At 38.6% G+C, this 72089-nt stretch overlaps 2 protein-coding genes and 1 long non-coding RNA gene across 3 annotated transcripts in view; all 3 read right to left on the bottom strand.

Moving 5' to 3' along the window:
- Positions 1-18254: 18254 nt before the first annotated feature.
- On the bottom strand, positions 18255-46786 carry LOC131402581 (5'-3' exoribonuclease 2-like). Its single transcript, XM_058537252.1, has 14 exons — positions 46737-46786; positions 46546-46653; positions 42389-42433; positions 40811-40942; positions 38275-38393; positions 35831-35966; positions 34210-34317; positions 34029-34118; positions 33279-33350; positions 28666-28750; positions 27384-27481; positions 26674-26753; positions 25245-25301; positions 18255-18525 (listed from the first exon to the last, which is right to left on the bottom strand). The coding sequence occupies exons 2-14, from the start codon at positions 46606-46608 to the stop codon at positions 18492-18494; spliced, it is 1119 nt and encodes a 372-aa protein (XP_058393235.1). The 5' UTR covers positions 46609-46653; positions 46737-46786; the 3' UTR covers positions 18255-18491.
- Positions 46787-60582: 13796 nt separating this feature from the next.
- LOC131402590 (5'-3' exoribonuclease 2-like) lies at positions 60583-67303 on the bottom strand. Its single transcript, XM_058537255.1, has 4 exons — positions 67270-67303; positions 64734-64852; positions 62290-62425; positions 60583-60776 (listed from the first exon to the last, which is right to left on the bottom strand). Exons 1-4 carry the CDS (start codon positions 67288-67290, stop codon positions 60651-60653), a joined length of 402 nt encoding a protein of 133 aa, XP_058393238.1. The 5' UTR covers positions 67291-67303; the 3' UTR covers positions 60583-60650.
- A 46-nt stretch (positions 67304-67349) lies between these two features.
- Positions 67350-72089, bottom strand: part of LOC131402585 (uncharacterized) — a 5902-nt gene continuing 1162 nt past the window's right edge. Inside the window, exons 3-4 of the long non-coding RNA XR_009218799.1 lie at positions 68848-68892; positions 67350-67401 (exon numbers count right to left, since the gene is read on the bottom strand). This is a non-coding gene — a long non-coding RNA (uncharacterized LOC131402585). The remainder of the gene's footprint in view (positions 67402-68847; positions 68893-72089) is intronic.

The following is a 72089-nucleotide window of genomic DNA, read 5'->3' as shown; positions in this document are numbered from 1 at the left end:
GTTTCACTCTTGAGTTTCTGTCCAACTTTCGTGTTTTCCTTTTTTTTTGGCAATACTTTAGTTTCTAGAGAACGAAACTCCTAGGAAACAGTCCCTTAATAACATCAAATCTGATTCCCAAGGGCCAATTATCCACTCTTATAATGGTCTCTCCACCATCAAAAATGTGAAAGGCCATTGGCTAGAGTGTAAATCTTGGAGTTATGCCAGTGGCACACTGTATTTCCCTAATTGAACTTCTGCACCTGGTTTGGCCGAAACTAAGAGACAGTACTGAACTCTGCAATGTGCAGGATGGCAAAAAAGGTCAGCCCCAGGCCGACTCCAAGACCCAGAGGGCATTTGTGGATGCCAGCTATTAACCTAAATTATCTTTGTTCCCTCTCAGGACTCTACTGCTTTCTTGCTTTCATTGAGATTCAAAAGTTTTCAACCCAAGGTTTGTTAATGTTGAAGGAAGTGGTTAGTACCTCTTGCATTTCTACAGCACTGGGTTTTCAACACAGTCCCTGTGTGTGATTTTGTGTTATCCTACAACCATTTGGAGGTAAGAAAGACAAACCTTGTCCTCAACCTGTTTCCGATGGAGAAAGTGTGGCATAGAGATGGTAAGTGAACTTCTTAAGTAATGAAGAGAACATCACACAGAGAATGGAGGCCAATGCTATTTGATCTACAGTTAGACAAATGTACTTGAACCTCTGCTCCCATAGATACCAACAGATGACCTTGGGGGAGTATGGAACCTCTCTAGGTTGCTTCTTCCTCAACTTGAAATGGGAACAATAATCTGTATAGGATACGACTATTTTGAGGAAATGCAATAAAATAAATAGAACATCTGCACAACATTTCGTGGGATGCCTTATGTGTGATAAATTCTTAGTAATGATAGACGTTATTTTAATCAAAGCTACATTTAACTAGATTCTTAATTGCAAAATGAGATAAGGCAGAATGCTTCACTCCCTTGTTAATAAATAACTTCTTAGAAAATAATAGAAAAGGACATTTTGTCAATTGTTTCCATTATGTAAAAATAATGACCCTTCAAATGCTTCTGATACTCATTCTTTATAACCATAAGAGAGTAATCTCATTGCTTCTTCACTTCCTGCGGCCATAGAGGGGCATCTACAATAGGTAACATTTTTGCAATATTTTGCAGAATATATATGGCTCTTTTGTCTACTTGAATATACTTCTTTTTTTCCCTAAAAATAACACCTTAATCAAATGAGCATGTATAGGTTTTCATTGGAATGTAAATCTACGATATTTGCATTTGAGTATTACATTACTTGCTAAACTGGAAGCTGATTTAGATTCAGAAAGGATATGGATTTATAGCTGTTAAGGAAGATAAGAGGGTGCAAAATATTTGCACATAATTTGAAAATTACATGGAATCTAAAGACCAGAATTATCCATCAGTAGTTTTTCCTGGGAAAACCTAAAATGAGACCCCATTACAACTGTTGTGTGTCCACAATGATGCGCGTGCACATTGAAGCAGTGTGCTGTAATAGCCCCTGTGAATATATTTCCCTAGTATGCCAGAATCTATCCGTCCTGCAATCTACTAGCTGACAGACCATGGGCAAGTGACTTCTCTTCTTTGAATCTCATTTTCCTGGTCAGTAAAATGGCCTTAAGAGTTACTGTATGAGGGCCGGCCCTGTGGCTTAGCGGTTGAGTGTGTGCGCTCCACTACTGGCTGCCTGGGTTCAGATCCCAGCGCGCACCAACGCACCGCTTGTCCGGCCATGCTGAGGCCGTGACCCACATACAGCAACTAGAAGGATGTGCTACTATGACATACAACTATCTACTGGGGCTTTGGGAGAAAAAAAGGAGGAAGGATTGGAAATAGATGTTAGCTCAGAGCTGGTCTTCCTCAGCAAAAAGAGGACGATTAGCATGAAAGTTAGCTCAGGGCTGATCTTCCTCAAAAAAAAAAAAAAAGAAGAGTTACTGTACGAAGAGGCCTGCTTCAATGATTAAGTAAGATAACTCCAGTAAACTGCCTATTTCAGTACTCGCCAGAATAAGTGCACAATAACTGTTGTTCCTATTTCCTCCAACTCAGACACTGATCATAATGTTGGAAATCAGATGACTTCTCTATTGCACACCAGCAATGAAGAACACTTCTTCAGAGGCCTGCAGAAGCAATGCATTAGTGAGTTCAGGACCCAGGGCTTACCTAGCGGCTCAACGGACACAGATCATTTCATCCTTTCCCCAAGTGGTTGTTCAAAGTGAAATGTCAGAAATCATACAAAATGGTATTCAAAGTGGTGTATCTTCCTCAGTTGAAGATGGTATGTCTTTTATTTCTTTTCAAAAATACCATTTGGAAGAAAAAGTGAAAATGAGGTGAATTTTCTTGTCTTTCTCAGTAATAGTGTCCAAGGACAAAATGTATAGGTGTGAAGAGGGGCCAAAAAGGGAAGAAGACCAAAAAAAAAAGGAAGAGAAAAGAATTAAAATATATTATATGGAGTGTATTTATTGAAAGGAGTACATAATCTCCCAGGTGAACAATCTGGACGCATGGTTTGGGACACAATTTTAAATTTTTTTACTTACTTTATCATATGTTAGAGCATAAATCTCTTGATTTATAATTTTATCTCATTTGGCTTAAATACAAAAGTTTCAATATCACAACTAATGAAATTAAAAGTAATTTAAAAATTAAATCTTATACAAATAAATCTGCCCCCTGAATCATAGCCATCTGCTTCCAGAGATGATGGAGAAAGGGTGTGAGATAGGACCATTATGGATAAGAAGATATGAAAAGGACTTGGATCTTGGGAAAAGGAGAGGAGATGGAGGGGATTAGAGAGAAAGCCTCATGAGGAGAGAGAAAATGAGTTATAGGTTTGGTGAGGTGATAAAGAAGGAAGAACTAGAAATAGAACTGGTGCTGAAAACAATCTGAGGTGTAAGAAGTCCAATAGGAACCTGGGGATTCTGGCTGATGGAAACCATGGCTTTAAATAGTGACAGGGTGACTCATGACACCTCACTGCGTTGATGTAAAAGAATGAAATACAGGTCAAGAAATTCTAAATCAAGTCTTATTAAAAATTCTTAGGGTTTTCATCAGAGAAGTCTTTTATCCTAGAAGCAGCCGAGATGCAGAGGTTCTCAAGCCTGAGCATCATCGTCATCCCCTGGGGAGCTTGTTCAAACAGATTCCTAGCCCAGGACCCAGAATTAGATTCAGTAGGGCTGGGGTGGAGCCAGGAAATTTGCATTTTTAACAAGCTCCCGGGTGATGCTGATGCTGCTGGTCCAGAGACCACACCTTGAGTAGGGCTGTGCAAGAGGATTGCTCCAAGGTTTTCCAAAAGAGTTTTAATCACTGCTGAAAGAAAACTTTTTTTTTGTCTAATAACATAAGCTGGCAACACCAATCATGTTCATAGATCGTCCATTGAACAAATGTTTACAAAGTGTGTACCACTTGCCCTGTGTCAGACTCAGCACACAAAAGGATTCAAGTAACAAAGATTCCAGTTGACTTGATGCAGCCCAGGGTCTAAACTGAGTTCCTATCCTCTCCTCCACTCTAACAGTTGCTGTGACATGTGAAAATATCTCCACTCCTTGTCCCCCAGATGCAACGTGCAATAACATCACAAAGGGTTATGAATCTACCACTGACACAGGATTTATTCCATGTTCTGGAAGGCAGAATTTTACAAATGACACAGAAGATTGCAACGGTAAGTCCAAATAGAGTAACAGCCTTAGAAAATCAGAACGGAGTTAGATGCAGCAAAATTGAACCAGTTCCTTAGAATATGGCGTGAGATTCTAGAGGAAAGCTGCCGAAGTGAGCACAGATGCCAGGAAGACAAGTCATAGAACTGAAATGTGACGCCAGGACCACAATTGATTTTTCTCTTTTATCGGTTGCTTTTAAAAAATAACAGTGAATGTTGAAAGTAGTCCACACCTTAGAGTCTTAACTTATTCTGCAATAACTAACTAATAGACCAGAGTTTTCAACCAAAGCCCAAGGCCATCTCTAGTTGGAAATGTTACTAAGCAAATAGAGAAGCCTGTGCACATTATCAAAAGCAAAAAGCAGGAAACAAATGAGAATCATAACAGCATAACAGATGACTTTTTCCCATTTTTCCAGTCTCTGTCCTAGATGTTGATATTGTATTACTAGTTTAGTCTTCTATTCCCATTTTGATTATCTCTGTGATCCTGGAGAATTATTATCTCTTTGCACAGAAGGCTGTTACTGCTAAGAATTCTCCCAAAGAACATACACTCAGATAGTTTTTAAGATCTTAGTATCTTAGGAAAATCTCTTATCTCTTCAGTCCAGCCGTCCATATCAATGGCTCCCAAACCTGTATGCTGAATGAAATCACCTAGCGTTTTTCTGAAAATATCAGATTCTAAATCCCACCTCCTCTGAAATTCATTTTTACTGGGTCTGAGACTGACTTTGGGATTTATATTTTCAACAATTATCTCTAAATATTTCTGATGCTGTCAGTCCACAGAAACGTCTTGTGCACCACCGCCAATGGATAGGTGGAGCGTATACATTCAGCTGGTTTGATTATGAACTGTTTGCTCCATTTCACAGATGAGGATGAATTCCACAATAGCACTGCCTGCCCACCCCCAAATTCTTAGACCTATCCAATTGGAAGCTACCTTCGTACCTGTCAACCTGGTTTGGCTCCAAGTAATGGAAAGTCAAACTTCACACATGAAGAGGAAGAACGCACGGGTAAGTAGTGATAAAGCCCAGTGTCTGTGGGCCACCAGGAATGCAGATGAAGTCCACAGTGTTAGGTTTATTAATGTGCTGCAGCAAAGTGTACCTCCCATTGGGAAGCTTCAGTGTTTCACTAAGAAGATGATAGAATGGGGTTATTGAAGGGTCTGGCCTTACGCCAGGTGGCTTTGAGGAGAGCTAAGGAAGCAAGGATTTATTCTGTAAATGGTGCTGTCAGGAAATGAGGGCAACGTGATGAGTGGGTATTTTGACTTTCAGGTAGGAGATGAGACTAATGAAATTGGGTAAGAGTTGTCCTTGGTTCAGAAGCAGATGCATCCATGTCAGTCAGGAGATTGGAATGTTTGGGAATTTGTTAGGAATGTAAATTTTCAGGCCCCACCCCAGACCTACTGAATTGAAATCTGTGGGGATGGGACCCAACAGCATGTTTGAACAAGCCCTCCAGGCAGTGCTGATGCACACCAGAGTTTGAGAACCACCGTCTTAGGCCAACTACAACAATACTCTAAAAATAGGGCAGGGTCCATATCATACTAATCATGTCAAGAATTCTTGCCCACCAATGCTGGTGATAGGTTACACTGTTTTATATAATAAAACGGGCCATGGCTAGTGTAGGGAATAGTCTATAGAGATGGTATAAGGAGTTTGAGAGAAATATTTAAGAACTTTTGAAGGTAAACATTCTTCATTAATGCTACTCTGTCTCCCTGAGTCTCCAAACTTTTTTTTTTTTAGAAAACTTGATCCTGTCTCACTTTTAGATACTTGATGCTACAGGAATCTGAGAAGAAAAACGGGGAGAATTTTTTTCATCTTGTAAGGTCAACTAGTTCCTGACCTTGAAGAAGGAACTCTCTCCAACCTTTGTTTTTCTTTTCATTCTTAGAAATGACCCCTAATTGTTCTCAACTTGGCAAAAATAAATTTTCCAGAGACTGTGAAGTCCAGGTGAGTTTCACACCATCATCAACTTGTGGACTGGGCATGAAAAGGGGAGACAGAATATACTTAAGTCTCTTGCAACATTTTTGAATATGTTGTGTGGTAGATATTTTTTCCAAACACGAACCCAAATGTACCATCCTTATTTATTCATTAGATACCCGCTAATTTAAAATACAACTTTTCAAAATGCAATATGATAAGTAAAACGTGGTGAGGCATGTATAGGAATTCTGTGTACTCTTCTGCAATTGTTTTGTGAATCAGATAGAGAAGTGACCATTAGCCTTATTGCACCCCTGGAGCTGGGCATCCCACACACACACGGATTTAGTTCTTACACTCTCTGCTCTCTTCATTTCACCTATTTGCTTATTTCCCTATCAGGAACAAAATTTTTAGTTAATGCAGCTTTATATGTTTTAATAACTCATAGCTCAAGTCATTAAAATTTCATTTTTTTCTGAATCTCAGTTGAACATGCCTTTCTTTAATACTAAGTATGTTGAATGTCACAAAATATCACTCAAGTGGTCAATTCAGATACTAAATCTCTTAGGACTGATTTTTTTTTTTTTTTACATATAGACTTGTCCTGAGAAGACCTATTGGAAAATTGTACTAACTCTCTATAAATGCATAATTAGCTTTAAGTCAATGTCATGGTCACATGAACTCTCAGCCACTCAAAGTCTTGTCTGCCCAAGTTAAATACACATATTTCTATGAAGCCCAGATCTCTGTGGTATAAAGAAAATGTCCAAATCACCTTTCTTATGTGTGTTTTTCTAGGTGAATTCCACAAATTATTGGAATAACAGTAGATGGGTTTGCTCTGACTTAGGAGGCTCTCACATAGGTGTGGAAATGGGAATGTGACACTGTCTTTAAAGGTTTGAAATCCTTTCTAATATTTTAATATCTTTTCATGCTTGGTGATTCTCAAACTTGACCAAACATTAGAAAGACTTGAAGGGCTGTAAAAAATGTACTTATACTGAGTCTTGGTTCAATCAGAATCTGTGAGGGTAGAGCTCTATTGCCTGTATTATCTAACTTGCCAGATGATTCTAATGCACAAGGTGGTTGAAAACTATTACAAATGGCTCCTGGGGTTTCCTCTCACTCCTCTGGATAGCAGGCCAGATCACTGGAATCCTAGTTCATTTTCGAAGAAAAGGGGAGCACATACAGAATAATTATCCAGATCACTAATAAGACATGGGGTTCAGAGAATTTTTCATAATTAAAACTGTTTCCAAAAGAGGTCTCTGAGTGTACTGAGGACGGTATGCTTCTCTCTCCCTCCACCCCCATCCCTTAAAAGCTCCTCAACCTAGAAGCCCACAGACTTACATGTATTTTGCCTAATTCATTAGGTAAACAGGTGAAAACAGGTGTCCTTTGCTGCCCCAATACATGAAGTCACTGATAGTTCACCAGATTCTTTCACCATATTGATTAACTCTATTCATTTTACTATATTTTTGATATAGTTGTTGTTTTACTCAATTGGTTAACAATGGATCTTTACAGTAAGAGAATAAAGGACAGAAGAAAGAGAACGGGAACAGGAAAAGCAACACATACAGGAAAAATAATGACAGAAAAGGTAGAATGTGGGACAGGAAGGCAGAGCAGCATTCATCCCTAGTTTTTCAAGAAGTGATCTGACACCAGCAGAACAGAGTTACTTCCTACCAGGTTTGAAGAATTGCATTGATTTCCCAAGCATTCACTTGCAATGCACCTATCATCTTGATATGTAGGAAGACAAGCATCCCCAAGGAAGGTGTTTGTTTAGTTCCAAATGCTTTAGAGAAAGATCTGGGCACAGAATGAGCAGTTTCAGACATCTCTTTCCATTTCCTTAGTGACATTATCTATATTTTATGGCAGGGAATAGCTAATTCTTTTGATCTCCTCACCAACATTACCGCCCATGGAACTACCTGAAAGAAAGAAGAAATGGCTGTGGTGGTAACTCTGCATCTTCAGAGCGTTCAATCGGCAGCATACAGTGTGGCTCAGAAACAAACCACAGAGGGCAGACGGAGGGTAGAGACACAGTTTATGGGTAAGCCCACACCAGTCACGCTTCCTCGCAAGGCATCTGCTTGAATGTATGTATTTCAAAATGGGTTGTCTTTGCAAAAAAAAATTCACGGCCCGCAATTAAAATAATAATCTTTCAGAACCTACACAGGCCAGGATTCCTGGATCATCCACAGAGTGTTACTTATGTCCTAGAATAATGAAATCATGGGTGGAAGGATTGTCACTGGTCACTCTCAGTCTAACCACATATCTAACATTCTTTCTGGGTATTTTCCCAGTTCATATTTCAATGGGGACCCTCAGCTGCTATCCTGGGGGGACTTATAACTTATCTAGTGCATGGTTTCTTGACTTTGGCGATATTGATATTGGGGCTGAAGCATTCTTTGTTGTGGGGGCTGCCTTTGCATTATAAAACAATTGGCAGCAAAATGGTATCTAGATGCCAGAACCAACTTTCTCCCCACCCCGACATCATGACAAACCAAAATATCACCAGATAGTACCCAGTTTTCCCTGAGGGGCACAAATAACACCTGGTTCAGAAGCACCGATATGGAGAAATAAGATGTGAGTACATGAAATAGTACCCTTACATGGCAGACATTATAATCAGTGTAAAAGGACTTTATTTCCCAGAGGATGGAAATCCTACTTTCAGGTAGGGCCGCCAAAGGAACCGTTCAATAAGATCAGAATCAAGGATGTGGTTAAGGAGGGAGAGGAGAAGGAAATACCATAAAAAATAAACTGACCCATCATGCAGTGATTGATGGATGGATATCTGCATAAATAAGTGATGAAAGCCATACAGAAGAATGTTAGCAACTGTAGAGTCTGGGTGGTGGGTATTTGGGTGTTCAGCGTGCAATCTGCCTGACCATTTGTGATAAAATGTCAGGAACGTATTTTTTTAAATAAAGGAAAATACCAGTAAAACAAAGCCGATTGCAAAAGTTACTGGGCTCAAGGAGTTTGTAATCTGATTACACATGAATGTAAGATAAGTACACAAATAACAACTCCTTGACCACAAGACAAAAGCATTTTAGAACTAGGAGTAGACCATTGTACCTTATTTCCAAGGTGAAGCACATGGTTCAAAAGCTTTCACCAACTCTATCCAATTTGGTTCTCATGACAGTCCTGTAGAGTGAGCAAGGAAGGTACTGCATTTTATAGGTGATGGAATGGATTCAAGGAGGTTGAGATTTAATCACTATGTGATACGCTACTAAAGAGGAAAATTTGGGACTCATTCTCAGATCCTCCTGCTCTGGATCCAATGCTGTTTCCACCCTCTTTGCCACAAGCCAGTTGCCGTTATGACCTCTCCAGCGCAAAGAAAAGGCTGTCATCTCAGGTGGCTGCAGCTGCTGTCACCTAGAATTGGGTCTCCAGGTATTTCTGATGCCCAGACACTGGCTGCTTCTCTCATGGAGCATCTTTGGCACTGATCCCGCAAGAGACCTGCAGGCAACCCATGATGCTCCAAGGCCACTCCCCCAGTTGGCATCTTAGAAGCCTCTCCTCAGCCTCTGAGCTACTGGAACAGGATCCTCTCATCCTGGGAGGAGCTCTCTGGAATGGGGTTCCTTTCAACATGGGCTCCAGACTAGCTCCCATTTGCAGATCTGAATCTCCTTCCCTAGTACTCTGCACCTTTGCATCATGATTCCACTGCAGTACTCTTTATTCTGCTATTAGGCAATGGCATCTTCTGTCTCAACCAGGAAACACTTTACACTTCTCGAGGTTATTGTGAATAATGCCTCCATGACCCTGGGAGTACACATATCTCTTGAGATCCTGATTTTGTTTCCTTTGGATGTATACCCAGGAGTAGTATTGCTGGATCATAGGGTAGTTCTACTTTTCGTTGTTTAGGGAACCTACATACTGTTGTCTTAATGCCATATCAATTTATATTCCCCACCAACAATGCACAACGGTTCCCGTTTCTCCACATCCTCACCAACAGTTCTTACCCTTAGGGTTCCATTTTCTTTTTTTAAATAATAGCCATCCTAAGAGGTGTGAAGTAATACCTCATTGTGGTTTTAAATTGCATTTCCCTGATTATTAGCGATGATGAGCACCTTTTCATGTACCTCTTTACTATTTGCATGTCTTCTTTTGAGAATTGTTTGTTCAGGTCCTTTGCCCATTTTTTAATTGAGTGATTGGGTTTTTTTTTTATATTGAGTTGTAGGAGTCTCTTATATATTTTGGATATTAACCCCTAGATAAATGGTTTGTAACTATTTTCTCCTATACAGTAGGTTGCCTTTTGTTGATGGTTTCCTTTGCCACATGGAGCTTTTTAGTTTGATATGGTCCCACTTGTTCATTTTTGCTTCTGCTGCCTGTGCTTAGGTGTTAAATCAAAAAAAATCATTGCTGAGACCAATGTCAAGGAGCTTCTCCCTATGTTATTTCTGGGGACTTTATGGCTTCTGGTCTTATGTTTAAGTCTTTAAACTATTTTGAATTGATTTTAGTGTATGGTTTATGATGAGGGTCCAATTTCATTTTTTTGCATGTGGATTTCTAGTTTTCCCAGCACCATTTATTGAAGATACTATCCTTTCCCCATGTGTGTCCTTGGTGCCATTGTCAAAGATTAGTTGACCATATATCTGTGGGTTTATTTCTGGGCTCCCTATTCTGTTCCATTTGCCTATGTTTCTGTTTTTAGGCCAGTACCATACTGTTTTGATTACTACAGCTTTGCAGTATACTTTGAAATCAAGAAGTGTGTTGCCTCCATCTTTGTTTTTCTTTCTCAAGATTACTTAGGCTATTTGTGGTCTTTTACAGTTGCATAAGAATTTTAGGGTTGTTTTTTCTGTTTCCATGAAAACTACCATTAGAATTTTGATAGAGATTAAATTGAATCTGTAGACTGCTTTGGGTAGTACGTACGTTTTAACAATTTGATTCTTCTAAGCCATGAACATGGGATATCTTTCCATTGATTTGTAATTCTTCACTTTTTCCAGCAATGTTTTATAGTTTTCATGTACAGGTCTTTCACCTCCTCGGGTCCCCAGAGGCTGGCCTGGCACTGAGGCAGGTCTGAAGCCTATGTTCACACGGCTAGCCTTGTGCTGGGGACCACTGGTGCAGGCCTGTAAACCAGGTCTGCAGGGGCCAGCCTGGCATTGGGGTTTTTCCATTTGAAGAATTTCCTGAAATTTTTAGAACAAGTGACTCAATATTTTCTTCAAGTCTCTCATATCCTAGAATAAATTTTAAATATTGGCACTGGACTTCAGATTTTAAGAACATGTCTCTCTCTCTCTCTTTTTTTTGAGGAAGATTGGCCCTAAGCTAACATCTGTTGCCAATCTTCCTCTTTTTGCTTGAGGAAGATTGTCCCTGAGCTAATGTCCGTGCCAGTCTTCCTCCACTTTGTATACGGGATGCCATCACAGCATGGCTTGAGGAGTGGTGTGTAGCTCTGCACCCGGCACCCAAACCTGCAAACCCCGGGCCACCGGAGTGGAGCACGCGAACTTAACCACGATCCACCAGGGCTGACCCAAGAACATGTTTTATGAAACAAATACAAGGGCATCTCACGTGTCAGTATATCCCACTAAGTATGGCTGCTACCTGTTTATTATTGCAAGAGCTGCTGGGTCCAGAGAGGGCATCATAGATATTTTATGCCAAAAAGAAAGAGTCCAGTGAAAACTGCTTTGATGAGAAACAGTAGGTCCATTTCTGACTCTTCCAGCAGCCTGACCTTGAGGCGAGGTGTTTTTTTTTTTTTTTTTTTTGCTGAGGAAGATTTGCCCTGAGCTAACATCTGTTGCGAATCTTCCTCTCTTTTTTGGTTGAGGAAGATTAACCCTGAACTAACAACTGTGCCAATCTTTGGTCACTGCCACAGCATGGCTGACAAGTGGTGTAGGTCTGCACCCAGGAACCAAACCTGCAAACCTGGGCCGCCAAAATGGAGCTGGCCAAACTTAACCAGTATGCCAGGGGGTTGGCCCCTAGGCAAGTTTTTGATGTTCTGAGATTTAGTTTCCTCATTAGGGTTGTTGTGGTAACTTAATGATATAACATAGTTGATGCACTCAGCAGTTTTTCAACAAACAATAGTTCTTTTCCCCACTTTGGATGCAAAGTTCTCCAGTTGGTCTAAAGCTGGTCACTCATAGCTGGTAGGCTCAAACAAGGGTCAGCTAATTTTTTTAGTAAAGGACTAGACACTAATTATTTTCACCTTTGCTAACCGTATGGTCTGACAAAATGACTCAATGCTGCCACTGTAGTGCAACATCAGCTACATAACGAATAGGTGTGTTCCAACAAGACTTCGCTTATGGATGCCCCAATTTGAATTTTGTTCAATTTTCAAGTGTCATGAAATATTGTTCTTTTATTTTTTCAACTATTTGAAACAGTAAAACGAATTCTTAGCTCAGAGGCACATGAAAACAGGCAGTGGTTCACATCTGCCACGGGTCATAATTTTCCATCCCTTGGGCTAGACCTGTTCAAGTTATTCATACAAAGATAAGACTGGGGCTCATAGGACACAATTATAGTCAAGGAGTAGAGATATGAGGGAGGGAGCAAATGTGGGAGGGATTATTCAATCAACAATATACCTGTGCAATTATACCTGTGTTTTACCCTCAAATATGCATAAATTGTTAACTCTAATAGATTTACATATATTGATACATATATTTACATATACTGACTGAAGTGATTGTAAAATACAATATAACAAGGTTATTATTCTCTTTTCAGATGAAAAATGGAACTGAAAGGCCTCTATGTGTCTACTGGCACAAAATGGCCTAGTTCAATGAAGGCTGTCATGTCATCTTTTGTATGTGACACAAACGGTATGTTCCTGCAGTCGCCTCTCCAGTTTTGCAGTACTTATGGCATCCAGTGTGATGAAGGCACGGTCTTAAGTGTATTACTAAGCAATTAGAGTCTGATAATTACATTTTTTTTTTTTTTTGTGAGGAGATCAGCCCTGAGCTAACATCCGCCAATCCTCCTCCTTTTTTTTTTTTTTTTTTTTTGCTGAGGAAGACGGCCCTGGGCTAACATCGGTGCCCATCTTCCTCCACTTTATATGGGACGCCGCCACAGCATGGCCTACCAAGCAGTGCGTCGGTGCGCGCCCGGGATGCGAACCAGCGAACCCCGGGCCGCCGCAGCGGAGCGCGCGCACCTAACCGCTTGCGCCACCGGGCTGGCCCCCTGATAATTACATTTTTTATAAAATAAATCTTATTCCAAATTTATATTCAGTGAAGGATTTAAATATATATTGATTTTATTTAATTAAGACAATGTATGCTTGCTGGTTTTAAAATGGGAAATACAGAAAATTACAAAGAACAAGAAAGATCTCTACAATGCAGAGATAATGAAAATTAATTTAAAAAATAAATCCTGTAATTTTATGCGTGTATTCTTTTTCAAATGTGTGACCATACTCCATATCAGTGGTTCTCAACTGGGAGCAACTTTGCCCTCTCGAGGACATTTGGCAATGGCAGGAAACATTTTTTGTTGTCGCCACTTGGTGAGGGAGAGTGCTCCTGGCATCTAGTGGGTCAGAGGGTTTTGCTAAATATCCTACAATGCAGAGGACAGCCCTCCACGACAGAGAATCATCCAGCCCAGAACGTCAACAGCGCTGAGATTGAGAGACCCTGATCCATGTAGTATATATACAGCTTTGTAAATTTAACATTGTCATCGACACTGTCTAATATCCATAAGTGGTCTGAAAACATAATTTTTTAAGTGCTGAATGGTACTCCAGATCAAGAATGTATAATAAATTAAGCAATTTTACCCTATTTACAATAATTGTAAATTTATTAAAGAATACAAAGGTCCAAAATGAGTTGATATCTTTTTTCTTTTGCTGGATTCAGTAAGCTCCTGTGCTGACTGTGATCACCAGTGGGGCTGAGTGTCTCTCTGCTGTGTCTCCTCATGGCGGCCCTCATCTTTCTCCTGTGCAGATCTATCCAGAACACCCGCACCTCCCTCCACCTGCAGCTCTCACTCTGCGTCTTCCTGGCCCACCTGCTCTTCCTCACGGGCACCAAACAAAGAAATCCCAAGGTAGAAAAACTAACCTTAGCTCATTCTTCTTTATGGAGAGCTTGCCAATGAGGAGAAAAGAGGTATATGGAGATGTGATGTGACAAGAAATACCCTGATGGCAAACTTCAAAAATGTTTCATTTGTTGCTGCCATTTGCAAAGCATTTTGTATAGGTCAAGTTGTGTGATTTTCATAATTTAATTTAATTGGCTGCATTCACTGACTTTAACAAATATTTATTTAGGGCCAACTCTGGATGTGGAACTTTGCTAGGCACTAAGGATACACAGTTCCTGTCCTCATCCAATTAAAACCTAAAGAACTTGTTTTCACAGCAGGAGCAAACACACAGGGATTCAGGACCCCATAGGTGAGACACCTACCACTGTCAAAATTAAGAAAGACTCCCTGAAGGAACTTATGTCTAAGCTGTGTCCTTTAGTTAGTGGAAGAAGTTAGTGAGTAGAAGGAAATAGTATTCTAGAGAGACCTGATGAAGGCCTGGATGTGAGCTGGGTCTCAACCTATTTGGGTAACCTTAGGTAGCTCAGTTTACCTGGAAGAAGGATTCTCACACTTTCCCATGCGTCAGACTCATCCAGAGGGCTTTTGAAAAAATGAGCCTTACACCTAGGTTTTATGATCCAGTAGGTCTGGCATACAGTCTGAGAACCTATATTTATAACAAGCTCCCAGGTCATATTGATGCTGATGGTCCAGGGACCATACTGAGAGCCACTAACACGGAATATATGCTGGGATTGAGGAGGAGGCAATACCACCTTCCAGGTGTTCTGGGTGTTGTGTGGTATCTTAGCCTTTAAACCTGAATAAACAGAATGTAGAGAAACGTTCAAGGCTGAAAACTGCTCTAAGGTGGTGGCAACTAAGAAGGAAATTGAATGGATTTGAGTGTGAGAGAAGATGCAGAATCTACAGCACTTACTCACTGCTGGGATGTGGAGGATGAGGTTGGGGAAGTTATCAGGAGTGACACCCAGAATGCAGGTTTGGCCAATGGAATGGATGGATGATTGTCCTGTTCACAGAATACAGTGTAAGGAGCTCATTAGATCAGATCCCTTTGAGACATATTGAGATGTCCTTGGCAGATCCAAATTGAAGTGGTTAGAGGACAATTCCCTCCATAGATCTAGTGCTCAGGCAAGAATACACCTGGAAATAATTAGCACACCAACTGGAGGTAATGGAAACCAGGGAGAGGATGAAAACTCTTGGGAATAATGATGCAGAATGAGAAGGGTATTGAGGATGAAATTCTGAAGGACAGGCAAAACAAAGCAAAAAAAAAAGATAGAGCACAGCCAGGGAGGGAAGAGTTTTAAGTGTCAAATGTTGCAATGGCTCAAGACAATAAAGCGTGAACAGTTTCTATGGTCAAACCCAAAAGTGGCCATTGGTGGATCTGGTGGAAGCTGCGGAAAAGCAGTAGTCAGGCAGAAGCCGGGTGGTGCTGGGGGAGGGCTGAGGACCGAATGGGTTGTGGAGGGAAGAGGGAAAGGAGAAGGCAGCACTCTTGAAGAGGGAGGAGGAGACGGGGATGAACCTGGAGCAGAACTTGAGACCAGCGAGGTATTTGGTTTTAGTAAAATAAAAGAGACTTGATAATATCTAAATGCATTTCAGAAGGTGCCCAAGAGAAGAACCACGACTAACAACAGACAGGGGGACCCAAGCAAGACTAAGAGGCAGGATAGAGAACAAAAACGAGGTTTCCACTTTGGAGGGTACTGGGAAAAGGGACTACATCAAACTAAAAATCTTTTGCACTGCAAAGTGAACCACCAACAAAACAAAAAGACAATCTAACTACTGGGAGAAGATATTAGCAAACCATCCATCTGATAAGAGGTTAATCTCCAAAATATACAAAGAACTCATGCATCTCAACAACAAAAAAACTAAAAACCCACTTAAAAAATTGGCAAAAGACCTGAACAGACATTTCTCCAAAGAAGATATACAGATGGCTAACAGGCACATGAAAAGATGTTCAACATCATTAACTATCAGGGAAATGCAAATCAAAACTACAATGAGATATCACCTCACGCCTGTCAGAATGGCTATAATCAACAAGACAGGAAACAACAAGTGTTGGAGAAGATGTGGAGAGAAGGGAACTGTCATACACTGCTGGTGGGAGTGCAAACTGGTGCAGCCACTATGGAAAACAGTATGGAGATTCCTCAAAATATTAAGGATAGAACTACCATATGATCCAGCTATTTCACTGCTGGGTTTATCCAAAGAACGTGAAAACACCAATGCGTAAAGATACATGCACCCCTGTGTTCACTGCAACGTTATTCACAACAGCTAAGACTTGGAAGCAACCTAAGTGCCCATCAAGGGACGAATGGATAAAGAAGATGTGGTATATATACACACTGGAATACTACTCAGCCATAAGAAATGAAGAAATCCAGCCATTTATGACAGCATGGATGGACATTAAGTGTATTATGCAAAGTGAAATAAGTCAGAAGCAGAAGGTCAAATACGGTATGATCTCACAGATTAAGTAGTAGACAATAACAACAACAAACAAACACATAGAGACAGGGACTGTATTGGTGGTTACCAGAGGGGAAAGGCGCAGGGAGGAGGGCAAAAGGGATAATTAGGCACATGTCTGTGGTGATGGATTATAATTAGTATTTGGGTGGTGAACATGTGAACACGATGGAATCCATGCAGAAATAGAAGTATAATGAGGTACACCTGAAATTTATACAATGTTATAAACCAATGTTACCACAATAAACAAACAAACAACAGAAAAGAAAAAGGAAATGTAGAAGAATTTCTACACAGCGTTAACACATTTTAGTCAGAGACCATAAAAAACTATACATTATTTTAGTTCTTAGGCAGTATCTTAATCGGAATAAAGGAGGCAGAAAGTTAGGCTTATCTGGTAATAGAGTTTTACCAATTGAGTTTCATAAAAGAATTAAAAAGCAAGGGAGTTGCAATGAGCACAGGGGTGCATGTATCTTTACAAATTGGTGTTTTCAAGTTCTTTGGATAAATACCCAACAGTGGAATAGCTGGATCATATGGTAGTTCTATCCTTGATTTTTTGAGGAATCTCTATACTGTTTTCCATAGTGGCTGCACCAGTTTGCACTCCCACCAGCAGTGTATGAGAGTTCTCTTCTCTCCACATCCTCTCCAACACATGTTGTTTCCTGTCTTGTTTATTATAGCCATTCTGACGGGCGTGAGGTGATATCTCATTGTAGTGCCCATCAAGGGACGAATGGATAAAGAACATGTGGTATATATACACAATGGAATACTACTCAGCCATAAGAAACGATCAAATCCAGCCATTTGTGACAACGTGGATGGACATTGAGGGTATAATGCAAAGTGAAATAAGTCAGAGGGAGAAGGTCAAATACCGTAGGATTTCCTTCATTAGGTAGTAGATAACAACAACAATAAACAAACACATAGGGACAGAGATTGGATTGGTGGTTACCAGAGGGGAAGGGGGGGAGGGAGGAGGGTGAAAGGGATAATTCGGTACATGTGTGTGGTGATGGGTTGTAATTAGTATTTTGGTGGTGAACATGATGTAATCTATGCAGAAATAGAAGTACAATGATGTACACCTGAAATTTTTACAATGTTATAAACCAATGTTACTGCAATAAACAAAAAGTTAAAAAAAAAAAAAGCAAGGGAGTTGAATATAATTGCCAAGACTGGCTGAAGCAGTATAAGTTGAGGTCTAGGATAGACAGGGAAGGAGATGAACAAAAGAAGGAATAGACTAGTGTGGAGAAAGCACAAGGATCAAGCCCGATGTCTTGGCAAAGTTTAAGAACAAGGATGTTTGGTGTCACTGCACGTTTAAAAACCTGGAAGGACAAGTTTAGAAAGAAGAATGTCTGAATTTAATGGCAAGGAGTATGGTGTGGCTGTGGAATTAGGCGTTCAAAGTGAAATGTAGATCATTGTAGGTAAGAGGTCAAGAAATTTAGAAGCCAAGGCAGTGGATACTGAATTTATCCAGGACAATGGCAGAAACTGGGCAGGCACTCAAATTGTAAAAGCAGAACAGGAGTCACTCAGTAATTAGGAAGTGCCAAGGATAAGAAAGGGTGAAGGATGACACAGCTGGAGCTGGATGGCAGGATTTTCTGTGCAGGAATAATAGACAGGAAATTGTGTTAATGAGTAAAAAGAGAGCTGACCCACTTTTAGACCCTAAGGCGCACAGTCTACATGGAAGAGATATCTACTTAAGATAGATGCAGGGGAAGTAGTATCTCCAAAGGAGAATCAGATTTGAGGAAAATCAAGGAGCTGGAGGAGAGTTCAGTAAAGATGTGGCAGGAAATTCACAGGGCCAGGGGAACCGTTTTGAGGGAAGTGAGGCACAAAGTGGTTGGGTCTGGGCTGAGGAAACATGGAGTCATGTGGGAATGAGAGCATGGAAAATAATAAATGAAACATTTCAAACAATGATCAAGTGTGATAGGAATGAGACACACAGGGGGATTAGCTGGCCACAAGTTTTCCAGAAGAGTTGGTTTTTGTAAACCTTTGTAGTTGGGGCAGGAATCACGTCTTTCTAGAAGAAGACTTCAGACTCAATGCCAGCCCACCTAAGGAGGCAGACAACGGGGATTATTTTAGTTCTTAAACCTCTAACACATTGAATACTTTCCTTGTCCTGTGTCAATATTTTATAGTTACAAATATAAATTGTGAAATTTATTTGTAAATTTACTGTTTCTAAGTTTATATCTCTCTTCAGTAGTTCAAATGTGATGCTACAGTGGGAATAAAATTACATCCTAGATTTATTTGCCAACAAATCTAAACAAAAGAAGGACATTCAAAGAAGGCTAAGCAGGGCCGGCCCCGTGGCTTAGCGGTTAAGTGCACGCGCTCCGCTACTGGCGGCCTGGGTTCGGATCCCGGGTGTGCACCAACGCACCGCTTCTCCGGCCATGCTGAGGCTGCGTCCCACATACAACAACTAGAAGGATGTGCAGCTATGACATACAACTATCTAATGGGGCTTTGGGGGAAAAATAAATAAATAAAATTATAAAAAAAAAAAAAAAAAGAAGGCTAAGCAAACTTCTCCCACTAAATGTGTCCCGAGACAGCCCTGAGGAGTAGCAGGTGGTGTGCTCTTTGTGCCCATCAGGCACTCCAGTGACTCCCCCCTCCCCTCCAGGTGCTGTGCTCCATCATCGCGAGGGTGTTGCACTAGCTCTACTTGGCCTCCTTCGCCTGGATGCTCCTCGAAGGACAGCAGCTCCTCCTCACCGTTAGGAACCTCAAAGTGGCCAACTACACCAGCACAAAAAGACTCAAGAAGAGGCTTCTGTATCCTTTTGGCTATGGGACCCCAGCTATGATTGTGGCTGTGTCTGCAGGGCTCAACCCCCATGGATATGGCACACCTACACAGTGAGTGGGGTGCTGAACTCCTGCTGATGGGGAAATGTGTGTACACCTCTCTCCATGGGAAATCAAGAGACAACAACAGAAAACTATTTAAGACAATCATCATTATAATTATTAATATTGACATCCATAATATTAACAGCAGTGATGCCAGCAGTTCTCACTTGCCGTTTCGTATGTCCAGGCTCCCTGCTAAACACTTGGTATATAATCCATTTGACACTCAGTATCCGCATTTGAAGTAGGGTTTATTCCTGTGTCCCCACTTAACAGGTGAGGAAACCGAGACTCAAAGCAGTTGTGATTAGTTCTTGGTCAGTGAATTAGGTAAGTATCAGATTTGCCTACTTCTGGAAGCTGTTCTCATTCAACTAAATTTTGCTGCATCCCTTAATCATTGTATTCACAACACGAAGCAACTTACTCATCTTCTTGGGCTTTTCCTCCTATCATCAATATCAGACTGTCAGGGGCCGGCCCGTGGCTTAGTGGTTAAGTGCGCGGGCTCTGCTACAGGCTGCCGGGTTCAGATCTGGGCGCACCGACGCACCGCTTCTCAGGCCATGCTGAGGCCACCTCCCACATACAGCAACTAGAGGGATGTGCAACTATGATGTACAACTATCTACTGGGGCTTTGGGGGGAAAAAAAAGGAGGAGGATTGGCCGTAGATGTTAGCTCAGAACCGGTCTTCCTCAGCAAAAAGAGGAGGATTAGCACAGATGTTAGCTCAGGGCTGATCTTCCTCACACACACAAAAATATATATCAGAGGGTCAGGAGGAAACAGTTTGGCATTTAAAGTGCAAGCAGGTGAGTTCCCTGAATTACCACTCAAATGTACACTATCATATAGATGGAATCATTAATTTCCGGGGTGTTATCGAGTAGTAGAGGTTATCTAAACTCTCATTCAGCCCCACCTCTCACACACATTTTATACATGGAAAAGCAGCCCGAGTAGTGGTTGAAAATGTCATCCTATTGAAATTCAGAGAAAGAAAACTCCTGTCTCCATATAAACAGAAATTAAATAAATTTCTCTAGATTAGTTACAGTGTTAGGAGGCCAATTCACTGATGTCAAGAAAGGTGCCTCATCTTAAATCCTATCCACTCATGAGAATGGCATCAGCATTCTGAATATATAATGCTTTCTAAATGTTTTAAAACTTAAAATTATTTTTTCTGATAAATGAGAATTTTTGTGTTGTTTTTATTCTCATGTACACTGTTAAATATATAGTGGTATGCGATAGTCTTTAGAAGAACTTGAAGTCCTCATCATTACTCTAAACATTCTTCCCAGTCTGAGGTTCTCCTCTGAATTAGCAAAAATCTGTGGATTCCTATTTCTATCTAACTATGTTGGTATACATTCTATTCTATTCTATTCAGAGCCTTTAATTAGATTTGGGATTGCTTGTCTCCATTCTTGTGCGCTCTAGCTAATCTCTACCTTAGTTCTCGCTGCAATTCTAATATATTTTGCATTCAGAATTTTCTTAAAATTTCCCTGTGCTGTTCAAATTCAATAACCAACAAATGGTCTAAACCAAGTTTATATCAAGTCAAACCGCCTATGACAATCTATCCAGGTCCTTCATAACCCAGCCTCACTCCACTTATTCCCAGAATTTTTCATGATACCTTACTGAATCCTCAGGCGACTACCTACCAGACGTCATCCAACCACATTCCTGTCCATCACGAACCTCGTGTGGCCACTGTAGTTGAACACTGAATGCATCTCTAATTATGAATTATTTTTATGGGAAACATACTGCATACGTTTTAGTATCCCTTAAGTATCTTACATTTACCTGAGGCAGTACCGAACAGTTCATATATATTTACTGATTCTTCTTTGATCAGTTGCTGGCTCAACGTAAAAGCAGTCTGTCTTCATAAACACACCCAGGACAAAATAAATAAAAGTTTAAAACCTAAGCATGGTTGAAAATAAGGAAACTGAACAGTGCTTTTACTTGTATCACAAGTAGCACTTTAAACACTATTAGTAAGAAAATACTATAGCAAGTCTCAATAGAAAAGGAACAGAATGTACGACACTTTTTTCTGATTCAATTCACTTTAAGAATTAACCTTAGAAATGCTATTTTAAGTACCATTATTGTTTGAGAGTACTAGCACACTTCACAAAGAAAGCAGAAAATCCCAAATATCAAGTTTCACTTTTACTCTACCTTTCCCAGATACACTCCACGAGTAAAGCTACATCAGCAACACCAAGGCAAACTGTTCTGGCAGGGAAGATGTCACAATTCATAGACTTGATATTTTAAAACACTTAAAGAGTTTTATAGGACTTAAGATGTATCTTTTGACATTTTATCAGAAGAGGTTAACCAGTGCAGCGTCCTATGAAGTATTACATGCGGTGAAAGTTAAACTCTCCCAAGTGTTTTCAACCATCGAGTCTGCTCCTGGCTGCATGTGCTCCGCCTCCTGCAGGCGTCTGGTTCTCAGTCATCTGCTCGGCAACCATGAGCCTGACACACACTGCAGTAACGGTTATATTAAAAAATCTATCTTCAGGGGCCAGCCCGGTGGCGCAAGCGGTTAAGTGCGCACGTTCCGCTGCGGCGGCCCGGGGTTCGCCGGTTCGGATCCCGGGTGCACACCGACTCACCGCTTGGCAAGCCATGCTGTGGCGGCGTCCCATATAAAGTGGAGGAAGATGGGTATGGATGTTAGCCCAGGGCCAGTCTTCCTCAGCAAAAAAGAGGAGGATTGGCATTGGATGTTAGCTCAGGGCTGGTCCTCCTCACAAAAAAAAAAAAAAAAAAAAATCTATCTTGACACACATTACATTTTTTAAAAATCTCCTTGAAGAGATGAAACATTCTATCCTTTGCCTGATTCATCCAAAGGTGAATACAGAAAGTTTGAAAATACTCCCCTGAAGAAATAAGTTTAGGCTCTTAGAAGACTTTAGCAAACACTGGTTCCAACACTATGAACAAATGAGCTTTTACATGGATTTAAAACTATGCTAGGTGCGATGAGAGAAAAAGAAAAACCTAACAATGCTACTGACGAAAATAACAAATATAAAGATGACACAAATTATAGATTACCTTTTAGAAGATAAGAAAAGCAATGAAGGCTACAAAGGGGAAGAACATTCCAAACAATGGGAGGAAGGCATAGAGGTCAATGGGATACCGAAGGGACCCACCTGGGTAGCAAGGAACAAGCGTCCTTGAAGAACTGTGGGGATTCAGACACAGAGCTAGGGCTCTGCCAAATTATAAAAGGCCTTCCTTGAAAAAGCAAACGAGCGTAATTCCAGCAGCACTACAGAGCAACCAAAGATTTCTGAGGGCCAGTAGTGTTTAAGAAAGATAAGCCAATAGATTCAGGGGGAAGGTGGAATCAAATAAAGCAGCTGCGAGATCACAACAGTAATTCAGGAGAAGAAAATACAAAACAGGCTCACTGGGAACAGCCACATATGAAAAATAATTTGAAAGAAAAAAATATTCCACAACAGTGGTGTAGATAAAGGGAGTAATGTAGAGTGAGAAGCCAAAGCATATAATGGGCTCCCAAGTCTGGGCAACTGGGGAAACAGGAGGCCCAGGGACACAAAGGAGAGACTGGCAAGGAGAACTGGGGACGGGCATAGGACAAAGACGTCAGTCTGGAGTACTGAGTTTGAGGTAGAACAAAGGGGTGTATGTGTGTGCGCGTGTGTGTACTCCTCCAGATGAACAGAAAATTGTGCTTGCTGCACTGGGAAGATAACTCTTCTGTAATTTTAAAATCATATGCAGGTTTTATATATTAAAAGTTAACAAAGAATTATTCTAAAAATATTATGTCTAAGCAAATTACAATGGTGAAGAGCAAGATGAGGAAAAGTAAGGGAGATAGCTCAGTTCTATTCAAAGTGGAGTTACTAACACATTGAATGATTTATGGAATCAGAATTAGAGAAAAAAAGATCTCCTAGCTTAGAGCCGACTGTATGCTCTAAGGATCCTTCTGTGAACTTAAGACACTTCAATAACGTCTATAATATACTTTCTCAACACTACAGATAAGACTTAATGTAATGGGAAGAACCCACCTAAATTCAACCTGAGGAAACAACTTCTCAAATATGGAATGGAATACCATATGCAAACAGAGAAGGGAAAAAAATGCCAGGAGTCAAAATAGAGAGAAATAACTGGCAATTGGCACTGGAGGCTGCAGTCTCAGACACAACACTGGGATGTACAAGCCTCGAAACAAACACACAAAAAACTGCAGTAAACTGGATCTCAGCCTCAACATTACCCCTCAGAGAAAACACTGAAAATCCCTCATAAAGTCAAAGTTAACTTTGGTCTTTCACAAATCTCGGAAATTAACTCAGATCAATTTTACTATGAAGTTATTTTCAATATAGACCTAAATATGCACCTAGATCTGGGATTTGTTTTATAAATTTAACAATCTTGTGAACACAGTGGACGCCAAATAATACCAAAGGCCCCTTCAGGCTCAGGAAAAAAACCAACAACAGTAACATCATACAAACAAAAACTCCAGGATCTGTCAATTTTGTAACTCTTCCCTTGGGCAAGTCTCTCTAACTAATTAGAAAGTTAAGTAGAATTAACCATTTCCAAAGGGCTGGGGAGGAAGGCCCTCGAAAACATGCAGAAAAATTGAGGAGCACAAGCAAACAAGTGACAATCCAAAGAGGGAACCAGTGGCATTCACTGGGCCGCAGCACCACTGCCAGCCGCAGACCCCAAGCATTAATAGGCAGCGTCCACACTGGACCTGTCAGAGCCAGACTGTTCGTGACGGGTGCAGGAGCACAGCTTGCAATTCTGAACTCCACCCTCAACAAAAGAGCCCAAACACAAACAGCCAGGACAAATTGTGTGTCAAGATAAACAAAACTGTGTGTGAAGATAAACAAAAGCAACTCATCTAGGAAGATGTTCCAAATTCCCCACAGTTTTCCTGAAATAAAAGACTTTCTAGAATCGCAGTTGCTATCTAAATCCATTAAAGACAGGAAAATAAATACGCCTATACTTCACAATGAGAAATCTAAGTAGAATCTAAACTATTTCTTGAGAGTGAAAGCAACAATGAGCGGGAAAGGAGGATTCAGGAATAGCCTTCCCAAGCAGGCTTCTATGAAACACTTGAATTACTAGAATGTGTTTGCCTTAGTCTTGCCTAAACATTGAAGAAAATGACAACATAAACCCTGCCATCAAGATTAGTAATTATATACAATAATTACACAAATGAGTAGGTAAGTTGGTTGATTTTTATTCTAAAGTCATATTATATTTTACATTATTTTTGCTCAATAGAAAATGCTATTACCATTGAAGAAATGAACTATAAATAAGTTATTCAGATAGCAGAAATTAGCCCTTTAAGTTTATAATAATTATTGATAAAAATTTCCACGAATTCATTCTATCTCAACTTACCCAAGATCAAGTATATAACAGTCTGCTTTTTAAACTCTGCAGGGCCACAACTATAACATAATTAAAACAACCTGTTATAATACAGTGACGCTGTGTGGGCCTCTGGGGTGTAGAGGTCTGTTTGCTCCTATATAGCAAACTATCCCTAGAAACTCCTACTTCCTACCTCCCACTTTCCTAATCCCGGAAGAATTGGAAGTTGTCAGGGGAAACCAGAAAGCTGAGAAACAAGCTTGTTAAATCAGTAACCTTAACAATACACATAATTTAAAGTCAAGAGGCTCTGCTCTGAGGTCTGCAATACAGGGACTCTCCAATCTCAAAGCACTGGTGCAATAATAGCTGCCATTTCCTTGTGAATCAGAGGTCATCTTAAACTTATTTGCAAGCTCAGAGCTGTGTTTTGGGCGAATGTCACGTATTTTGGAAAAATGACCTGATTGCAGCATTCTGTGTCAGATCCCGTAACATGGGAACAGGAGAACACACTATTCTAAACAGAAAGAAGAGAAGAATTATCTATTCGTAAATTGTAACCTTTTTGCTAAGTGGAAGTAAGATGTTGCTTTAGGAAAGAGAAATCATTAAAATGCACCAACAAAATATGATCATTTATATCTTTAAAAAAGGACCCCATCTTCCTTGTTTGTAAGCTCATTAACAGAGAACTATTATGGGCAAAGGGCTTATACCAGAATTTGTAAAGAATACCAACAAACCATGAGGAGGGGTTGGGGGAACAGACAAGTGAATAGAAAAAGAGAATAGGTACTTCATAAATGAGGAAAACCAAGCGGTTAATAAATATACCACATGGCATTCAATTTCATTAGAATCAGAGAAACACAACTGTAAACCACAAGGTGCCAATAGGCATCCACTAGATTGACAAAAACTAAGGTAGTGACAATTTCAAGGGTTTGCAAGAATGCACAGCAACAAGATCTCTCACAAACAGTCACTGAAATTATAAAATAGTGTAATCACTTTGGAAAACCACCCGACATTATCCAGAAAAGATGAAGATACATCTTTCATTAGCAAAATTCTATTCCTCGATATATACCCTTGAGCAGCAGTTCTCAAACTCTGATCTCAGAACCCCCTTACACTCTTAAAAAACTGAGGACCTCAAAGAGCTTTTGTTTATGTTGGTTATGTCAATCAGTATTTACCTATTAAAAATTAAGGTTAATTTTAATTGAAAATTAAGAAATTAAGAAATCTGAAAATCTTTTGAAAATACTAATTTAAAGATAACAGTAATAGATTACACAACATACACAGATATTTAGTCAACATAACGTTTTTTTATGAAAAACTATTTTACAAAGTAAAACAAAAATAAATGAGAAGTGTCATTGTTTTACATTTTTGAAAATTTTTTTAATATCTGGCTTGATATCTATCTTAAGAGATGGATTCTCTTATCTGCTTCTGAGTCAGTCCCTTGAGATATCACATTACATTTAGCCTCTGGAAAACTCCACTGTACACTCAAGAAAGAAAGAGAGCAACAAAAGGAAATAAGATCATAACATCTTAGTATTATTATGGAAATAGTTTTGACCTTGTGGATCTCCCTAGGGACCTCCAGGGCTCCCTGCACTTGGCATCAAAGCCCAGCTCTTTAACATAGTAGCTCTGTCAGACATGTCACAGCTCAGACATGTCACAGCTCTGACAGAGCTACTACGCTGAAGAGCTGGGCTTTGACGCCAAGTCTTTTTTAGCCCAGCAGATTTCTGTTGTTGTTATTTTGTTTCCTCACTATTACTAGAAAATAAAACATTTAGGCAACAAGGAAAAAGATGCTAACTAAACTTTCTCCTAGTTGACCCAATTAGACACAAATGAATGCTTACTGATCTGGAAGAATGGCTTCTTCATCCAAAGAAAACTTTCCTTGAATCCCATGACATAGTTCAGGTGGTACACCCACTGGCTGTGGAAAAACGCATTCCTGATTATATATCCAAAAGAATGGAAATCAGGGACTCAAACATATTCTTGGACACCGATGTTTACAGTAGCATTATTCTTAATAGCCAGAAAGTGGAAACAACCCAAGTTCTCATCAACAGATGAATGGATAAACAACATGGCGTATGTACACAAAATGGAGTATTATTCAGCCATAAAAGGAATGAAATTCTGACACATGGATGTACCCTGAATACATTATGCTAAGTGAAATAAGCCAGACACAAGAGGACAAATACTGCATGATTCTACTTATATGAGGTACCAAGAAGAGGCAAATTCATAGGGACAGCAAATAGAAGAGAGATTACTAGAGGCTGGGAGGAGCGGAGAATGGAGAAGTATTGTTTAATATTGTTTAATGGGTATACAGTTTCTATCTGGGAAGATGAAAAAGTTCTGGAAATGGATAGCGGTGATGGTTGCACAACATCGTGAATGGACTTAATGCCACAGAATTTTACCTACTTAAAAACAGTTAAAATGGTAAATTTTTTTTCTACTTTACCAAACATTTTTAAATGCATTCTCAATTAATTAACCAAATAATGAACTAACTGAAAACACTTCATGATGGCAAAAAAGACCATACCTCTGTGGAACCTGTCTGATACAGCTCTAAAACGAAGTCGTGCAGTGGGTGATGTTTCCCCACAAATAAGACATCGCCTCCAAGACTATTTCTTCTAGCTGGGGGAAAGGAAGAAAAGAATAAAGATCTAACAATTATACCTACAAAAGCAACTTTTATGAGAGTAAAATAGGAAGCACCTAAATTTTAAAAACTTAATTATAAAGTTCACAAAAAATAATAGACCTAAACGTGTGATGCATCTCTGTAGAAGAAACAAAGCTTTGACAATAAAGTTTCGAAGATCAATGACTATCAGAAAAAAATTATCCCTAAAAGATACCTGAATATAGTCTTGCAAGATAAGGGACAAAGTTTTCTTATTTATACGGAACTTAATTTCTTACTATAAGAAACATATAGACATTCTCTGAGGAAATACAAATAAATTGCATCATCTAATAACAAAGATTATTCTATGGATGGTTCATAATTATTTCTATAGGTTTATTATACTAGTATTAAATAAATTTTCCAACAAAGCCCAGCTTTACAATTTCCCAATACTTTAACTGTCACTATTAACGACAAAATGCCACCTTTTGTGTAAAATAACATTTCAAGTTAGCAATATGAGGGCAAATGCTTTTGTTTCAACCTAACCTTTCAAGCAAAGTTATTGTTATTTGGTGGGGATGAAGGGAAGAAGGGAGATGGAGGAAATTAATAATACCCTCCCAACATGCAAAAATACTTTTGTGTATGCATATTATACAAGAATCAAAGTCTTGGGCCTGCCGGGTGCTGTAGTGGTTAAATTAGCACACTCCACTTTGGTGGCCCAGGGTTTCACAGTTTCGGATCCTGGGCGCAGACCTATGCACCACTTATCAAGCCATGCTGTGGCAGGTGTCCCACGTGTAAAGTAGAGGAAGATGGGCACGGATGTTAGCCCAGGGCCAATCGTGCTCAGCAAAAAGAGGAGGACTGGCAACAGATGTTAGCTCAGGGTTAATCTTCCTCACCAAAAAAAAAAAATCAGAAGATATTCTTGAAGTATTGCTTTTTAATAAATTTAACAAACATTTGTAAGTTAAAAAATTGTATTTAATTACTATGCAACTTATGGATAATAAATTTTAAGAAGCAAAGTTAACTTTTGTCATAAAGAAGTCAAATCAATGATTTATGCCCCCTCTATGGGAAATCTGACAAATGAAAAAAAAAGGTCTAATTTTACTAGGAAATGTAAAGTCTCTATTACACAGACTCAATGTCGACCAAGTGGAAGTATGATCCTTACTCTCTTCTGGAGTGAGGTCTGGGTATACCTCTTCTAGGGCAGCTCGCAGCCTTCGCTCATCCATGAACGGCAACGGAGCAACACCAGGGGAGACAAATGCACACCAAGCGGCCCAGCTATTAGGATCACCTAAATTGCAACTACCGTTGGTCCATACAAACATTTCTAGTAGAATTTCCCTGCTGATATAAAAACATTTTGGAACTGAACTCTATTTAGCCAAATTTCAGATAGAAATACTTCCCCGTGGTGGTAGAAGAAAAAATTCTATTTGTTTTCCATCTTTAAAAGGGTTCATATGGAAAACCACGTTTGCTGAATCTTTACTCTGTGACGACAAAATTTTTAAATTAAATGAACAAGTGGCCACCTGGACACCGGTCTATGTTCTCACCTTACTTATTTACTAGGATGCCTTCGGGCAAGCCAGTAATCTCCTAAGGGCTTGAGCATATCCCTTTATCTTTCTAGGACTTGGTTTCTTCTTTTGTAAAAAGAGATCATTCAACCAAAATACTCAGAAGGTCTGTTCAACTGGAATATGTGGAACGTCTCTTTCAGCTCTAAAATTGCATAGTATTCTGTTTACATTTTAAAACCTAATAATTAGGGCCGGCCCCGTGGCTTAGTGGTTAAGTGCACACGCTCTGCTGCTGGAGGCCCGGGTTCGGATCCTGGGCAGGTACCGACGCACCGCTTCTCTGGCCATGCTGAGGCCGCATCCCACATACAGCAACTAAAAGGCTGTGCAACTATGACATACAACTATCTACTGGGACTTTGGGGAAAAATAAATAAATAAATAAAATTATTTTTAAAAAAAAAACCTAATAATTAATTTATATACAAAAAATTTTTAGACTTGTTTAAATAACTTTGTCCCCGGGAGGGCATGTAGAATAGTGGCTGTTCATTTTTAGGCTGAAAACTGTCCTCTGGAGTGTGCTGGAATTAAGGTCATTATTTGGACCTACACGCATAATTTTCAAAGAATCGCACTGGAATACAATTATCTATTACTACAAAAACATGCAACGTTATTGAAGCATATATATATTCTGCTGTAAATTATTATATATATTATAAATAGTATTTTGGCTAAATAAAAATTTTAAGATAAATAACGAGAAATGCTGACTAGAGCTAAATAATTTTGAAACCACTGCCACTCAAAACTGCTGTATTTGTGACTGTTCCCCTTAAAATGATGAGAAATGAAAGGTTTCCAAAGTTGTCTTTAAATTATTTAGCTACCATATTTTCAAAATTAGGAAACATGTTCAATTTGACTACCTAGTAGGGGAATATATAGATTTTTTAAAGTTAAAAAGAAACTAGGTTCTAGTGTGAATTCTGAAGGTCCAAAAAGTGCTTTGAAGGATTATTAACATCCATTATCTGAGTAAGGCTACTTATCAATTACCGGTAAACACTTATGTAGAAAAAACCTAGGCAGTGGTCAAGTTTTATTTAGTCATACACTTAACAAAATCTGTATCATGCAAAACGACATTATCTAGCTTTTGTTTTCTACCTACTAGATTTAGGATTTAAACAAATCATCAGAAAGACTTTCCTTCAATATCAACTCCAGAATCTAACTCCAAACAGTAAGCAACCTGCAGTGCTAATGACAGCAATAAGGTTATTAAGCTAAAATCAGTCTTCCTGGCCAGGGGAGGAAGGAGTGTCTTACACCCAGATGTGATGACGGTCGTGCCTGAGAGCGAGCTGACAGTAACAATGGCAACAGCAGCTACTCTTTCCTACTTTTTTCCCACTGATTTACCATGTTACACGCATTAGCTCATTCAATCCTCTCAACAACACAGAGGCAGCCCAAGCAGTGGTAATACTTAGGTAAACACAGTGGCCATGCTCTCCAGGTTCAGATCTCAGTGCTGCCACTGTGTGACTTTGATCAAATTACTTAAATTCTCTGTTTATGTAGAAAAATACAGCATTTGAAATGACTATGCTATATTCCTTTAATACATACTAAGCAAATATTATGAAAACACAACATTGCAAAAACATATGTTCAATAAATGTTGAAAAAGTACCCAGATATATTTTATCTTCTATCATTTTAAGATGTATTCAACTTGGGCCGGCCCCGTGGCTTAGCGGTTAAGTGCGCGTGCTCCGCTACTGGCGGCCTGGGGTTCGGATCCCGGGCGCGCACTGACGCACTGCTTCTCCGGCCATGCTGAGGACGCGTCCCACATACAGCCACTAGAAGGATGTGCAACTATGACATACAACTATCTACTGGGGCTTTGGGGGAAAAATAAATAAATTAAAAAAAATAAATTAAAAAAAAAATAAGATGTACTCAACTTAGACAAGAACTTACTTATTATCATGACTTCCGATAAGTTTTAAATACATATGCAGAAATGACTATCTCCTAATAGTACTAAATTTTACCTCAAGAAAGATGTGTTCTTGCTACAGTCTAATAAATAAAAATATTTATATAACATATAAAAATATAGAAATATTAAAGGTCTGAGTTTAAACCCATCCTAAAATTCATCTGGAATCTCAAGAGACCCCAAATAGCCAAAACAATCTTAAAAAATAAAAATAAAGTTGGAGGACTCCCACCTCCTGATTTCAAAACTTACTACAAAGATACAGTAATTAAAACAGTTCGGTACTGACTGGCACCAGAACAGACACATTGACCACGTGAATAGAGAGCCCAAAAATCAACCCTCACATACATGGTCAAATGACTTTCAACAAGGGTGCCAAGACCATTCAATGGGGTAAGGGCAGTCTTTTCAACAAATGGTGCCGGGAAAATGGACATCCACACACAAAAGAATGAAATTAGACCCTTACTTTATACCATATACAAAAATGAACTCAAGATGGATCAAAGACCTAAATGTAAGCTAAAACTAGAAAACTCAGAAGAAAACAGGGAGGAAGCTACATGACATTGGATTTGGCAACGATTTCTTGGATATGACATCAAAAGCACAGGCAACCACCACCAAACAGCACAACAAAAATTAGACTTCATCAAAATTAAAAACTTTTGTGCATCAAAGGACACTATCAACAAAGTGAAAAGACAACCCACACAATGGGAGAAAATACATGCAAATCATATATCTGATAAGAGATTAGTGTCCAGAATATATAAAGTATTCCTACAATACAACAAAAACCCAATTCAAAAATGGGCAAGGGACTTGAATAGATATTTCTCCAAAGAAGAGACAGAAATAGCCAATAAGCACATGAAAAAAAGGTTCAACATCACTAATCATTAGGAAAACGGAAAGCAAAAACACAGTGGTCACCACTGCACACCCATTAGGATGGCTACTATCAAAAAACAGAAAATAACAAATCTTGGCAAGGATGTGGAGAAACTGTAACTGTTGTGCATTGCCTTCCTTTTCCTCTGGATGATTTATATTACATTGATATACTCAGCAAGTCATCTGCATGCTTATATATTTACTTATTTATTTAAAAAATCCAGGCAAGGATTTATTTAACAATCACTTACATAAATATATTTACTTATTTATGTATTTATATTATTACTTTACTGCCTCCCATTCTCCTATGTCTCTTCTCCTTCCAGTTTAATCAAAACATCCTCCACAAAACACGTTCAAAAACAACCTAAGGCCCCAATCCACTTACATATAACAAAATATGACCACAACACTTACACAACCCCAATCAATAGGTTGCAATTCTCATTATCATTCCACTAAAGTAATATGAAATTTCTGTTACTACATAACCAAAACTCAACCCTAAAATCTCATAAAATAATGATTTTCAATTTATAAATTATTATTTATCCCCCTTTGTGCCACAATTCTCTTTGAGTCATTTTACTGGTCATCTGCATCACAGGGAATAATAAAGGAAAAAGAGTGAAAACATGATTTTACCAAACTGCTTATTATCCTAGAAAAATATATGGTGGAAGAAAAGGTTAAAATAATTTGCTGAAAGGGGCTTAGGTGTGAAATAATCGTTGGCTCACTGTGTGAGAGACTTCTCCACTGTGTTTTACATTCAGTCATCATCACACATTTGGTGAGTGATAAACAGTAGCTTAAATTTAGTACTAATTTTATATTGTCATTCTTACAAAATCTGTGAACAGAAAGAATGAGAAAATAGATATGTAAATAATAAATAAACTTTAAGTAATGATCAACGCCAAGTATTTAAACGAAATTTCTAATACTTTTTTCAAAAGTTTCCATAGAGTATAAGTGAATCTCCACATGGACACTTCATGTTTCTACAACTCTCAGCAACCTCAAAGGTGTCAATGAGCTACTGATGGAAGGAGCATGTCCCACATCCCATTAATTAATCACAAAGGAGACAAAAGATATAATCATTAATCTATTTCAACTCAATTTACTGTTTATCAAAATGCTACTATTAAAATCACTGTTAATCATTGCTAATCCCAGGTTAGATGAAAAAATATCAAAATTTCACATATAATCTTTAAAATACTTATCTTTTACAGAAATTCTTTCATCCCATAAATCATGTCTGCTTACAGTTTACCAAAAGGAGAAAATTATTTTAACCAAAAGGAATAATGTCTAAATTTTACCTTGCCAGGCATATTTCTTACCATTTAAATCAATAGCAAAATCTTCAGGGTAGAAGTCAATTATACTACACTCCTGTATCAGGGAGAAAAGCAAAGATTCAAAACAAAAGTCACATATTTCTGTTATAAAGAATTTGATACAACTTTCATTCGAGTTATCAGGCCTGATAAGAAAATGAAGTTTCACTCCTTTTAAAAAATGTTATTAAGATATCAGGTCACTAATCCCGGGCCTAGTAAAAACAAAATCAACAATTTTATTTTAAAAGATGAAAATAAAAAGGTCTTATTATAAAAGAATTTTAGAACTGACGACTGTGGGCCCAAGACAGTGAAGAGTTTATTAACTCTAATAATTCCTACTTCTCAGCTGGGTGTCACTCTTTCTAGCTAGGACACAAAACACACGCAGCGGTGACTGCAGGTAAACCAGCCTTCATGCTCTGGTACCCACCACACATGGCTGGAACCAAGAAAAATAATGACTTACAGGTATGCTGAGAACAAAATGACTGTTATAAGAATTTCTCCCAAACACACATCAATTTTATTTACTGGGTAGGGTACTGATGGCCAAGGAAAGCAGGGAAAAAAAAAGTAGTAAAAAATATACAGAAGAATCCAAATACTTTTACTTTGTTTCTGGACTTCACTATTGTAACTATAAGATGCAAAAGCAATTGTGACTAGTGCTAGCAAAATGTACGACAAAAATCCAGTTATCAACACACTCAAAAACTAAGACACTCACAGGATCACTCATGAGCTTCCGCCACGATGGAGGTAGGAAGTTACCACTTGCAGCTGGAAAAACTCCCATAAGTTGTTGCAGTGGTGTAAACTGCAAGAAAGAAAAAAAGTTTAAGATAAGACACAATTTTTATCTAAGCCAAAATTCTACAAATGTTATGGCTCTAAATACTCAAGCTTACCGGTTTAGTACCCTTCTCAAAATCAGAAGGCATGTCTGCAATACCTTCAAAGTCTGAAGCAAATGGTGCATAATGAAATGGATAATACCACTTCCAGGAAGCACAGCCCTAAAATCAGTAAAAACAAACAGAAAACAACAACAAAAACAAATCTATGTTAATGATGGACACGGTAAAGACAAAAAAATTAAACTATCAACCTATAATATTCTATTGATAAAACATATGACTTTTGGTATACATGCCATATATTATTTTTTTTCCATGAGTCCTAAAAGATGTTTGGATTAAATCTAAACTTTTACTTCGTATCGACGGCTCCTTGATTTACAAAATACTGCAAAGCATCTTTAATAATCAGTAGTTAATACCAAACTTTATACTAACAAACACAATTTGGTGAAGATTTTTATCCTTAAAATGTGTTTGGTGACATTTCCTTCCAACTCGAGAGCTGCTATCATCCCATAAAATGAAGAACAACTGCAGCTGACACTCACTGAGTGTACAGGTGGGTAAGGGACATCACTAGAAGAGTGACTGAGAGTAAAAGAGCCAAAAGTTTCATTTTACAATTCCCTATTATATTTTCATGTGACAACATTCTCTTTACTTTAAAAATATTTAAGTAAACCAATCAAAAAGAAAAAACAGTAAGTTATACTCAAAGAAAAGAGAAGCCTTCCTGAAATGAGTTTTGACTCTGCGCCTAGTGAATTAAAATCCTTAGGGTCAGAGCCGGCCCAGTGGCACAGCAGTCAAGTTCACACGTTCCACTTCAGCGGCCCAGGGTTCGCCGGTTTGAATCCTGGGCTCGGACCTACTCATCGCTCATCAAGCCATGCTGAGGCGGTGTCCCACATACAAGAACCAGAAGGATTTACAACTAGGATATACAACTAGGTACTGGGAGCTTTGGGGAGAAAAATGTTGAGGGTCGGAGTAAAACACGAAATGAGAATATTTTACAATTGATACTTAGTGTATTAAATTACTTTCTACTTTCCAACAAACTTCACCTATTCCCAAGTCACATCAAATTTGCTTCACTCCCCAAGCACGAAACCAGGTATTATCAGTGCTACAATCCCCTATATTTCCGCCTAATCTCTCACCAATCTGACATCTCATTTATCAAAAGCTTTAAGTCAGATACAGATTACTCCAATGAGAATGCACTTCATGTAACATCACTACACTATATGGAGGAAATGGGAGCATTCAAATTCCTTTCAAATTCTTACCAGTTATTTTCCAGGCTTTTGTCCTTTGTTCAGCCATTTAGCGACTGTGTATTAGTTACTCTGTTATTTTTTATTCCAATTAAACAAAACAATAAACTTGAATAATTTTAAAGACCAAGTACTCTCAACCACAGTATTTAACGCTGAAATTCTTTAGCATAACAAAAATTAGCTTCGTTTATATATTAACACCTAAGGAGCTTCAAAGGCTTTACAAACAAATCTTATTTAAAGTAATGAATTTCTTTATAGGAAGCTTGAAAATATGATTCTGGGTTCAATTTCAGAATATAGCTCAACAACACACACTATTATAGAAATAACTATTTTCTTAAAATGATTAACTAGACATTTAGAGGAGAATATTCATTTTGTACCTGGTAATAATATCGAAGAACCCAGCAGAGCCCTTCAACGTAAGACTGTACAATTTTACGACGGAATTTGTCATCAGCTGCATCAACGTCAAATTTGTTCTTGTAGTACCGCTGCTTCCACCCAGCTTCCCAAAGCCTAAAAATCAGGCAAAGCCAGTTCATGTTGAATTAATACACTTTCAGTAACTAGCTACCAATTTATCATCCAAATCAATTTATACTTAATAGCCAGGTAAAATGTAAACGAGTTAAACAGTAATATTAACATAGCTTCATTTAATTATTTCTAAAAAGTCCACTTTCACAGGATTTATTATCAACTTAAAGATAGTTAAACGTTAAAAACTCAAACACTGATTCTACAAAGATCATTACAAAACTACAGTAAAAAAAAAAAGAGAATAACCATTTATTAAAGTAGATACACAACACTTGTTTGCTCAGATTTTCATACTGTTTTACATGTTTTTTTGATTGTAGAACAATTCTAAAACTACATTTTAAGATGCAAATACTGAAGATATTTTATATAGTTCAAGTTTCTCAGTTTGTTAAAGTATATCTAAATTACACAAAGAAAGTCAACTAAATTACTTTTTTAAAAAAGAATAATCTAGAAGCCAGGCAGAAATTATGTATATACCTACTCTCCCTATCCTTGGGCCTTCTCCATCATTCAGCAAAGCATTGTTGGCATAAGTGAAGGACATGGACACACACACACACGTTCTGGTAAAACCTAGAAGGAGGTCATCAATTCACTAAATTTTCATTAATCACTGAAAATACAATGTGAAAAACCACATTTTCACTCAAAGTATATTTTTTTATTTTTTTAAGTACTCATTTCTCAATCTCTGAAAGATTTAAAGATGCCAAAGAATACTAAAAAAAAATCAAGAATGATCAAGAACATCAGGATGATTCTCCATTAAGGGCTCTTTTCTACCATGTGCCAGATCTTACTAATTAATTGCAGTCATGTTTCAGAATACACCATATCAATTTTTTTATTTACTTTTTTTTTTGAGGACGATCAGCCCTGAGCTAACATCCAATGCCAATCCTCCCCCTTTTTGCTGTGGAAGATTGGCCCTAGGCTAACATCCATGCCCATCTTCCTTTACTTTATAGGGGATGCCGCCACAGCATGGGTTGACAAGCGGTTGAACCTGCGAACCCCAGGCCGCTGAAGCGGAGTGCGCACACTTAACTGCTGTGCCACCGTGCCGGCCCTTACACCATACCAATTTTAACTTTGCCCCCATGCAAAAGATTTACAGAACATCAATTAGGAGAAATATCTTCTATCCATAATGTTGAATATCACTATTTTACAGAAACTACTAATGAAATAAATGCTAAGAACTCCAAGCATTTCTTGATAGAAGCAATTCTACTTTGATTATCTTCAGCACCAAAATTAAACAATAAAGTACTAAAAAAAATCAAGTTAACTATTAAGCTGATATTGATCATGATGGCTACATGGTAAAACAAAAAATATACTCCAAGAGTTGCAGAAGCAGAGGATAAAAACTCAGATCAGGTAGATGCTCAATCACAAGTCACCACAGATCTCTGAATCTGTCATCAAAAGATGTTGGGAAAATACAGAACCAGACATCACACTTCTGAAGTTTCTAATCATAAATACAAACACATCATCCACGTCCTATAAAAGAAGCATGAGCTGTGAACCACTAATGTTTAACTTTCAAATAAATCATTTTGCAAAATTCTAAATGAGTTACAATTATTGAGGTTGTTGGCCCTTTGCACTTGAGCCCAGGGTTCAAATCCAGATTTAATCACACAAGAAGCTGTTAAATCTTATTATATAATGATCTCAAACTTCTGTATAAATTAAAGAATCCAATTTTCCTATATAAATTTTCCTATATAAATTTTAAGTATATAGCTAATGAGAATCTTCTCTGTCATGAAATATAGTTGGTGCATATGCAAGTTCGTGGTTTTTAAAAATACATTTATCTCTTAACCGAAAGCCTTTTGCATATTTCATTTTAAAGAAGAAACTTTTCAATTGAGATGATTAAAACAAACTATATCAAGTAACCAAATGTAACTGAACTTTCTGGGTTAAGCAGCTTGAAAATTTAATCTCATAACAGTAACATTCAGATCACATAGAGCTAAACACTTCATGTCTAGCCGATCTAGTGCCTGGTCTCAGAGGGAAAAGTGGCTTGGAGGACGAAAACCAGCATGCATACTAATCTAGATACTTAGGTTTAACAGCTATAGCTTACACATCTCACTGGAATTTACTGACTACCCTAACCCTCCACATTAATTACTGGAGGATAAAAAGATCACAGGCAAGCATCTGAAGGCACTGCTGCTCTAAGCTAAATAGCATTAATTAGACGGCATCTATTTCAGCAATTTGCTAACAAAGTGCTGCCAAAATATGGCTTCACCTGACGTTATCCTCTGGTTCAGGTTCACTGTCACTGTCTTCTGCTTTTCGCTTAATTTCTCCTATCGGAGACGAGGAGCCATCAGAAGTGAAACTCGTATTAGGAGATACTGAAGGACTCTGTAGACAATTATGACATTACAGAGGAAGGATTTAATTATTCATTTCACATAAGAAGTTACATCCAACTACTGTTACCACCATGCTCCACAGTAATACATTTTTTTTAAGCTATTAAATAGATATGGTAAATATATTTAGAAAGTATAAAGACTGATCTTGGCCTACTCTACCTCTCCAAAATAGAATAATATAGTACCAAGCCTCCTACGCTTAAACTCAAAAGAATCTGAACATTAAGGTAAAAACTGCTTCAGAACAAATAAGAAAAACTTAATTTCATAGATTTTTTTTTTAATTATAGGACTTGAACATTTTTTTCCTTTGGTGGTTCCCTGGTGTTATGAATTTGTGATCACTTTCCACCAATTAACTAACAAAGCTGCAAGGGGAAAAATATATATATATGTATATAAATTAATACATAAAATACTCAATGCTGGTGAGAATAAAGTTAGATGTAAGTGGTTCAACCTAGTACAACCATTCCAGAAAGCAACAGTTTAATGAGACTCCGCCAGATATCTGTTAAACTATTTTATACATGTTGTTTTAAAATTCATTGTACAAATAAAATCTATTAGTCATCTTAGAAAAATGCAGCTTTTATTATTATTTCAAAGACTTGGATACCACTTTAAATTTACCATTATCTTCCCTTTGTACCTAACTCAATGAACATAGTAGCACCCTAAAGTATTTTAATATTTAACTAAAAAATTAGGGGCAGCTTGGTGGCATAGTGGTTAAGTTCACACACTCCACTTCAGCGGCCCGGGGTTCACAGGTTCAGATCCCGGGCGCACAGCTACACATCACTCAGCAAGTCATGCTGTGGTGGCATCCTACATACAAAATAGAGGAGGATGGCATGGATGTTAGCTTAGGGCCAAACTTACTTCCTCAGCAAAAAGAGAAAGATTGACAACAGACGTTAGCTCAGAGCCAATCTTTCTCACACACACACACACACAAAAATTAAAATGTTCTGCAACTTTAATGTTAAATGACCAAAAACCTAAGTGGCAGAAAATGTTTTCATGGTAAAGTTTTTCTTCTGTTATTCACAGTGTATTAGATATTTCAAGTAAATTATTTTTAAATCGAGAACTCAGGAGCCTATTTTAATGATACTGTAACTAAAACCTCAGCATGAAGGTAGTTCACACCAAAGGCCAAGAAAAGTTACAACAAAGCAAAACCATATTTCACATAGAGCTCACAACACTTTCCTTTAATAAATGTATAATATCAATTTTATTCATGATACTGTATGGCTAATACTATCAAAAAAAAAAAGAAAAGAAAAAAGAAAACAGGGGCCAGCCCTGTGGCCTAGTGGTTAAAGGTCAGCGCGCTCAGGGCTGGCCCCGTGGCTTAGCGGTTAAGTGCGTGCGCTCTGCTACTAGCGGCCCGGGTTCGGATCCCAGGCGCGCACTGACGCACCGCTTGTCCGACCGTGCTGAGGCTGCGTTCCACATATAGCCACTAGAAGGATGTGCAACTATGACATACAACTATCTACCGGGGCTTTGGGGGGGAAAAAAAAAGGAGGAGGATTGGCAATAGATGTTAGCTCAGAGCTGGTCTTCCTCAGCAAAAAGAGGAGGATTAGCATGGATGTTAGCTCAGGGCTGATCTCCCTCACAAAAAAGTTTGGCGCACTCCGCTTTGGCAGCCCAGGTTCGGTTCCTGGACGCAGAACCACACCACTTGTCTGACAGTAGCCATGCTGAGGTGGCGGCTCACATAGAACTAGAAGGACTTATAACAAGAATATACAACTACGTACTAGGGCTTTGAGGAGGGGGAAAAAAAGAGGAAGACTGGCAACAGATGTTAGCTCAGGGCAAATCTTTCCCAGCAACAAAAAAAAGAGCTCTAAAAAAATTTTGGATAATGAGAGCTACCTTAAAATATGTATTCAGATATATTCCACGTCTGAGTTGGAGAGTGAGAGTTTAGGCAGTGAGGAGTACCTGTATTTGACAAACTGAGGAATACTATCCTGCAAAATGCCCATAACTGACCCCTGGGAGGAAAGGGGAAATACGGCAGCAAAACCACCGTCTTCTCTTGCTCTAGCTATGAGATATTTGGATGTCCTGTCATGCTTCTAGCACCATCACCACCCACTACCTTTGGGGAAGCAGGAAGCACTGTGGCCCGACTGCATTAGAGAAACACTGCAGCCACTTAGCTATCCACACTTACATGTATGTTCTTTTCTTTCACATCATTTAGATATTTTCATATTAATAAGGATTTAACAGAGTTAAAGATATCTCAAGGCAAAAGAAATTGAGAAAAACTATAAAACAAAACAACTCCAGGCTAAGTGATAAAATTCACACACAACTGTAAGAGGCATCTGAAAGTCACCACTCTTCAATGCTACATAAAAATAAGTTACTTACAGAATTATTCTGCATCCTCATTTCATAGGCTGCTTGTCTCGGATTATTGGCTACTTGAGAACCTGGTGAATTTCTTGAACCCGAGGCATGAGGGGTTAATATTCCACCAGGAGTGAAAGCTGGTTGATCTCTCTAACATAAATGGAAAGGAATGTAGAAATTAAAATTAAATCACAACACAGTTAGATGACAGGAAGAAATGAAGGCAATGGAAAAGAGTCCCTGCTGTAAGCTCTTTAAAGACGAAATGGATTTCCGTTAACATTACAGGGTTGTCTACAGTTTGATTTGATGGTAACTTACCCTGTAAACAATAGTCTGTAATATTTAATAACTCTGCTATAAAAGTACATATAATACACTTTTCTGATACATAGAAGCTATTCAAATCTCATTAGGTTATTGCCTTATGTTCACTTACAATTTCAAAACGCATTCAAGACACAATTTTAGGCAAATAAAGATAACTATTAAGGTAAAAAAATAAGCCAAGAGTTTGATTTATACTTAGGAAATACAACTTCTATTTATCCTTCACCTTGATGGAATTTAACTCTTTGTTTCCAATTCGTCAGAGCTATGATTATAGCTACAGTAGGTGACAGTCACGGCTGACTGATAAAAGATATTTTTTAAACAGACACTGACTGAAAGAAAATAATAATATATGAGGTAGACATCAGACACGCCCTTCCCTATCTAAGTGGTTCTGAACCCACCTGCAACAATAAACAACTCTACTTTTCTCCCTTATAGGTTCCTGAAATTGCTCGATTCTAATAAAATATAATAATAAAAGGTAGTCCCCAAACTCCATTTGTTTAAAATCCAGTAAGGAAGACAAGAAAAACAAAAACTTAGGAAGTTAAGTGACTATAAAGTGTTATGCAATTAACTAAGAAAACAAATATCACAAGCGAGAAGCACTCGAGTTAAAAGGAAGGACTGCTCAACCTGGATTACAAGCGGAAGCAATAGGGAGGCCTCGTGGAAAACGTAAGATGGGAGGGAGCCGTGAAGTCAGAAACCCATTGAGAGGGACCAAACAAAGGCAATGCTCTGAGTCAGGAGGGACCTGGTATATTTAGAAGACAACTGGGGAAAGCAGGGTGAGAACTTGACCAGATCATAGTATGCTCTGCACGCCAGACTAAGACAGAACTGGATTCTGCGGGAACTAAGGAGTCACTGGTAATTTCTGAGCAGAGAAACAACAAAGTTTCGAGTGTTGTGTTCTAGGAAGAGTAACCTGACAAGGATATAGACAGAGTGTAGTAACTTTCAAGAAGATACAAAGACCTAACTATTTTTATTACAAAAACAATACCCAATTACCGTAAAAAATTCAAATAGCTAAGTGCTACCCGGCCCCTCTGGCCCATCAAGTGTATCCCCTCAGACTCTAGAGCTTAGAAAGGACTTCTTTAAAACTGACACCAGCATTCTTTCTCCAGGTAAGAGGCAGCTGGGTAGACATTATGTCCCTAACAAACTACTGGATAAGGAATAAAAAGCTATCTTCCTCCCAAATTGTAAATGTATGTTATTGCCAATCTGATGAAATTAATTAAAACTCACCTTCATTCTCTTTCTCTTTTCTTTCTGTCGTCTTCTAAAACTGTCCTAAAAGTATAAAATCCACATATTCTGTCAAATAATTACACAAAAATGTAAGAGTTAAACATTACCAGGAATGATTTGGGAGACAAAGTTTTAAAGGAAGACCCCAGAAACGTAACTAATTAAACTAGGCAATGGACTATATGTTCAAAGTGTTGCTTATCAGAACTTTAGATAGACAGAGAGCATTCTAAATTGAGTTTAGATACACTTTAATTATTCCTCTTAATTTTTTTCAGATAGTTTTTGATATCATTTCAGGAAAGAATGCAAGAGTCATAACAAAGACCCTCTGTTTTACCCTGGAGCAAGTAGCCCACCAATACGGACAAGATACAAATAAGCAACTCCCCACTTACTCTGGGCCACTCAAAGGCCTCCTTTAGCCCAGAAAGCATTCCTCCCACGCCCAAGTTTCTGTGAGCATCAAGGCACTGAGACGACAGCTACGGTGGCCAGGGCTGCTGCTGTGGACTGAAACAGCGGCCAGCAGGTCCTGTACTGACTGTCATTCTACCAGCAGCTGCACTTCCATCACTTCCAAGTCAGTACTGCCACCTGCAATATAACACCCTATTGAGATCTGAACTTTGTGCTTTCTGCCAGGAGAGGGGCTGAATGCTGGACACATGGTGACTGACCACCTTAAAACCTCCTCAGACAGCAACACCACCAATTCCTTTAATCAAGCTTTTGCCCCATCTTTAAACTCATCTAGGTCACCAATGACCCACAGACTGTGAAATCCATTACTCAGTTTTCAGTCCGTATCTGACCGTGACTCTTCCTTCTTGATCCGTGCTCTTCACTTGGCTTCCAGGACGCTACACTCACCTGGTTCTCCTCTTTCACTCTTGCTGAATGCCTTCACTCCTCAACTTCCCAACACCTTAACATTGGCGTTCCTCTTCACCCAGTACTTGGACCTCTCACTCTCATGGGAGTGATCATCTAGTCTCACGGCTTTAAACACCATCTACGTGCTGATGACTCCCCAGTCAGGACCTCTCCCCACTCAACATCTCCACTTGGGTGTACAAACTTCACATGCCCCAAATGGCATCCCCACCCCTAGCTCTGTGCCTCCCAGTCTTCTTTATCACAGCAGCTCAGACCATTTTTCAATTGCTCAGACAAAATGCTTTGGAGTCATTCTTAATAGCTTTCCTTCTCTCACCCCTAGCATTTAATTCACCAGCCAAATCCACTAGTTTTACCTTCAAAACATGTTCAGAATCCAATTACCTCTTATCAATCTCCACTGCCACCATGTTGGCTCCCTTGGATTATCGCAAAAGAGCCTAATTGGGCTCACTGTTTCTATCTTTGCCTCCATACAGTTAGCCTCAACAGGGCAGCTAGAGTGATCCTTTTATAATATGTGTCAGATCTTGTCACTTTTATACTCAAAACCCTCCACTGATGCAGAGTGAAAGCTCAAGTTCTTATAACGACCTATAGGGTCCTACCAGATCTGGCCCTCCACCATCTTTCTGACCTCCTCTCCTACCCCTACTACTTTCCCTTTGCTTCCTCTCTGCCTGTCACACTGGCTCCTTGCTGTTCCCTGAACATCCTGGGTAAGCTCCTGCCCTAGAGCCTTTGCACTGGCTGTTCCTTCTGTCTGAAATGCTCTTCCTGCAAACACCTGCATGATTACTCCCTCATATCCTTCAAAGTCATCTGTCAGTGAGGCCTTCTCTAGTCATCTTTTCTAGAACTGCAATGTCCTCATGTCCACCTTCCCAGATATTTCCTCATCTGCTTTTTTCTTCACAGCACTTATCACTCTCTAACACATTACACACTTTACTTAGTTTTTGTGTTTATTGTCCATCTCCCACGGAAGAATATCAGCTCCATGAGGTCAAGAATTTTTGTCTGCTTTTTTTCTTTAGTTTTTTGTTGTAGCAGTAACACTCAGAATACTATTTGGCACACGGTAAACACTTAATAAATATATGCTGAATAAATGAAGAAGATTTGCAAGACAAAAGGCAAACATCAAAGCTCATAAAATAAAAAGCATCATATTTCTGACCTAACTGCTCAATTTTAATAATAAATATTGATGTATTCCTCTTTTACCATGTATTCTGCTGGTCAGTTAAATACCTATTTCTAAGGGTGGTAGTTACACATAAGCAAAATAGGTATACCTGGTTGGACTTTACTGATCTTTAATTTTTGTGTGCTATGAACTTCTTTGGAAGTCTGTCAAAAGCCGGAGACACACTTCCTGGGAAAATACACACACCTAGATACTATCATATTGAATTTCTGAGGGTTCATAAATTTCACCGATGTCCAACTATGCTGACAAACATCATATGATGTCAGGGATACCAAAAACGATCCAAAGCTTTAAAATGCCCTCTCTGCCAGGCCAGCTGGAAACTTTATTACTCAAATCTGAAGCACTCTGGTATCTATCAAATCCCATACATCCCACTCTAATGGCAAATATCACCAATACTTAATAGTACAGAGTAACCTAAAACCACATAAAAGGACTGTTCTAACGTGAGGCTTTTACACCAAGTACTACACCGTCTGTGTAGCTTTTTCTTAAGCATAAATGGCAGCAGGTCAGGTGGAGCCACCATAATTGTTGAAGGCTTAGTTAAAAATGGCTGTCCTGATAGACATTTGATATCCTAGACAAAGTCAGTTATGCTATTTAAATTTTACATGTGAAAAATTCTTGCCATCACAGAACATTACCAAGTACCAAAGGCTTTAAAAAGAACACTTACAGTCTACTCACACTGGTATATAAAATGGTACCCAAGGTTCTAAAAAAGAGATCACTAGCTATAGCATACAAAGCTGAAGAAAATATAAAATCTTGTCAGATGCAATGACATGTTTTAATCTGTTAGGAGATAATGAAGCAATGTAGCAATATGATTATGTTGCTATTTGCTCAAAATAGCCATATGACTTTTTATAAAATCAGTTTCTAAAAGGATTTCCTTCACTCTCTTTCTAAAAAGCTACTATCTGCTCATTTTACCCACTGCTTGCCTCCCTTGCCACTCTTGCACAATCACCCTGCAACCTACTCTGCCTCCAGGCTACTGCCCCTCCACCCCACTAACTCTTCAGGACCTCTGAACCCCTGGCCATGGACTAGGGGCCTATCTCACTCTGACGCCTCCGGCAGCACCAGTGGCTTCTCATCTCTTCAGGGATTTCCTCCCACCTCTCTAGAACTGACTCCCCTTACTCCTTAACATCTACGCTTCTTAAGGTTTCTGTTGGAGGCACTTGAACTCCATACAAAGCTCCAGGGATTTCAACTTCACACTCATGACGTGAAGTATTCTGCTAATGTTCTCAAATCTCCTTCCAAAAGACTTCTGCCCTGAGCTTTACACATATCCATCTAACTGCTTCACGGACTTTTCTCCTCTCAGGTGTCCTTTGACCCCTCCAACTCTGTATCTCCAAAATGAACCTCAATTTCTACCTTGTCCTCACCCCAACCTGCTCTACCCCCACTGCTTGCTGTCTCATGAACGGCCCAACCACACTCCCAACTGTCCAAGCCAGACTGGACTTCTCAGCTAAGCACTCACTCCATCATATGTCATCAATTTTCAAGTGCTTTATTATTTTATTTCTTTCTTTTATGTTTAATTGCTTACTCAGAGCTGCAACCCTCTGCCTAGACTGATGCTATCTAACCCAGAGGCCCCTACACTCCACTACCAGAGTACAGAGTTTCTAGGTCTTCACCTGACTTCCAGAGCATCAACATTTCCTATAAAACATGGCATCCACTAGTTCATCCCCAGCATTCTCCCAGTCTTGGAACCCTCATTTCACATCCCGTTGATCAGACACGTGTTTGGATTTTTATCTTAATCAGGATTATGAAGAGAGAAAAAAATTACAGTGCAATTCACACAGTGTGCAATACACAGTTCCACACAGCAAGCATCACAGCCTTTATAAAATAATCAAAGCACTGGCCACTCATGATTACACTGGCGTTTGATACACTATAATAATATAACAATGCATTCAAAGAGGTTAAAAGTACAATCACAGGATCATCACAGCATATTAGAGACAGGAGCAATTTAGCTACTGCAATAGAAACACTTTACCTCATCATCCTTTCTCTTTTTAAAAATGCTATCCTCAACTTCACCAACTGCTAACATGATCATCTGTACTCTTTGCAGATTGACATAACCACTTTCTGTAAGGTAACCCTGTAAGTGATAAAATACATGTAAAATAATCTTCTTATAAAAGCAAATACTTCTGTTTTGAAATTATTCAAGAATGAATTCACCCCAGTTTTGTGAACCACATTTTTGTATATGTTAACCAAATGGTCAATTGCACCTTCCGTGCCACCAGGAAACAAACATTATGTATTAGGACCAGTACGCACTGTAAGCAAGAAGGCTACAACAGTAGTTTAAAAACCCACACAAACACACATACCGAATCTCTAACGACGGCAGGTGAGGAAGGAAGTCATTTCCCACAAAGCACATGAAGCACATGAAGACCCAGTCATCAGTGCTCCTCTCGACATCAAATGTGAGCGGTAGGCTGGCCATGGTGAGCTCTCTTTCCAAATACTACAACCAAAAAGGAATGCTGCCATTAAAGCTATGAAATGCCACTCTGCTTTAGAGGGCTGATTCCAATGATTATTGCTACATACCTCACGAAGAACATCAAGACGAAGGAAGATAAACTCTCCTTCTGCACAAGGAAGACTATCTGCAAGTTCATCATGCTGCAACAAAAGGAGTAAAGATTAAACAAGTCTACTCTAAACCCTGTAATTTGTTTCCAGCCAAACGAACATTATAGCTTTTTTTAAAGCAAGATCCATTTTAATATTACAAGTACTAAATAAAAAAAGAACTCACCAAACCATTTTAAAATTAAAAATTACCCATAATCCCAATCATACCTAAACCAGGGATCGGCAAATGTTTTTTGCAAAGGGCCAGATAGTAAATATATATATTTTAGCCTGTGCGGGACACACAGGGTCTCAGTTGCATATTCTTTCATGTTTTATTTCATTTTTACAACCTTTTAAAAATATAAAAACCAGGGCCGGCCCCCTGCATAGTGCTTAAGTTTGGCATGCTCCGCTTTAGCGGCCAGGGTTTGCAGGTTCGGATCCTAGGCGTAGACCTACACCACTAGTCAGCCGTGCTGTGGCGGCAACCCACATATAACATAGAGGAAGACTGGCACAGATGTTAGTTCACGGCTAATCTTCCTTTAAAAGTAAAAAATAAAAAAAAAAGTAAAAACCATTCTTAGCTCACAGGCCAAATCTAGAGGGCTGGAGTTTGCCAATCTCTGACGGATAGCCAACCAGTATTTTGATGTGTATGCCTCTAGACCCTTCTCTGTGAGCATACAGTATATTTCTTACCTGCTCTTTTCACTCACTATGTCTTTTAAAGAGGTACCATATTCTTAAAACAGATAGAAACCTCTTTAGAGACTGGATATAATCAAGTGAACCCAAAATATGCAGAAACTAGGAGTAACTGAAAAGTATCAAGAAGTTTCAAGTATCAACAAGTTTAATATATTTGATTTGTAGTTCCTTTTAAGAATAACCATTTGAAACATTACTTGTACAAACAAATCATGTGCCATGGACATTATTACCAATGAGACTTAAGCCTCGTATACTTACAAGCTATGTTAGAAAAAGTGGAGAGTAGAAAGAATGAGCACATGCATGCTTTTGAATGTGTCTTTAAAGAATTTTCAAAGACACATTTCTATGAGAGGGAACAGAGACAGTACGTAAAAAATCTAATCAAAAATAGTCTTCTCTTTATTTTAAAAATGAAGCAACCTGAATATATTTAATGCTGTTCAATTACACACTTAAAAATAGTTAAAATGGTATATTTTGTATTATATATTACAACATAAATGTACCTTGAAAATATAATGCTAAGTGAAAGAAACCAGCCAAAAAAAAACCTATACTATATGATTCTATTCATAGGAAAGTCAGAATAGGGAAATCTATAGAGACAAAAAGTAGCTTAGTGGTTGCTTAGGGATGGGGTAAACAGGGTAGGGGATAAAGGGATGGTAGCTGAAGAGTTCAGGCTTCTTTTTGCGGTGATGAAAATATTCTAAAAAATACTGTGGTGATGGTTACACACATCTGTGAATATATTAAAAAAACCCACTGGATTATAAACTTTAAATGGGTGAATTGGATGGTATGGAATCACATCTCAATAAAGCTGCCTAAAAAATGTAGTAGCCAGCTCCAAAAAAAACACATCATAGTGAAGAAAGCAGAATGTAGGGTCAGGGAGCAACATCGCTTTTGTTCATTATTAATCCTTCCAGCCCTTAAAGCCATGCCTGCATGTTTGCAAAAAAAAAAAAAAGGACTAAATGAAGTAGACGAGTGGAGTGACAGGAAAAAAGCAGGGTAGGAAACCTGGATTTCACCACATGAAAAGAGCACAATTCTACACTATGCAATGTCACCAAAAATTAGACATAAAAATATCCTCACTTATACCTGGACATACAAACTACTAAAAACTAACTTACCAAATAAATTTCTGAAACATCAATTGAGTCTGTGTTAAGGCATTGTTTGAAGAACTTAACTTGTATTAATTGATTTAACCCACACAACCACCCTAGGTGGTACATATATAGCTGATCTTCATTATTTACAAGTTTCATATTTGTGAATTCACCTACTCACTAAAATTTTTTTGGAATCCCAAATCAGTATTTGCAGCATTCTCATGGTCATTCGCAAACATGAGCAGAGCAGTGAAAAATTTCAGTCTATCAACACACACGTTCCAGTTGAGGTCAAACAAGGTGACACTCTGCCTTATTTCAGCTCTCATACAGAAATGACCAGAGGATAGAGATGGTAGGGAGCAGTGCGGTGTAATGCAAGAAGCTCCAGTTCTTTCGAGTTTAGGAGAGTTTAAGTCATTTTCCCAAGATCAGAAAGCTAACGAATGGAGGACTGCATGAGCCAAGGACACAAAGTGAAGAAATTGATGGTTGAATGAATTAATAGTTAAAAGGCTAAAAAAAGAGATAAAACGAGATCATAAAAAATACTTAAACCAAAAGAAGAAGAAATGAAGAACGGAAACAAAAAACAGATGAGACAGAAAACAAACAGTAAGATGACAGATTTAAATCTAACCATATCAATAATCACATTCAACGTAAATGTTCTAAATGCCCCAATTACAAGGCAGAGATTGTGAAAACAGTGTGGCAGTTCCTCAAAAAGGTAAACATGGAATTACCATATGATGTAGCAACTCCACTCATAGGTATATACCCAAAGAAATGAAAGCAGGAATCACTCACAGGTATACACCCAAAGCATTGATGTGGCATACAGATACTTGTCCACCAATGATCACAGCAGCATTATTCACAACAGTCAAAAGGTAAAAATAACCCAAGTGTCCAAACAAAATGTGATAAACACATACAATGGGATATTAGTCAACCTTAAAGAGGAATGAAACTCTGATATATGCTAAACATGGATGAAACTAGAAAACATGCTAAGTGAAATAAGCCAGACACAAAATGCCAAATACTATATGATTCCACTCATCTTAGGTACCTAGAATAGGCAAATTCATAAGACAGAAGGTAGGGGAGAAGGGAGAACGGGGAATTATTGTGTAATGGGTATAGAGCTTCTGTTTAGGATGATGAAAAAGTTACAGAAATGAAGAGTCACAATGGTTTCACAATATTGTAAATGTACTTAATGTCACTGAATTCTAAACCTTATAATGGTTAAAATGGCAATTTTTATGTTGCGTATCTTTTGCCACAATAAAAAAAAAAGGGCAGAGATCATCAAACTATAAAAAAGCAAGACCCAAGTGTATGTTGTCTACAAAAGCAAACACTTTAAATATAAAGACACAAACAGGCTAAAAGTAAAAGGATGGGAATAGACCATGCTAGCACTAGTCAAAAGATCTGGCTACATTAATATTGGACAAAGTAGACTTCAGAGCAAAGAATATCACCAGGGATAAAGAGGACCACTTTATAATGATAAAGGAGTCCATTCATCAAGAAGACATAACAATCCTAAGCATTTATGTACCTAATAAAAGAGCTTCAAAATGCAAGGAGCAAAAACCAATGGAACTAAAAGAAGAAACAGACAAATCCAAAAAATTATAATGGGAGATTTCCACACCCCTACCAATAATTGACAGAACAAGGAGACAGAAAATCAGTAAATGTTGTTCAAGTCTTTCATATCCTATCAACAAACGTGATAACATTTATAGAACACTCCACCCAATAACAGCAGCACATATATCCTTTTAAAGTCAACATGAAACATTTACCAAGACCATATCCTGGGACATACAACAAATCAGATAAGCTTTTAAAAGATTCAAATTATGCAAAGCATGTTCTCTGACAGGGGAACTAAATTAGAAATCAATAACAGAAAAAAAGTCTGGAAAATCCCCCAAATATTTGAAAATTAAATAATACTCTTCTAAATAAGCAATGGGCCAAAGAAGAAGTCAAAGAGGATATCAGGAAATATTTGTTACTGAATGAAAATGAAAACACAGCATGTCATTATTTGTGGCATAGAGTTGAAACAGTATCTAGAAGGCTGTTTATGGCACTCAACACCTTTATTAGAGAAAATGCAATGTACCAAAGCAATGACCTAAGTTTCCACCTTAAGAAATAAGGACAAGAAACCCAAGCTAAACACAAAGTGAGCGTAAGAAACAAATAAGAGCAGAAGTTGATGAAAAAGAAAACAGAAAAACAACAGAGAAAAAAAATCAATGAAACCAAAAGCTAGTTCTTTGAGATCAGTCTAGCCAGACTATTAATGGAACAAAAGAGAAAAGACAAAATTAGTATCAGAAATAAGAGAGGTGACATCACCACATTTTCTATCAATAGTAAAAGGATAATAAGGAATACTATGAACAACTTTTGTCAACACATTTGACTACTCAGATGAAATGGACAAAACCTGTGAAAGTTAAAAATTACAACAGCTCATTCCAAAAGAAACAGACAATCTGAATGGCTCTATATCTACTAAAGAAATTGAATTTGTAGACAAAAACCTTCCCCCAAAACTTCAGGACCAGAAAGCTTTACTGGTGAATTCTACCAAATATTTAAGCAAGAAATAACACCAATTCTAGACACACCCTTCCAGAAAACTGGGGAGGGTATATACCGCGCAGCTCAATCTGAGGCCAAGGTTACCCAAAAACTAAAACTAGACAAAGACATTTCAAGAACACTACAGACAAATATCCTTTTTGAACATAAATGTAAAAATGTAAATGAAGAAATCTTTAGCAAAATGAATCCAACAGTATATAAAAATAATATACCATGATCAAGTGGGATTTACCCAAGGAATGCAAGGCGAATTTAACATTTCAAAATCAATGTAATTCATCATATTAAAAAACTAAAAACAGAAACCATGGGATGAATTAAAACTATAAAACATCTCTAAGAAAACACAAGAGAGAATCTTAGTGACCTTGGCTTTGGCAAAGATTGTTAAATACAATACAAAGAGCGGAAATATAAAAAAAAATATATAAAACAGACTTCATTAAAATTAAAAACTTCTGTTCTTTGCACTGGTAAGAAGTAAAAAGGTAAGCCACAGAGTAGGAGAAAATACCTGCAAAAGATATATCAACACGTAAGAAACTCTACAATTCAATAAGACAAACAACCCAACTTAAAAATGAGCAAAAGATCTGAATAGACACCTTGCTCGAGAAGACATACAGTACGCAAATAAGCACCTGAAAAGATGGTCAACACCATCTGTCATCAGGCAAATGAAAATTAAAACGACAACGAGATAACACTAGACTAGAACGGCTAAAACTAAAAAAGACTAACCAGACTAAGTGCTGGAGAGGGAGTGGAGCAACTAGAACCTGCACACATGCTGGCGGCAATGTAAAATCGTACAACCACTTTGGAAAACAGCTTGGCAAGTTTTTAAATAATCACACACCTACCACACAATTCAACCATTTCACTCCTGAGTATTTTCTCTAAAGAAAGGAAAGCACATGTCCACACAAAGACTTGCACACCAATGTTCACAGAAGTTTTTTTGTTTAATAGCCCAAAACTGAAACAATCCACATGTTCCTCCATCAGGTGAAGGAACAAACAAAATGTGATACACGCACAACACAGAATACTACTCAAAAATAACAAGAAATGAACTATTGATATATGGAAGAACATGGGCGAATTTCAAAATAATTATTCTGAATGAAAGTAACTGAGCCAGGTAAAACAAAGAGTACATATTATATAATTCCATGTATATAAAATTGTAGAAAATGAAAACTTATCTACAGAGTCAGAAATAAATCAGTGGTTGACTAACGACAGGCAGCACACAGTTGTAGGGAGGAATAACAAAGGGCCAGAAGGCATGTTTTAGAGGTGACGCTCATTATCTTGATTATGGTGATGGTTTCATGGATGTACACATATCTCAAAATGTATTAAACTGTACACTTTAAATATGTGCAGTTTGTTGTAGGTCAATAATATCTCAATAAAGCTGCAAGAGGAGGAGGAGAGGAGGGGGAGAACAGAGACGAAAGAAAAAGAAATCACTCTAGGAGGACCAGGATCCAGAGTTCAGAGAGGGCAGTGAAAAAGGAGGTCAAGAAACAATCAAGGAGCATTCCCTAGAACTGAAGAACACAAGTTCTCAGCCTCAGAGTCAGCCAAGCACTGATCAAAATAAACTGAAATTTTAAAAAAATCTATACCGAAGTACATAATCATGAACACTTACACTACCAAGGATAAAGGTCTTGAAAAAGTTCAGAAAGAAAAATAGATCAACTACAAAAGAACGAAAGCAGAACATAGAAATTAAGAGCACAGCCTTCCTGATTTTGACAATGGCTCTGCCATGTATTAGCCAAGTGACCCTGAGTACATTACTTAACCCCTCTGTGCTTCAGTTTTCTCATCTGTAATAGTAATAATAGTAAGGAGTAGTAGTCATGTGGTTGTTATGAGAATTTAATAAACTAATCTATAAAGTGCCTAGAACAGTGCCTGGTATGTGCTAAATACTACATAAGTATCGGTTAAATAAATAAATCACATTAACATTCAACTTCTCATCAAAGGGCCGGCCCGGTGGTGCAACCAGTTAAGTGCTAGCACTCCGCTGCGGCGGCCCGGGGTTCGCCGGTTTGGATCCCGGGCGGGCACCGACGCACCGCTTGGCAAGCCATGCTGTTGCAGCGTCCCATATAAAGTGGAGGAAGATGGGCTAGGATGTTAGCCCAGGGCCAGTCTTCCTTAGCAAAAAGGGGAGGATTGGCAGATGTTAGCTCAGGGCCGGTCTTCCTCACAAAAAAAAAAAACTCATCAAAAATACTGGATGACATAAGTCAAAAGAACAGCACTTTCAAAGATTTGAGGGAAACTAATTTGCAAGCTCAAACTTGATGCCTAGCTAATGACCACTCATGTGTACACGGGTAGAACAGATTCAGAAAACTCACACCCCGCACAGCATTTCTTAAGAATTCAATTGAGAATAAAAACCAAGGAAGGATTTAGGCCAAGAAAGATGATCAGAAAATAGTACCCTCAACTGAAGAAAGGAATTTTTAAAGATTTTATTTATTTATTTTTCCCCCAAAAGCCCCAGTACATAGTTGTCTGTCTTAGCTGCACATCCTTCTCGTTGCTGTATGTGGGACGCGGCCTCAGCATGGCTGGAGGAGTGGTGCCTCGGTGCGCACCCGGGATCCGAACCCGGGCCGCTGGCAGCGGAGCGCACGCACTTAACCGCTAAGCCACGGGGCCAGCCCGAAGAAAGGAATTTTTAAAAATCTCAGGAAGCAGCTTTCCAGAAAGCCTAAAGAACCAGGTGTGACAGCAACAGAAATAAAGACCTCAAGAAGGAGTCTCCAAGAAGAAAGAGGACTTGATAGAATACCTAATAAAACAGCGAGTTTGGATGTGGAGCCGTATAAAGAGGAAAACAGAAAGAGAACACCAAGAAAAAGACAAAAGTAGCACAAGAAAAGAAACAGTATCACAGCATAACTTGAATCTGGAAAGTGACAAGAATTTACAATACTATTTGATTTTTCAGCTTTTAAAACAATCCCATATATAGCCAAAGCCCTGACAATTTAATTTGGGATGCCAACAAGGCAAAAGTACAGCTGGCAAGCTTGGGGTGAAGAGTAAGAGCAGCAGAGATAGAAAAGCTAATACCTAACCTTAGAAAGTGAGAAGTCAAGGGATACTTTAAATAGAAGATGTAATAAAAAAGTACTCAAAGTTATAAAGCTTACCAAGAGAAGAAATAAAGACAGTGATTTATTATTAGGAATGGGGCAGGGGATGCCGCATGAGTGACGAAATCCTCTTTTATCATAGCTAGAATTCAACAGATAGATCCAAAACCAATAAATCAGGCATAATCATGATATCTAGAGACAGAACCAAAACAGTTAAAAATGGTTATCTCTACAGAGTAGAAATGGGATGAGATGCAAGTCAAGTTTGATGGAAGTTTTAACAAAGGAAACCAGCATTCAGTTTAACACTTTCTCTTTGGGAAAAACACAAGGAATACTGAAACTGCCGTCAAAACCAGGCTTTCGGTTCCTCCTGGATAGGAGCTAAGTAAAAATCAAGATCTCACCAACCTCAGCAAAAGAATGCAGTTCACTGTGACTGACGGGCACTTCCTTCAGAAACGAAGGGGCGAGGGGCATGAAGCGCCGCTGAACCTTCCCAATCCAGAAATTCCAAGCACAAAATCGAACTCGGACGGGACCACGGGAACGATAAAGAGAAAACTCAATAATGGCCAGAAGTCGACATACACATTAACAAACAAACAACAAGTATTTCAGTGCATCCAGGAATTCTGAAAACTTCAACAAGCCTTCTGTCCAGCAGTCGGGGCACCTAGAGAAGGGGGCACTTATGAGACTTCTGTCTCGTGCTAGACGTTTCTAAGACGCTGCTTTCACCGTAGGATCTAAAACAGCAACAACAGTCCTTTCACACCAGGAGAAAACCTTTCGAGCACCGGCAGTAAACAACAGAAAGCTCGCCGCGGGGGGTGACTTTACAAGGTTGTGAGAGGCTGGGATCAACACGTGAGCCTCGCTCCCCAGCTAACTCAGCGGACCAGGCGTGCGCAGCCCAACACCTTCGAGCCTGTTCTGAAACCCGAAACGCGCTGCGCCGAGAGAAAACACAGCCGTGGGCGGGGCCTTCCGGGCCGGAAAAAGCCGGCAGGGGAGGAGCAGCCCTCCAGCGAGCACAGACCCCGCTCGGCCCTCGCCCCGCCGAGGCTGCTCTCCCAGGGCCCCGACAACGAGTGTCGGCGACCAACCGCGGGTCGGGCCGCGGCCGCCCGCGGGGCCAACAGAGCAGCGCGGGCCCCGGCGCGGCACCCCGGGGACAGGCGGCGGGTCCCGAGGACCGCGGCCGAGACGCTCTGGGGCTCCGGGCTTGCCACCAGGCACCTCCTCACCTTCTCTTCCACGCAGTCGACAATGATGGACCGGGACTTGCGGCTGAGCCAGCGAGAGAAAGCCGGGCCTCCCATAGCGGCGTCGCGGCCCCGACGAACATAACCACAAGAGACAGGCGGGAGCGGAAGCCGCGGCACCGGGACTTCCTCCCACGTGCGCGCCGTCGACGGGAAGTGATGTCACGGCGCCGCCGCCGCCGGGGAAGCCGGGAAGGAGGCTCGGGACCGGGCTGGTTGTCGGATTCGGGGTTCTACGGCTGACCGGGTGGTGGGGGCTGCGGCTGGCCTCGCTTGCGGCGTTAGCTTTCAGTGGTGCCAGCCCTGAAGCCCGAGGTCGACCTCATGTGAGTCGCGGGGAATCCCGGGCTGCGCCGGCGTCTTGCTTCCCCAGCCCTCGGGTTCCACTGGGGCGGGATCCCCGTGCTGCGCACTCAAAACTGCTGTATTTGTAACTGTTCCCTTTAAAATGATGAGAAATGAAAGGTTTCCAAAGTTGTCTTTAAATTATTTAGCTACCATATTTTCAAAATTAGGAAACATGTTCAATTTGACTACCTAGTAGGGGAATATATAGATTTTTTTAAGTTAAAAAGAAACTAGGTTCTGGTGTGAATTCTGAAGGTCCAAAAAGTGATTTCAAGGATTATTAACATCCATCATCTGAGTAAGGCTATTTATCAATTACCGATAAATACTTATGAAGAAAAAACCTAGGCAGTGGTCAAGTTTTATTTAGTCATACACTTAACAAAATCTGTATCACGCAAAACTACATTATCTGGCTTCTGTTTTCTACCTACTAGATTTAGGATTTAAACAAATCATCAGAAAGACTTTCCTTCAATATCAACTCCAGAATCTAACTCCAAACAGTCAGCAACCTGCAGTGCTAATGACAGCAATAAGGTTATTGAGCTACAATCAGTCTTCCTGGCCAGGGGAGGAAGGAGTGTCTCACACCCAGATGTGCTGACGGCAGTGCCTGAGGGGGAGCCGACAGTAACAATGGCAACAGCAGCTACTCTTTCCTACTTGTTTCCCACTGATTTACCACATCACATGCATTCGCTCATTCAATCCTCTCAGCAACACAGAGGCAAATATTATGAAATATTATGAAAACACAACATTGCAAGAACATGTGTTCAATAAATGTTGAAGAAGTACCCAGATATATTTTATCTTCTATCATTTTAAGATGTACTCAACTTGGGCCGGCCTCGTGGCTTAGCGGTTAAGTGCGCGCGCTCCGCTACTGGCGGCCCGGGGTTCGGATCCCGGGCGGGCACCGATGCACTGCTTCTCCTGCCATGCTGAGGCCGCGTCCCACATACAGCCACTAGAAGGATGTGCAACTATGACATACAACTATCTACTGGGGCTTTGGGGGAAAAATAAATTAATTAAAAAATAAAAAAATAAAAAAAAAAAGATGTACTCAACTTAGACAAGAACTTACTTATTATCATGACTTCCGATAAGTTTTAAAGACATATGAAGAAATGACTATCTCCTAATAGTACTAAATTTTACCTCAAGAAAGATGTGTTCTTGCTACAGTCTAATAAATAAAAATATTTATATAACATATAAAAATATAGAAATATTAAAGGTCTGAGTTTAAACCCATCCTAAAATTCATCTGGAATCTCAAGAGACCCCAAATAGCCAAAACAATCTTAAAAAATAAAAATAAAGTTGGAGGACTCCCACCTCCTGATTTCAAAACTTACTACAAAGATACAGTAATTAAAACAGTTCGGTACTGACTGGCACAAGAACAGACATATTGACCAAGTGAATAGAGAGCCCAAAAATAAACCCTCACATACATGGTCAAATGACTTTCAACAAGGGTGCCAAAACCATTCAATGGGGTAAGGGCAGTCTTTTCAACAAATGGTGCTGGGAAAATGGACATCCACACACAAAAGAATGAAATTAGACCCTTACTTTATACCTTATACAAAAATGAACTCAAGATGGATCAAAGACCTAAATGTAAGCTAAAACTATAAAACTCATAGAAGAAAACAGGGAGGAAGCTTTATGACATTGGATTTGGCAACGATTTCTTGGATATGACATCAAAAGCACAGGCAACCACCACCAAACAGCCCAACAAAAATTAGACTTCATCAAAATTAAAAACTTTTGTGCATCAAAGGACACTATCAACAAAGTGAAAAGACAACCCACACAATGGGAGAAAATACATGCAAATCATATATCTGATAAGAGATTAGTGTCCAGAATATATAAAGTATTCCTACAATACAACAAAAACCCAATTCAAAAATGGGCAAGGGACTTGAATAGATATTTCTCCAAAGGAGAGGCAGAAACAGCCAATAAGCACATGAAAAAAAGGTTCAACATCACTAATTATTAGGAAAACGGAAAGCAAAAACACAGTGATCACCACTGCACACCCATTAGGATGGCTACTATCAAAAAACAGAAAATAACAAATCTTGGCAAGGATGTGGAGAAACTGTAACTGTTGTGCATTGCCTTCCTTTTCCTCTGGATGATTTATACTACATTGATATACTCCGCAAGTCATCTGCATGCTTATATATTTACTTATTTATTTAAAAATCCAGGCAAGGACTTATTTAACAAACACTTACATAAACATATTTACTTATTTATGTATTTATACTATTACTTTATTGCCTCCCATTCTCCTATGTCTCTTCTCCTTCCAGTTTAATCAAAACATCCTCCACAAAACACGTTCAAAAACAACCTAAGGCCCCAATCCACTGACATATAACAAAATATGACCACAGACCACAACACTTACACAACCCTGATCAATAGGCTGCAATTCTCATTATCATTCCATTAAAGTAATATGAAATTTCTGTTACTACATAACCAAAAGTCAACCCTAAAATCTCATAAAATAATGATTTTCAATTTATAAATTATTATTTATCCCCCTTTGCGCCACAATTCTCTTTGAGTCATTTTACTGGTCATCTGCATCACAGGGAATAATACAGGAAAAAGACTGAAAACATGATTTTACCAAACTGCTGATTATCCTAGAAAAATATATGGTGGAAGAAAAGGTTAAAATAATTTGCTGAAAGGGGCTTAGGTGTGAAATAATCGTTGGCTCACTGTGTGAGATTCTCCACTGTGTTTTACATTCAGTCATCATCACACATTTGGTGAGTGATAAACAGTACCTTAAATTTAGTACTAATTTTACATTGTCATTCTTACAAAATCTGTGAACAGAAGGAATGAGAAAATAGATATGTAAATAATAAATAAACTTTAAGTAATGGTTAATGCCAAGTATTTAAACTAAATTTCTAATACTTTTTTCAAAAGTTTCCATGGAGTATAAGTGAGTCTCCACATGGACACTTGATGTTTCTACAACTCTCAGCAACCTCACAAGGTGTCAATGAGCTACTGATGGAAGGAGCATGTCCCACATCCCATTAATTAATCACAAAGGAGACAAAAGATATAATCATTAATCTATTTCAACTCAATTTACTGTTTATCAAAATGCTACTATTAAAATCACTGTTAATCATTGCTAATCCCAGGTTAGATGAAAAAATATCAAAATTTCACATATAATCTTTAAAATACTTATCTTTTACAGAAATTCTTTCATCCCATAAATCATGTCTGCTTACAGTTTACCAAAAGGAGAAAATTATTTTAACCAAAAGGAATAATGTCTAAATTTTACCTTGCCAGGCATATTTCTTCCCATTTAAATCAATAGCAAAATCTTCAGGGTAGAAGTCAATTATACTAGAATCCTGTATCAGGGAGAAAAGCAAAGATTCAAAACAAAAGTCACATATTTCTGTTATAAAGAATTTGATACAACTTTCATTCGAGTTATCAGGCCTGATAAGAAAATGAAGTTTCATTCCTTTTAAAAAATGTTTTTAAGATATCAGGTCACTAATTCTGGGCCTAGTAAAAACAAAATTAACAATTTTATTTTAAAAGATGAAAATAAAAAGGCCTTATTATAAAAGAATTTTAGAACTGACGACTGTGGGCCCAAGACAGTGAAGAGTTTATTAACTCTAATAATTCCTACTTCTCAGCTGGGTGTCACTCTTTCTAGCTAGGACACAAAACACATGCAGTGGTGACTGCAGGTAAACCAGCCTTCATGCTCTGGTACCCACCACACATGGCTGGAACCAATAAAAATAATGACTTACAGGTATGCTGAGAACAAAATGACTGTTATAAGAATTTCTCCCAAACACATATCAATTTTATTTACTGGGTAGGGTACTGATGGCCAAGGAAAGCAGGGAAAAAAAAAGTAGTAAAAAATATACAGAAGAATCCAAATACTTTTACTTTGTTTCTGGACTTCACTATTGTAACTATAAGATGCAAAAGCAATTGTGACTAGTGCTAGCAAAATGTACGACAAAAATCCAGTTATCAACACACTCAAAAACTAAGACACTCACAGGATCACTCATGAGCTTCCGCCACGATGGAGGTAGGAAGTTACCACTTGCAGCTGGAAAAACTCCCATAAGTTGTTCCAGTGGTGTAAACTGCAAGAAAGAAAAAAAGTTTAAGATAAGACACAATTTTTATCTAAGCCAAAATTCTACAAATGTTATGGCTCTAAATACTCAAGCTTACCGGTTTAGTACCCTTCTCAAAATCAGAAGGCATGTCTGCAATACCTTCAAAGTCTGAAGCAAATGGTGCATAATGAAATGGATAATACCACTTCCAGGAAGCACAGCCCTAAAATCAGTAAAAACAAACAGAAAACAACAACAAAAACAAATCTATGTTAATGATGGACACGGTAAAGACAAAAAAATTAAACTATCAACCTATAATATTCTATTGATAAAACATATGACTTTTGGTATACATGCCATATATTATTTTTTTTCCATGAGTCCTAAAAGATGTTTGGATTAAATCTAAACTTTTACTTCGTATCGACGGCTCCTTGATTTACAAAATACTGCAAAGCATCTTTAATAATCAGTAGTTAATACCAAACTTTATACTAACAAACACAATTTGGTGAAGATTTTTATCCTTAAAATGTGTTTGGTGACATTTCCTTCCAACTCGAGAGCTGCTATCATCCCATAAAATGAAGAACAACTGCAGCTGACACTCACTGAGTGTACAGGTGGGTAAGGGACATCACTAGAAGAGTGACTGAGAGTAAAAGAGCCAAAAGTTTCATTTTACAATTCCCTATTATATTTTCATGTGACAACATTCTCTTTACTTTAAAAATATTTAAGTAAACCAATCAAAAAGAAAAAACAGTAAGTTATACTCAAAGAAAAGAGAAGCCTTCCTGAAATGAGTTTTGACTCTGCGCCTAGTGAATTAAAATCCTTAGGGTCAGAGCCGGCCCAGTGGCACAGCAGTCAAGTTCACACGTTCCACTTCAGCGGCCCAGGGTTCGCCGGTTTGAATCCTGGGCTCGGACCTACTCATCGCTCATCAAGCCATGCTGAGGCGGTGTCCCACATACAAGAACCAGAAGGATTTACAACTAGGATATACAACTAGGTACTGGGAGCTTTGGGGAGAAAAATGTTGAGGGTCGGAGTAAAACACGAAATGAGAATATTTTACAATTGATACTTAGTGTATTAAATTACTTTCTACTTTCCAACAAACTTCACCTATTCCCAAGTCACATCAAATTTGCTTCACTCCCCAAGCACGAAACCAGGTATTATCAGTGCTACAATCCCCTATATTTCCGCCTAATCTCTCACCAATCTGACATCTCATTTATCAAAAGCTTTAAGTCAGATACAGATTACTCCAATGAGAATGCACTTCATGTAACATCACTACACTATATGGAGGAAATGGGAGCATTCAAATTCCTTTCAAATTCTTACCAGTTATTTTCCAGGCTTTTGTCCTTTGTTCAGCCATTTAGCGACTGTGTATTAGTTACTCTGTTATTTTTTATTCCAATTAAACAAAACAATAAACTTGAATAATTTTAAAGACCAAGTACTCTCAACCACAGTATTTAACGCTGAAATTCTTTAGCATAACAAAAATTAGCTTCGTTTATATATTAACACCTAAGGAGCTTCAAAGGCTTTACAAACAAATCTTATTTAAAGTAATGAATTTCTTTATAGGAAGCTTGAAAATATGATTCTGGGTTCAATTTCAGAATATAGCTCAACAACACACACTATTATAGAAATAACTATTTTCTTAAAATGATTAACTAGACATTTAGAGGAGAATATTCATTTTGTACCTGGTAATAATATCGAAGAACCCAGCAGAGCCCTTCAACGTAAGACTGTACAATTTTACGACGGAATTTGTCATCAGCTGCATCAACGTCAAATTTGTTCTTGTAGTACCGCTGCTTCCACCCAGCTTCCCAAAGCCTAAAAATCAGGCAAAGCCAGTTCATGTTGAATTAATACACTTTCAGTAACTAGCTACCAATTTATCATCCAAATCAATTTATACTTAATAGCCAGGTAAAATGTAAACGAGTTAAACAGTAATATTAACATAGCTTCATTTAATTATTTCTAAAAAGTCCACTTTCACAGGATTTATTATCAACTTAAAGATAGTTAAACGTTAAAAACTCAAACACTGATTCTACAAAGATCATTACAAAACTACAGTAAAAAAAAAAAGAGAATAACCATTTATTAAAGTAGATACACAACACTTGTTTGCTCAGATTTTCATACTGTTTTACATGTTTTTTTGATTGTAGAACAATTCTAAAACTACATTTTAAGATGCAAATACTGAAGATATTTTATATAGTTCAAGTTTCTCAGTTTGTTAAAGTATATCTAAATTACACAAAGAAAGTCAACTAAATTACTTTTTTAAAAAAGAATAATCTAGAAGCCAGGCAGAAATTATGTATATACCTACTCTCCCTATCCTTGGGCCTTCTCCATCATTCAGCAAAGCATTGTTGGCATAAGTGAAGGACATGGACACACACACACACGTTCTGGTAAAACCTAGAAGGAGGTCATCAATTCACTAAATTTTCATTAATCACTGAAAATACAATGTGAAAAACCACATTTTCACTCAAAGTATATTTTTTTATTTTTTTAAGTACTCATTTCTCAATCTCTGAAAGATTTAAAGATGCCAAAGAATACTAAAAAAAAATCAAGAATGATCAAGAACATCAGGATGATTCTCCATTAAGGGCTCTTTTCTACCATGTGCCAGATCTTACTAATTAATTGCAGTCATGTTTCAGAATACACCATATCAATTTTTTTATTTACTTTTTTTTTTGAGGACGATCAGCCCTGAGCTAACATCCAATGCCAATCCTCCCCCTTTTTGCTGTGGAAGATTGGCCCTAGGCTAACATCCATGCCCATCTTCCTTTACTTTATAGGGGATGCCGCCACAGCATGGGTTGACAAGCGGTTGAACCTGCGAACCCCAGGCCGCTGAAGCGGAGTGCGCACACTTAACTGCTGTGCCACCGTGCCGGCCCTTACACCATACCAATTTTAACTTTGCCCCCATGCAAAAGATTTACAGAACATCAATTAGGAGAAATATCTTCTATCCATAATGTTGAATATCACTATTTTACAGAAACTACTAATGAAATAAATGCTAAGAACTCCAAGCATTTCTTGATAGAAGCAATTCTACTTTGATTATCTTCAGCACCAAAATTAAACAATAAAGTACTAAAAAAAATCAAGTTAACTATTAAGCTGATATTGATCATGATGGCTACATGGTAAAACAAAAAATATACTCCAAGAGTTGCAGAAGCAGAGGATAAAAACTCAGATCAGGTAGATGCTCAATCACAAGTCACCACAGATCTCTGAATCTGTCATCAAAAGATGTTGGGAAAATACAGAACCAGACATCACACTTCTGAAGTTTCTAATCATAAATACAAACACATCATCCACGTCCTATAAAAGAAGCATGAGCTGTGAACCACTAATGTTTAACTTTCAAATAAATCATTTTGCAAAATTCTAAATGAGTTACAATTATTGAGGTTGTTGGCCCTTTGCACTTGAGCCCAGGGTTCAAATCCAGATTTAATCACACAAGAAGCTGTTAAATCTTATTATATAATGATCTCAAACTTCTGTATAAATTAAAGAATCCAATTTTCCTATATAAATTTTCCTATATAAATTTTAAGTATATAGCTAATGAGAATCTTCTCTGTCATGAAATATAGTTGGTGCATATGCAAGTTCGTGGTTTTTAAAAATACATTTATCTCTTAACCGAAAGCCTTTTGCATATTTCATTTTAAAGAAGAAACTTTTCAATTGAGATGATTAAAACAAACTATATCAAGTAACCAAATGTAACTGAACTTTCTGGGTTAAGCAGCTTGAAAATTTAATCTCATAACAGTAACATTCAGATCACATAGAGCTAAACACTTCATGTCTAGCCGATCTAGTGCCTGGTCTCAGAGGGAAAAGTGGCTTGGAGGACGAAAACCAGCATGCATACTAATCTAGATACTTAGGTTTAACAGCTATAGCTTACACATCTCACTGGAATTTACTGACTACCCTAACCCTCCACATTAATTACTGGAGGATAAAAAGATCACAGGCAAGCATCTGAAGGCACTGCTGCTCTAAGCTAAATAGCATTAATTAGACGGCATCTATTTCAGCAATTTGCTAACAAAGTGCTGCCAAAATATGGCTTCACCTGACGTTATCCTCTGGTTCAGGTTCACTGTCACTGTCTTCTGCTTTTCGCTTAATTTCTCCTATCGGAGACGAGGAGCCATCAGAAGTGAAACTCGTATTAGGAGATACTGAAGGACTCTGTAGACAATTATGACATTACAGAGGAAGGATTTAATTATTCATTTCACATAAGAAGTTACATCCAACTACTGTTACCACCATGCTCCACAGTAATACATTTTTTTTAAGCTATTAAATAGATATGGTAAATATATTTAGAAAGTATAAAGACTGATCTTGGCCTACTCTACCTCTCCAAAATAGAATAATATAGTACCAAGCCTCCTACGCTTAAACTCAAAAGAATCTGAACATTAAGGTAAAAACTGCTTCAGAACAAATAAGAAAAACTTAATTTCATAGATTTTTTTTTTAATTATAGGACTTGAACATTTTTTTCCTTTGGTGGTTCCCTGGTGTTATGAATTTGTGATCACTTTCCACCAATTAACTAACAAAGCTGCAAGGGGAAAAATATATATATATGTATATAAATTAATACATAAAATACTCAATGCTGGTGAGAATAAAGTTAGATGTAAGTGGTTCAACCTAGTACAACCATTCCAGAAAGCAACAGTTTAATGAGACTCCGCCAGATATCTGTTAAACTATTTTATACATGTTGTTTTAAAATTCATTGTACAAATAAAATCTATTAGTCATCTTAGAAAAATGCAGCTTTTATTATTATTTCAAAGACTTGGATACCACTTTAAATTTACCATTATCTTCCCTTTGTACCTAACTCAATGAACATAGTAGCACCCTAAAGTATTTTAATATTTAACTAAAAAATTAGGGGCAGCTTGGTGGCATAGTGGTTAAGTTCACACACTCCACTTCAGCGGCCCGGGGTTCACAGGTTCAGATCCCGGGCGCACAGCTACACATCACTCAGCAAGTCATGCTGTGGTGGCATCCTACATACAAAATAGAGGAGGATGGCATGGATGTTAGCTTAGGGCCAAACTTACTTCCTCAGCAAAAAGAGAAAGATTGACAACAGACGTTAGCTCAGAGCCAATCTTTCTCACACACACACACACACAAAAATTAAAATGTTCTGCAACTTTAATGTTAAATGACCAAAAACCTAAGTGGCAGAAAATGTTTTCATGGTAAAGTTTTTCTTCTGTTATTCACAGTGTATTAGATATTTCAAGTAAATTATTTTTAAATCGAGAACTCAGGAGCCTATTTTAATGATACTGTAACTAAAACCTCAGCATGAAGGTAGTTCACACCAAAGGCCAAGAAAAGTTACAACAAAGCAAAACCATATTTCACATAGAGCTCACAACACTTTCCTTTAATAAATGTATAATATCAATTTTATTCATGATACTGTATGGCTAATACTATCAAAAAAAAAAAGAAAAGAAAAAAGAAAACAGGGGCCAGCCCTGTGGCCTAGTGGTTAAAGGTCAGCGCGCTCAGGGCTGGCCCCGTGGCTTAGCGGTTAAGTGCGTGCGCTCTGCTACTAGCGGCCCGGGTTCGGATCCCAGGCGCGCACTGACGCACCGCTTGTCCGACCGTGCTGAGGCTGCGTTCCACATATAGCCACTAGAAGGATGTGCAACTATGACATACAACTATCTACCGGGGCTTTGGGGGGGAAAAAAAAAGGAGGAGGATTGGCAATAGATGTTAGCTCAGAGCTGGTCTTCCTCAGCAAAAAGAGGAGGATTAGCATGGATGTTAGCTCAGGGCTGATCTCCCTCACAAAAAAGTTTGGCGCACTCCGCTTTGGCAGCCCAGGTTCGGTTCCTGGACGCAGAACCACACCACTTGTCTGACAGTAGCCATGCTGAGGTGGCGGCTCACATAGAACTAGAAGGACTTATAACAAGAATATACAACTACGTACTAGGGCTTTGAGGAGGGGGAAAAAAAGAGGAAGACTGGCAACAGATGTTAGCTCAGGGCAAATCTTTCCCAGCAACAAAAAAAAGAGCTCTAAAAAAATTTTGGATAATGAGAGCTACCTTAAAATATGTATTCAGATATATTCCACGTCTGAGTTGGAGAGTGAGAGTTTAGGCAGTGAGGAGTACCTGTATTTGACAAACTGAGGAATACTATCCTGCAAAATGCCCATAACTGACCCCTGGGAGGAAAGGGGAAATACGGCAGCAAAACCACCGTCTTCTCTTGCTCTAGCTATGAGATATTTGGATGTCCTGTCATGCTTCTAGCACCATCACCACCCACTACCTTTGGGGAAGCAGGAAGCACTGTGGCCCGACTGCATTAGAGAAACACTGCAGCCACTTAGCTATCCACACTTACATGTATGTTCTTTTCTTTCACATCATTTAGATATTTTCATATTAATAAGGATTTAACAGAGTTAAAGATATCTCAAGGCAAAAGAAATTGAGAAAAACTATAAAACAAAACAACTCCAGGCTAAGTGATAAAATTCACACACAACTGTAAGAGGCATCTGAAAGTCACCACTCTTCAATGCTACATAAAAATAAGTTACTTACAGAATTATTCTGCATCCTCATTTCATAGGCTGCTTGTCTCGGATTATTGGCTACTTGAGAACCTGGTGAATTTCTTGAACCCGAGGCATGAGGGGTTAATATTCCACCAGGAGTGAAAGCTGGTTGATCTCTCTAACATAAATGGAAAGGAATGTAGAAATTAAAATTAAATCACAACACAGTTAGATGACAGGAAGAAATGAAGGCAATGGAAAAGAGTCCCTGCTGTAAGCTCTTTAAAGACGAAATGGATTTCCGTTAACATTACAGGGTTGTCTACAGTTTGATTTGATGGTAACTTACCCTGTAAACAATAGTCTGTAATATTTAATAACTCTGCTATAAAAGTACATATAATACACTTTTCTGATACATAGAAGCTATTCAAATCTCATTAGGTTATTGCCTTATGTTCACTTACAATTTCAAAACGCATTCAAGACACAATTTTAGGCAAATAAAGATAACTATTAAGGTAAAAAAATAAGCCAAGAGTTTGATTTATACTTAGGAAATACAACTTCTATTTATCCTTCACCTTGATGGAATTTAACTCTTTGTTTCCAATTCGTCAGAGCTATGATTATAGCTACAGTAGGTGACAGTCACGGCTGACTGATAAAAGATATTTTTTAAACAGACACTGACTGAAAGAAAATAATAATATATGAGGTAGACATCAGACACGCCCTTCCCTATCTAAGTGGTTCTGAACCCACCTGCAACAATAAACAACTCTACTTTTCTCCCTTATAGGTTCCTGAAATTGCTCGATTCTAATAAAATATAATAATAAAAGGTAGTCCCCAAACTCCATTTGTTTAAAATCCAGTAAGGAAGACAAGAAAAACAAAAACTTAGGAAGTTAAGTGACTATAAAGTGTTATGCAATTAACTAAGAAAACAAATATCACAAGCGAGAAGCACTCGAGTTAAAAGGAAGGACTGCTCAACCTGGATTACAAGCGGAAGCAATAGGGAGGCCTCGTGGAAAACGTAAGATGGGAGGGAGCCGTGAAGTCAGAAACCCATTGAGAGGGACCAAACAAAGGCAATGCTCTGAGTCAGGAGGGACCTGGTATATTTAGAAGACAACTGGGGAAAGCAGGGTGAGAACTTGACCAGATCATAGTATGCTCTGCACGCCAGACTAAGACAGAACTGGATTCTGCGGGAACTAAGGAGTCACTGGTAATTTCTGAGCAGAGAAACAACAAAGTTTCGAGTGTTGTGTTCTAGGAAGAGTAACCTGACAAGGATATAGACAGAGTGTAGTAACTTTCAAGAAGATACAAAGACCTAACTATTTTTATTACAAAAACAATACCCAATTACCGTAAAAAATTCAAATAGCTAAGTGCTACCCGGCCCCTCTGGCCCATCAAGTGTATCCCCTCAGACTCTAGAGCTTAGAAAGGACTTCTTTAAAACTGACACCAGCATTCTTTCTCCAGGTAAGAGGCAGCTGGGTAGACATTATGTCCCTAACAAACTACTGGATAAGGAATAAAAAGCTATCTTCCTCCCAAATTGTAAATGTATGTTATTGCCAATCTGATGAAATTAATTAAAACTCACCTTCATTCTCTTTCTCTTTTCTTTCTGTCGTCTTCTAAAACTGTCCTAAAAGTATAAAATCCACATATTCTGTCAAATAATTACACAAAAATGTAAGAGTTAAACATTACCAGGAATGATTTGGGAGACAAAGTTTTAAAGGAAGACCCCAGAAACGTAACTAATTAAACTAGGCAATGGACTATATGTTCAAAGTGTTGCTTATCAGAACTTTAGATAGACAGAGAGCATTCTAAATTGAGTTTAGATACACTTTAATTATTCCTCTTAATTTTTTTCAGATAGTTTTTGATATCATTTCAGGAAAGAATGCAAGAGTCATAACAAAGACCCTCTGTTTTACCCTGGAGCAAGTAGCCCACCAATACGGACAAGATACAAATAAGCAACTCCCCACTTACTCTGGGCCACTCAAAGGCCTCCTTTAGCCCAGAAAGCATTCCTCCCACGCCCAAGTTTCTGTGAGCATCAAGGCACTGAGACGACAGCTACGGTGGCCAGGGCTGCTGCTGTGGACTGAAACAGCGGCCAGCAGGTCCTGTACTGACTGTCATTCTACCAGCAGCTGCACTTCCATCACTTCCAAGTCAGTACTGCCACCTGCAATATAACACCCTATTGAGATCTGAACTTTGTGCTTTCTGCCAGGAGAGGGGCTGAATGCTGGACACATGGTGACTGACCACCTTAAAACCTCCTCAGACAGCAACACCACCAATTCCTTTAATCAAGCTTTTGCCCCATCTTTAAACTCATCTAGGTCACCAATGACCCACAGACTGTGAAATCCATTACTCAGTTTTCAGTCCGTATCTGACCGTGACTCTTCCTTCTTGATCCGTGCTCTTCACTTGGCTTCCAGGACGCTACACTCACCTGGTTCTCCTCTTTCACTCTTGCTGAATGCCTTCACTCCTCAACTTCCCAACACCTTAACATTGGCGTTCCTCTTCACCCAGTACTTGGACCTCTCACTCTCATGGGAGTGATCATCTAGTCTCACGGCTTTAAACACCATCTACGTGCTGATGACTCCCCAGTCAGGACCTCTCCCCACTCAACATCTCCACTTGGGTGTACAAACTTCACATGCCCCAAATGGCATCCCCACCCCTAGCTCTGTGCCTCCCAGTCTTCTTTATCACAGCAGCTCAGACCATTTTTCAATTGCTCAGACAAAATGCTTTGGAGTCATTCTTAATAGCTTTCCTTCTCTCACCCCTAGCATTTAATTCACCAGCCAAATCCACTAGTTTTACCTTCAAAACATGTTCAGAATCCAATTACCTCTTATCAATCTCCACTGCCACCATGTTGGCTCCCTTGGATTATCGCAAAAGAGCCTAATTGGGCTCACTGTTTCTATCTTTGCCTCCATACAGTTAGCCTCAACAGGGCAGCTAGAGTGATCCTTTTATAATATGTGTCAGATCTTGTCACTTTTATACTCAAAACCCTCCACTGATGCAGAGTGAAAGCTCAAGTTCTTATAACGACCTATAGGGTCCTACCAGATCTGGCCCTCCACCATCTTTCTGACCTCCTCTCCTACCCCTACTACTTTCCCTTTGCTTCCTCTCTGCCTGTCACACTGGCTCCTTGCTGTTCCCTGAACATCCTGGGTAAGCTCCTGCCCTAGAGCCTTTGCACTGGCTGTTCCTTCTGTCTGAAATGCTCTTCCTGCAAACACCTGCATGATTACTCCCTCATATCCTTCAAAGTCATCTGTCAGTGAGGCCTTCTCTAGTCATCTTTTCTAGAACTGCAATGTCCTCATGTCCACCTTCCCAGATATTTCCTCATCTGCTTTTTTCTTCACAGCACTTATCACTCTCTAACACATTACACACTTTACTTAGTTTTTGTGTTTATTGTCCATCTCCCACGGAAGAATATCAGCTCCATGAGGTCAAGAATTTTTGTCTGCTTTTTTTCTTTAGTTTTTTGTTGTAGCAGTAACACTCAGAATACTATTTGGCACACGGTAAACACTTAATAAATATATGCTGAATAAATGAAGAAGATTTGCAAGACAAAAGGCAAACATCAAAGCTCATAAAATAAAAAGCATCATATTTCTGACCTAACTGCTCAATTTTAATAATAAATATTGATGTATTCCTCTTTTACCATGTATTCTGCTGGTCAGTTAAATACCTATTTCTAAGGGTGGTAGTTACACATAAGCAAAATAGGTATACCTGGTTGGACTTTACTGATCTTTAATTTTTGTGTGCTATGAACTTCTTTGGAAGTCTGTCAAAAGCCGGAGACACACTTCCTGGGAAAATACACACACCTAGATACTATCATATTGAATTTCTGAGGGTTCATAAATTTCACCGATGTCCAACTATGCTGACAAACATCATATGATGTCAGGGATACCAAAAACGATCCAAAGCTTTAAAATGCCCTCTCTGCCAGGCCAGCTGGAAACTTTATTACTCAAATCTGAAGCACTCTGGTATCTATCAAATCCCATACATCCCACTCTAATGGCAAATATCACCAATACTTAATAGTACAGAGTAACCTAAAACCACATAAAAGGACTGTTCTAACGTGAGGCTTTTACACCAAGTACTACACCGTCTGTGTAGCTTTTTCTTAAGCATAAATGGCAGCAGGTCAGGTGGAGCCACCATAATTGTTGAAGGCTTAGTTAAAAATGGCTGTCCTGATAGACATTTGATATCCTAGACAAAGTCAGTTATGCTATTTAAATTTTACATGTGAAAAATTCTTGCCATCACAGAACATTACCAAGTACCAAAGGCTTTAAAAAGAACACTTACAGTCTACTCACACTGGTATATAAAATGGTACCCAAGGTTCTAAAAAAGAGATCACTAGCTATAGCATACAAAGCTGAAGAAAATATAAAATCTTGTCAGATGCAATGACATGTTTTAATCTGTTAGGAGATAATGAAGCAATGTAGCAATATGATTATGTTGCTATTTGCTCAAAATAGCCATATGACTTTTTATAAAATCAGTTTCTAAAAGGATTTCCTTCACTCTCTTTCTAAAAAGCTACTATCTGCTCATTTTACCCACTGCTTGCCTCCCTTGCCACTCTTGCACAATCACCCTGCAACCTACTCTGCCTCCAGGCTACTGCCCCTCCACCCCACTAACTCTTCAGGACCTCTGAACCCCTGGCCATGGACTAGGGGCCTATCTCACTCTGACGCCTCCGGCAGCACCAGTGGCTTCTCATCTCTTCAGGGATTTCCT

Source organism: Diceros bicornis, unplaced genomic scaffold (genome assembly GCF_020826845.1).
Source record: "Diceros bicornis minor isolate mBicDic1 unplaced genomic scaffold, mDicBic1.mat.cur scaffold_161_ctg1, whole genome shotgun sequence".
In the NCBI taxonomy this organism is placed as follows: domain Eukaryota; kingdom Metazoa; phylum Chordata; class Mammalia; order Perissodactyla; family Rhinocerotidae; genus Diceros; species Diceros bicornis.
This window is presented reverse-complemented; position numbering and strand designations above follow the sequence as displayed.

What these genes read in the sequence shown, in the direction of transcription:
- LOC131402590 (XM_058537255.1), bottom strand. Translation starts at nt 67,290, where the DNA reads ATGAGGATGCAGAATAATTCT. An exon ending in GAACCAGAGGATAACGTCAG is followed by an intron (nt 62,426 to 64,733) that starts GTGAAGCCATAT and finishes CCTGATTTTTAG; the next exon opens with GCTTTGGGAAGCTGGGTGGA. An exon ending in TTCTTCGATATTATTACCAG is followed by an intron (nt 60,777 to 62,289) that starts GTACAAAATGAA and finishes TACTGATTTTAG; the next exon opens with GGCTGTGCTTCCTGGAAGTG.
- LOC131402581 (XM_058537252.1), bottom strand. Translation starts at nt 46,608, where the DNA reads ATGATCATGTTAGCAGTTGGTGAAGTTGAGGATAGCATTTTTAAAAAG. An exon ending in TTGAGAAGGGTACTAAACCG is followed by an intron (nt 34,119 to 34,209) that starts GTAAGCTTGAGT and finishes TCTTTCTTGCAG; the next exon opens with TTTACACCACTGCAACAACT. An exon ending in GGAAGCTCATGAGTGATCCT is followed by an intron (nt 33,351 to 34,028) that starts GTGAGTGTCTTA and finishes TCCCTGATACAG; the next exon opens with GAGTGTAGTATAATTGACTT.